At 45.7% G+C, this 70042-nt stretch overlaps 6 protein-coding genes and 2 pseudogenes across 10 annotated transcripts; 3 read left to right on the forward strand and 5 right to left on the reverse strand.

Annotated features, from left to right (window-relative positions):
• Positions 1 to 489: 489 nt before the first annotated feature.
• Positions 490 to 6966, reverse strand: LOC136461928 (protein NCA1-like). The gene is given in 9 exon segments (XM_066461316.1): positions 490 to 759; positions 840 to 989; positions 4105 to 4149; positions 4151 to 4252; positions 4330 to 4417; positions 5077 to 5222; positions 5361 to 5589; positions 5676 to 6027; positions 6600 to 6966. Coding segments are annotated over 8 exon segments (1140 nt in total). The 5' UTR covers positions 6008 to 6027; positions 6600 to 6966; the 3' UTR covers positions 490 to 711.
• Positions 6967 to 9667: 2701 nt separating this feature from the next.
• On the forward strand, positions 9668 to 12918 carry LOC136460395 (uncharacterized; annotated as a pseudogene).
• Positions 12919 to 19235: 6317 nt separating this feature from the next.
• On the forward strand, positions 19236 to 24456 carry LOC136461929 (C-type lectin receptor-like tyrosine-protein kinase At1g52310). Its single transcript, XM_066461317.1, has 4 exons — positions 19236 to 19488; positions 20049 to 20480; positions 20585 to 21155; positions 23506 to 24456. The coding sequence occupies exons 1-4, from the start codon at positions 19407 to 19409 to the stop codon at positions 24089 to 24091; spliced, it is 1671 nt and encodes a 556-aa protein (XP_066317414.1). The 5' UTR covers positions 19236 to 19406; the 3' UTR covers positions 24092 to 24456.
• A 25-nt stretch (positions 24457 to 24481) lies between these two features.
• On the reverse strand, positions 24482 to 36205 carry LOC136460396 (uncharacterized; annotated as a pseudogene).
• A 4925-nt stretch (positions 36206 to 41130) lies between these two features.
• LOC136457943 (uncharacterized) lies at positions 41131 to 43745 on the reverse strand. 2 transcript variants are annotated; one of them, XM_066457965.1, is made up of 3 exons: positions 42978 to 43745; positions 41334 to 42723; positions 41131 to 41253 (listed from the first exon to the last, which is right to left on the reverse strand). In XM_066457965.1, the coding sequence occupies exon 2, from the start codon at positions 41839 to 41841 to the stop codon at positions 41335 to 41337; it is 507 nt and encodes a 168-aa protein (XP_066314062.1). In that variant the 5' UTR covers positions 41842 to 42723; positions 42978 to 43745; the 3' UTR covers positions 41131 to 41253; position 41334. The 2 variants fall into 2 exon arrangements, with proteins under 2 accessions (XP_066314062.1, XP_066314063.1); XM_066457966.1 differs by having other exon boundaries at positions 41240 to 42723.
• Positions 43746 to 43870: 125 nt separating this feature from the next.
• LOC136457944 (nodulin-related protein 2-like) lies at positions 43871 to 44666 on the reverse strand. Its single transcript, XM_066457967.1, has one exon. The coding sequence runs from the start codon at positions 44612 to 44614 to the stop codon at positions 44114 to 44116; it is 501 nt and encodes a 166-aa protein (XP_066314064.1). The 5' UTR covers positions 44615 to 44666; the 3' UTR covers positions 43871 to 44113.
• A 14325-nt stretch (positions 44667 to 58991) lies between these two features.
• LOC136461930 (probable 3-beta-hydroxysteroid-Delta(8),Delta(7)-isomerase) lies at positions 58992 to 61609 on the forward strand. The gene is made up of 4 exons (XM_066461318.1): positions 58992 to 59538; positions 59893 to 60039; positions 60137 to 60245; positions 61096 to 61609. Exons 1-4 carry the CDS (start codon positions 59397 to 59399, stop codon positions 61352 to 61354), a joined length of 657 nt encoding a protein of 218 aa, XP_066317415.1. The 5' UTR covers positions 58992 to 59396; the 3' UTR covers positions 61355 to 61609.
• Positions 61610 to 62182: 573 nt separating this feature from the next.
• Positions 62183 to 64878, reverse strand: LOC136461932 (uncharacterized). 4 transcript variants are annotated; one of them, XM_066461322.1, is made up of 5 exons: positions 64643 to 64878; positions 63620 to 63826; positions 62896 to 62956; positions 62774 to 62803; positions 62183 to 62676 (listed from the first exon to the last, which is right to left on the reverse strand). In XM_066461322.1, exons 2-5 carry the CDS (start codon positions 63805 to 63807, stop codon positions 62647 to 62649), a joined length of 309 nt encoding a protein of 102 aa, XP_066317419.1. In that variant the 5' UTR covers positions 63808 to 63826; positions 64643 to 64878; the 3' UTR covers positions 62183 to 62646. The 4 variants fall into 4 exon arrangements, with proteins under 4 accessions (XP_066317419.1, XP_066317416.1, XP_066317418.1 ...); XM_066461319.1 differs by having other exon boundaries at positions 62183 to 62803; positions 64643 to 64861; XM_066461321.1 differs by lacking the exon at positions 64643 to 64878 and adding an exon at positions 64485 to 64634 and having other exon boundaries at positions 62183 to 62803.
• Between the last annotated feature and the right edge of the window lie 5164 nt (positions 64879 to 70042).

Genomic DNA, 70042 nt, shown 5'->3' on the forward strand with positions numbered 1-70042 from the left:
GCACAGCCTGTAGACGGACAATTGCAATATACTGTAGGCTGAACAGTCACGTCACGGACTGCTTGCAGAAAAGAGCACCAAAAAAAGAAAAAAAAAGTGGACACACTTACAAACGTGCGCCACTACATTATTCACAAGTCAAATTTGCACCAGCGACAGATCTGCGATCTCCAGTCAAACAAGCGTCTCTCACAAGAAATACATGGATGGATCAAGGCACGAATTCTTTCAGACTTTTGGGATTCCTGGCCCAGATTTACCAGGGACGCACCTAAAATATGCAAACAGCTTGACCCGGGAATCTTCTCTAAAAAATAAACAATGGGCCGTGCTTTTGATTGGCATCTCCCAGCCTTATTGTCAATATACAACAGGATAAGTGTTCACACATGACACGGTAATGCGAGATGGAACTTCCCACAAGTAACATCTTACGCGCTGCTCCAGGCTATGACATTGACAAGCTAGAGTGCTTAGACTACAGAACCATATCGGCAATCATCAAGAGTACTTGATCAGCATATATATGATACATTTACAGTGCAGGAGTACTTATTTTGTGCCGTGACAAAAGTTTCAAACGGTGGTAAACACACATACTGATCGCTGCTTCTAGGCCAACTCCTTCCAAAGGGAACCTTAAGTAGTGGAGTTGGACATTGCCATGAGAAGACATCTGTTGTTGGTGCATTCTTAGGAGAAGACCATGACTTATTTATCTGCCAGTTGGTTGTGTAGGAAGTCAAGAACCGAGAGGCGCTGCAATTGTGCATGATAAAGGTTAGTTCAGAAAAACAGATACAGGCTGAGGAGGAATAATGAGGATCAATAATAGCTACCCGCTGTTCCAGGCTAGTTTGTTCAGAATCCAGCTTCAACTTCTCAAGGCATTGAATTGCTTCCTCAAAACCCTCAACTGATGCACTTTCATTCCCAAGATTTCTATCCACATCCGCGACTTTGGCAAGAGAAGTTGCTAGATCAATGACCTGTATCCAAATATTGCAAATTAAAATACCATAGCTCTGAATCATGTGACCATTCTATGCAACAGCTTAGCTCTAACAGAGACAGCTAAAATCAAGCTTGCCTGTTCAAATAAAACAATTCTCAAAAATAAAAGTTTCGCCTAAAAAAGTGCAACCTCCCCCCGCGCCCCCTCCCCCCCTCCCAAAAAAAATAAAATAAAATTCAACTAGTGCAGCTTGACCCGAAAGAGACATATTTGAATCCTAGCAAGGACAGGATTTGACTAAACACCTGCAGTGAAGCAGCAGTTTTCGTATATTTTGACTGAAAATTATTGATTTAGACCATAGGTTCAGAAAGGATAGGTCAGAAAAGTACAAAAAGTTCGCTACTATCCAATTACGACAGACTAACATTTTCTCCAGAAGAACAGTAAAAGTACTATTGCGCCAATTTTCCAGATCATTAGTTTTGTTGCTCCCCTCTTTCCTATCACATCACTTCCACATAGCATTTCACAGATAATCCTCCATTCTAACTAAACGTCCTGCCTGTTGGTCCCTGGGATCACTGCACAGGTAAGCAGCAAGCTTACCAACACACTCACACACCACGGCTAGAGGTAGAAGGAGTTGAGTGCAGAGCACACACACAGCACACGCACCAGCTCTGAACCAGAGCTCTGAAAACTGAATGTGGCAACTGAACTAACTTCCATTGCCTTTTGGTGTAGTATATGTACATACTACAAGTACCATATAAGGTAGCAGCCCATATAAGTGTACTACTCCTATGTCCTATAGGACATGGCTGGTAGCAGCCCACTACGTGTACAAATTTGACTAGATGGCTTACTGCCATTTTGCTACAGCACCTGCAAGAGGACAGCAGGCTGACTAGCTGCCATTCCTACTAGCTGCCAATCTTGATCTGCAGGCTGACTAGCTGCCATTCTTAATAGCTGCCACTCTCGATCTGAAGCAACCAAACAAAAGAGAGATTGGAGAAGCAGCAGATTATGTCTTACACTGTCATATGTGCATGTGCTTCCCTCCCATGTATACTTGCCAGTGTGTTCCTTTGTCCATATGGCTAGCCAACCAGCCTGCATGACATCTAGTGACAAGCACCTTACAGCATTTGATCTTCTCTACATGTTATTTAAGAACTGAAACTATAGATAAATGCAGGGCTGTTGAAAATTTTCTCTGTCAGGAGTGACACGAGAGCAAAATTTTGTATCCTTAAGGTAGCTATCTGTATATATAAGTCACTTATCGGTACTCAATGCACATAGATATCTAGGTCTGTGCCCGTGCTTTGGAACATATCCTAATCGTCCTTGGACTGTCTTCAATATACCAGTCCAAAAATCTGTCCAAGCCTTCTTCTCTATTGTGGTCGTTTCTGTGGTTGGTACTGGTGCTGCTACCCTACTTGGACAGGCAGATGGATATTTGGCTAAAGCATTGCTGATCTTGTCCCTCAAGTTCTGGCCTTAGTTTCCACTAGGAAGAACAGGCAGACTGTTCTTGAAGCTCTCACTGATCGAGTGATCATGCCTGGGTGCACTACATTCGAGGTGCCCTGTCTGCTGAGTGCTGAGTTCTTTTCTAAATACTTCCCCTTTGGGACATCACTCTGAAATTGTTCTACAGCCAGATGTGGAAGACTCTCCAGTTTGGAGGTTCTCTTGTGATGGGCATTATTCACCAAAATCGGCCTATGAAAGCATGTTTCAGGGTACTGTTCTATTTGGTCCATATGAAAGAATTTGGAAATCTTGGTCACCCGGCAAATGTCATTTCTTCATGTGTCTAGTAGTGTGTGATAAGTGCTGGACTGATGATCAGCTTGCAAGGAGAGGTCTTCCACCTCCGGCCTGCTGCCCCTGTGTGACCAGAAGATATAAACCACCTAATGACGACCTGCGTCTTTGCTCGTGAATTTTGGTTCTTTCTCCTGAGTCGGGTTGGCTTGCGAAGTCCCACTCACCAACCTGATGACTGTTCTTTTGATGATTGGTGGGACAAAAGCTCTAATGTGCTGGCTGACCATTTAAGAAAGGGTCTCAACTCTATTATCATCTTATTAGGGGCCTGGTCCTTGTGGAATCTTCGCAACCGCTATATCCTTTATGGTGATTCTCCTAACTTGCTGGGGCATGAGGAGTCAACTCCCTCTTAGCCCAAGCAATGAATGTGGACTGATTTCTAGTAGGGGTCGTTTCTTTTGTATGTAAAAGGCAAGTCTTTTCTGTTTTATAAATCCTAGTGGTGTATGTTGGGGTCATGGTGTGGCTTTGTATGGACTCTTTTCTCATTTTTTTTTCTTCTTAATATAATGATATGCAGCTCTCTTGCGCGTTCGAGAAAAAAAAAAGTCACAGAATCTTTTAATGTTTTGTCTTGTCCAAATGCCATCATCAGGCCAAAAAATAAGACATCCGTGTTCATGTTAATGTATAAGCTAAAGCTAGATGTCTTTTGTACAATGTTTTTCAAAAAAAAAATCAGATCAAACAAGATTAATACAGTCATATCCTTATCCTTTTCAGAACTTCTTTGTCTGAAGTCGACAAAACCAATGACTAATCAATTTTATCCTGCAAGCTAGTCACATGTGATTAGGATCTTTAGGATTACGGTTTCCGTACAAATAGAGATAGCTACTCCCTCCATTCCAAGTTATAAGTCGTTTTGGCTTATCTAGACATAGTGTATATCTAGATGCATAACAAAACCTATGTACTTATAAAAGCCAAAACGATTCATAATTTGGAACTGAGGGGGTAGTATTCTTAGTTTGTTACCAAGTAAGTCAGCTGGTTGGCTAAGGGCAAATGAGGCACCTAATCTATAAAGATTGACATAGGGTGTAGTGTATCGCAAAATTAAGCAAAATCCACCCTCTTACCCAAACCTTGGGTTTGGGTGTCGCTGTCGCCTTCACATACCCCTCCCCCACCCCCCACCCCCCCCCACCCCCCAAACACACACACATATTATACTTTGCATTGTACTAATTCCATGGTGTGCTTGTCCATAAGTACAAAAACCTTTGCAGTGCAAGACAACAGTGTTCCTGTCCCACATCACCCAAGAGTTAGAATAGTACAGGTCCCCCACAATGTACCTGAGAAGCCACTGCAGAGTGTTCTTTTACTGCATTTCTGCGAACATTCCAATGAACGGGCATAGTAGTTTCTTGCAGATTGGAGATCGCCATCATAGTAGCGAAGATCACCAATTTTATTTAGTGAAACAGAGAGAGTATGAACCAGCTGCAGATGAATGTAAAAGATAAATCAACATACAGTATTTTCAATGTTATTACAATTACACTAAAATTGAATATAACCTCAAGATCTTTTGCAGGGGGTTTCGAGAGGAACTCAGCACTTTCTTCATAGTAAGTGATTGCTGAGGGAACATCTCCCAAGGTCCGACTGAAAACACAGTACAATGATAAGGATGCAGTGTCGAATGAGTTCCATGATTAAATGATTAACAAAATAAGCAAAATTATGTTTATCAATACTGAATAAAGTACAAGATAATTATACAGAGAATGACTGAATGAGGCATGGTACTATAACAGTGATGGAGTGAACATTCACTAATGATATGTAGAAAAATAAAATCACCACAGATTCAGAGACATATCAGATACATCAAAGCAATCAGATACATCAAAGCAAAAGGAACAGTAAGACTTTACTTTTCTTAAATGGAAAAGATTTCAGGTAGTTAAAACTTAGAACAATCTGATACATGAAAGAACTAAGAAGAATTGCTCTTTGAATGAGCACAACTACGCAGGAACCTAGCTCAATATACAGTTAAAATATCAATGTAACATCTGCAGAAAAGAAACATATTTGCTCCCTTATACCAGAATGCACTCTTTTAGAGCCTAGACCAACACACTCCTATATATAGAAGGGGTAGCAAAAAAAAACTAAATGGTAGAAAGATCTGGTGTGTTAAAACAATAGTACCTGTCTTTTGTTTTTTCTAATCCTGTTTAACTCGCCATAGTATTTTCTTAGTCTGCGGAAGTGGAAAAAACTTCTTAAGGGAAATAGCTAAGAGCGAACAGACATACCAGCAGTCCCCAAGCATTCCTAATACAGCTCCAAGCTGTGAACATAGGTCTAGGTTAGCTTCTGAAGATTTCAACTCCTCCCTGATGTCATCCGCACACATAGTAAGCCTTGATTTTGCACTTTCAATGTTCTGGGCCCGAAAAGCCTGGAGATGCAACAGTAGGGCATTGCTGTAACATCAATATCTTAAATAGATCCATGAATAACAGAGAACAATTAGTTATGCAAATTTTGAATCTAGTGTTCAATATAAGAGGCTAAAGAAGTTGATTTAATTACTGACCCTCATAGCTTGCTGCACCAGAAAAGCTCCTCTCTCCATGGAGACATCCTCATATATGACTTTATTCTTGCCACCTGCTGCTTCTGCATCCCCTGTAGCATGTGATCGCTTGATTCTGGCATGGCCATCAATGAAGCGGTCAACAAGAGCTTGAAGCTCGCCATCAGGCTCAATACCCTCTATATCAGCACCACATAGTGGGCAGTCTTTAAAGCGTGATATACATGCCCTGCCAAGTAAATCCAGTAAGAACCTATTGAAGCAAGGAATGAAACATGAAGTGCACTTCAGCTGGATGTGAGGCATGAGACACACTTGCAGAATTTATGGGCACACGGCTTGCATTTGCTACTTTCATGGAGCAGTGCCTGGCAGACAATGCAGCTGAGCGGACCCAGCTTGAACGTGTTGGAGTCATAGCCAAATGGGCATTTTGCTGGCACCATACGAGGATCAGTGCCCTTTTCTTCACCATGATCACTACTCTCCTTGAGCTCGCTACCATGATCCTTTCCAGTGACAGGGCATACACCACTGATGCTCTTGTCAGATTTTGCAGGGCACACCCCAGCGTTGCTCTTATCAGATTTCACAGGGCATACGCCACCACCAGTGGTGGCTCCCGCGAAAGGGCAGAGCGAGCTCATGATTATTCACTCGTCCTTCCCTGCAGAAAATGGGACAACAAACATGAAGTTGCAGATTTGGAGCACCAAATTTATCATATTATAGTGCAAAAAGAAAAATTCTATATGTATGTGTGCATAAGTAGAGTCCAGGTATTGGTGCAGAAGCAGATTGTTGGAATCAAATCCCTAGGGTTGGCTCCCGAATTAACACATAGTGAGAGTGAAATTATCGATCTAGTCGGCCAGGAAGAGTAAACTACACAAAATTGTTGTTGAACAAGCGAAGTCTCAAAGATCCAAATGATAACAGGAGCAATTCAATTCGATGGAATTGGGGAATTTGAGGCGAGCGAGCATTGCGGCGTTTGGTTGCAATTGGGTTGGTTAGCAGCACAAAGTGAGGGGGCATTACGAGTAAATATGGAAGGAAGTTGAAAACGCAAGGCATGTGAAATTCGAAAGTTCAGTAAATTTCAAGTGCATTACAGAGGATTTTGAGCATTGGAACACAAGTTTCTAAGCTAAGATTTCAAAGTTTGAGTCGTATCGACCAAGTTCCGGACAACTAACCTCAATTCCAACCAGGTAGAAGAGGGCGAGAACCACCCACCGCGGCTACTCGCCTTCCCCCGCGGACCTGCCCACGCGACGCCGAGAACAGGCCCGCCGTCCACCTCTGGGCTCAAGCCCTGCTGCCGCCTCCGGTCTTCCCCCGGCCACCGCACTGGCCCGCCGCTGCCGCCGGCGTCCTCTCGCACGGGGAGACTAGAGACCGCGAGGGCTCGGGACGGCGATTCGCGTGGCGGCGTGGATGTAAGGGCGCCCGGTCCTCGGAGAGAGAGAAAGAGAGAGGTCAGATTCCGCGGCGCGGGCGGTGCGGGGCGGGGCGGGGAGATCGACGACGACGCGACGGTGATATTCTGGTTGTTGTTGTTGGTTTCTTTTTTTTTTTTCTTTTTTTCTTTGAGGTGAACGAGGTTGGGGGTTGCTATTCTCGGGCAAAGGCGAAAGAAGAGAAAGCGGCCACGAGCTCCTGGACCTGGAGTCGTGGCTCGTCGTGGCGGGGCTCCAACGGTTAGATATGTGCCACGTGGATGATCCGACGATCACGCTAAGAGACTAGTTAAATTTAGCTAATGAAAAGTAAAGAAAATGACTCTCCAAATCAATTTAGCTGCTCAAAATCTTTACTTGCTGCAGCAGACTCTCTAAAACCAGTCCTGTATTTTTAACATGCCGGCGAACAGGGTGAGCGAACAGAGTTGTTTCTTGCTTTGTCATGGCGGCGTACCGCATCAGCTGAGTATCCAGCTCTATCGAATCAACACAACGGTTAACATATTGGGCACCAACAGAAGGCAGTGCTTATCGTCTCGCTGCCGGTGCTTGCAGAAGTCATCGTCACCGTGGAAGGTGCCCGCACAGCCATCAGCCTGTTCAGTAGGGCTGGCTGGGCTGGCTTGTACTAGGCTTATCAGCCTAGCTAGCTGTTCGGCAGCCTAGCCCCAGATGAACGGCTGGTTATAAGCCACTCGCTCGTCCTCCGAATCACCAGCGTGCGGCGCCTCTCCCGTATTCTCCTCATCGCGTCGGTGGCTAGGGTTTCCCGCACAAGTGTTGCTCATCGCTGTCTCTCCACGCGAGTCACGGCGATCGTCTGCACCTGCGTCGCCGGGCCCGTCGGTGGCCACCGGATCCGTCCGCGCCCGCCTCTCTACGCCGTCCTCCTCGCCGGGCATGCGGTGACAGTGACGTCCGCCTCCTTCCCCGATCCCGCCTCCATCGACGGTGCCTTCGTCCAGCAAGGTAACCCCCGAATCCCACGTCGCCGTCCTCTCACCCGGCCGCCTCTAAGCCCTAGCTCGTCGTCTCGTAGGTTGACCCCCGCGCGGCTAGGGTTTCCCCGCACTCTCACGCGGGCCTCGGTGACAGTGCTCTCCGCCTCCCTCCACGACCCCGCCTCCATCGACGGCGACTCTCTCCAGCACAGTAAGCCCCCGGATTATACGTCGCCGCTGTCTCACCCAGCCGGATCTGAGCCCCACAGCCTCGTCTTGTAGGTTTACCCCCGCGCCGCACCCATCATCACCGCCAGGACCCGGTCGACTCCTGCTCCTTCCAGGTGTTTCCGAGCCGCCATCCTCTTTCCAGGTGTAGCCCATCATTTCCAAATTCGCTATTTGCTTTTTTATCATAGTCTAGGAATTACATACAGTGGTTTTGTTAACACTAGAGCATTTGTAAGCACTAGAGCACATTGTTTGACAGCATACATAAATGAGAAGTAAAAAAACATAAACATCTATGAAGTGAAATCCTTTGTCTCAAATGCCTTGAATGTCCAGTGGTGAATCTGGATTACATGATTATCGGGTCATGTCTATAAATAGGTGGGGTCATATTACTCATTAGAAACTTTTAGTACTATATGCACTAATTTTCATTGAAATTGTCAACTCCATTGGGGTCGACGGACCCGATGACAAGCTGTAGCTTTGCCCCTATGAATGTGAATCCTTTAATAGTAAAGCGAATTATCTGTCAGTGTACCCTTCTTGTAACTTTGTTTTAATGCAAAGGTGCTGGAAATATCAAGAACCGCCTGCTCAATTAATTCAATTTAAGGCTAAAGATTATTTCCGTTGAAAGATAAGAGTTTGTTGGTTGTGGAAGTGTGAACTATCATAGTGCAATTCCAAACCTCAGGTAACAGCATATATCAAGAAACCGAATGTATGCAAGGTAATTGGATAGTAGAAAGGAGAATAGAAGATGCAATATATCATTTATGTATGCTGTCAAATAATGTGCTCTAGAAATTACATACTGTGCTTTTGCTTACACTAGATCATAGGTTACAGGTTCCAGTGTTATGTTTTAGCTTCAAATGCTTCATCTATTACTTCAGAATTTAGGCTGCTTTTACTTGATTACCAGTGTGTTTGTAGTGTACCTGGAACAGAGAGTTTTTAGTCACTAAGAACTATTGATTTGTTGGTACTATGGGTTTGTCCATTACCTATCGATTTGTTGGTACTAGTGGTTTCACATGAATACATGCGTGCAATCCTAGTAATCTCACATGTTTGTATGCCTGCAAATGTGTGTTCACAGTATGCACTATGAGACGTTATCTATTATCGCAGTTATTCTTTTGGGGATATTGTGTTCTTGCCCTTGCTTTGATGTCTAATTGTGATTTTACCCTAATTTTTGTCATCGTTGTGATTTTACATGTGCTTTGTAACTACTAAGGCTCAGTTTATCCCTACTTTTAACTCTATTAGTTGTTTTCGAAATACAAAAAATTAAAAAAACAACAAAACCCTTCACAATAAGACCAAAGGACAATAATACCCCTTATCCAGTCATACCTTCCCCAATTTCCAGTTCTCTCTACCGTATCCTCTCTACCTCTCCCGTTCTTCTCTGAAACCCAAGCGGTGCGGCTGGACGACGAGGGCACGGGAGCTGCTGGGCGGATCGTAGCGCCGCATGAGGAGGGCACGGGCACGGCCCCGAGCGGCCAGAGCGAGGCGCGTTGTGGGCGGCCAGGGCAGGGCGCATTGCGGGCGGCCAGGGGCGCCGTGCGACGTGGGCGGCCAGGCGATGCGGGAGCGGACAAGGCCCAGTGTGGTCGTGCGGCAGGCACCCCGAGCGGGTAGGCCTCCAGGCGCCATGCCACGCGAGGACAGGAGCAGCGACCCCGGCAAGATGGATTTATGTGACGTTGGTGAGAAGACTAGGTAAGATTTGGAGCTCATGTGATTTGGTCTATAAGAAAATTAGTACCAATCTGTAGGAAGAATGAGTTTCTGTTTGTAGAGCAATTTAGCTAACTATGTATTCGGTGATGTGATTTGTAGGCTAAATCACATGGATATGAGCCTTGTTGTTAGAGTTCTGTTATTTTTCAGTTTGCCTAATGGGGGACCAAAATCATGGCAACAGGGTAGAACCTTGCCTAATCAAGTTATTGACATGCATAGCTTTGACCTATTGCAGCTAGTTAATTTCATAGCTGAGCACTACATGTGGGGTTCAAAACAGTACATAAGTTTGTGGCGTACATTAGATGAAATTTCTAGAGGACCTTCTATTGAGATTAAAACTGATGAGCAGTTGCTTGAGTGGTTTGAACTCAATAAAGATAAGGGAAAGGTGTACATTAATGCCCAATTTAATGATTTTGAGGGTCCATTGCGATTTTCACCAACAAAATGTAGGTGCCACCCTTCTGTAAGGAATAGAGTGCCCACCAATGAGACAAACACTACTGAGAGAGCCATATCCACAAACAAAAGAGAGAGAGCCACCAAATCCAAAGCAAAAGGCGCACATCATGATGAGGGTGTAGGAGTTGATGAGGAGGGCATATATTCTGACACTGATTCACTTGTGGCAGCAAGTGATAGCAGCTATGATAGTGACTTGGCTGCATTCTCTGATTCTTGTGATGATTGCTCTAACCCTGAGTTTAATCCCAATGGACCAGTTGTTGATGATGATGAATATGACCCTCCAGCCTTCTCATATGATGTTGATAATCCATGTATTGATGTAAATGTGATGTTCCTAGACATGGATCAGTGCAAGTCTGTAGTTACACATCATGCCATCTTGAATGATCATGCTTTTGAGATTGTGAAAAAGGACAAGAGCAGATTTAGAGCCATGTGCAAGAGAGCAAATCAGGGTTGCAAGTGGAAGTTTTTTGCATCTACAAGTAAAAAGTACATTGGCTGCAAGGTCATTTCAAATTTTTTGTAACATTCAGCATCAAGTAAGAAGTATTAGTGTGTAGCAATTTACTAATAAAATGGTTCTTTTCTTGCTTTTTTTGCAGGTTAAGACTAGTGGTCCAAAGCATACTTGTGGTTCATTCAACAATTGTGGTGAAACAATGGCCTCCAATAAATGGGTAGCTGAAAGAGTTGTCGATTTACTAGTGAAAAGACCTTGAAATGAGACCAAAGGAGTTGCAAGATAGGCTCAAGAAGAAGTACTCGATAGAAGTTCCATACGATAGAGTTTTCAGAGGCAAGCTAAGGGCAATGGACATCATATATGGGAAGTGGAATGATAGTTATAACTTGCTACCAACTTATCAAGCTGAGCTTCTAAAAGTAGTACCTGGCAGCATTATTAACATAGACATTGAAGAAGATGACAATGGTGATTTGTGTTTCAGTAGGTTCTTTGTTGCTCTTAAACCATGCATTGATGGGTTCTTGCAAGGATGTAGGCCTTACATTGCCATGGATGCCACACACTTGACTGGAAGGGGAAGGGGTCAGTTAGCAGCAGCTGTTGCAGTGGATGGTCAAAACTGCTTATTTCTAGTGGCTTATGGTGTGATTGAGACCGAGTCTAACGAAAGTTGGACTTGGTTTGTGACAAACTTAGAGAAGGCTATTGGTACTCCTACAGGCTTGGTCATTAGTATAGATGCGGGCAAAGGACTCGAGGTGGCTGTACATGATGTGTACCTAGGAGTGGAACATAGAGAATGCATGAGGCACTTGTGGAAGAACATGAAGAAGAATGGGTACAATGGTGAGCTTTATGGTAAGAATATGTGGGCAGTTGCCAAGAGCTTCACAAATGACAAGTTCAAGTACTTCATGCGAAACATAGAGGAGAAGGATCCTAGTGCACTATCTTGGTTGGATGACAACCATCCATTTGTGTGGAGTAGAAGCAAATTTGGAGAAGAATGCAAGGTAGATTATATCAACAACAACCTCTCTAAAAGCTTTAACAGTTGGGTGTCCAAAACCAAATATTTTCAAATTGTCGATATGCATGACAAGATAAGACAAATGATCATTGAGAAATTTGTTTTGAGAGCCAAGATTGCTAGTAAAATGTCAGGCACAATCATTCCAACTGTGACCAATGCTCTAAATGCTAAAGCCAAGAGCATCAAGGGCCATGAGGTATTGATATGTGGGGCTAGAACAGTTGAAGTAACTATGAATAGATTCAGGTACGCAATCAACTTAGGACAAAAAACATGTAGTTGTAGGGCTTGGCAAGTAATTGGACAGCCCTGCACCCATGCTTTAGCTTTCATTTCTAAGATTAATAGAGAGGTACGAATGGATGACTTTGTGCATGAATACTTCTCTATTGATCGGTTAAAAAAGGCATATGCGTGTTCTTTCAATCCAATGACATCCAAGGATAATTGGCTACATGTTGATTTGGGCTATAAAATCAAGAAGCCTAAACTGAGAAGGAAACCAGAAAGACCAAGAAATTCTAGGATCAAGTCCTATGATGAGGCCACCACCAGTAAGAAAAGGAGACCATGTTCTGAATGTAATGAACTAGGCCATATAGCGAAGCATTGCCAAGGAGGTCCAACTGCTAGTCAAAAAAGGAATCGCTCATCTTCTCAAAATGAATCATCTTCACAAGAAATGTGAGTCATGCTCATTTGTATTTTTTTGCTTCTTTACTCATGCTTATTTAGTCAACTTGTTTACTGAACCATTTTTCTCCATTCATGTGAAGTGCAAGTGCAACTGCAAGTGCAAGTGCAATGGGAAGGGGAAGAGGAAGTGCAAGTGTAGGACCTAGAACAAAAGGAGCAGAAGGGGATGGAACAGAAGGAAGAGGAAAAGGAAGAGGAGGGAGGTTGGGTGCATTGTTAGGAATAGATGCATGAATGTGATGTATGACACTGAACATGTAATATCTCACTATTAGCTACCGCTTTTGTTGGACTTGTATGTTGGATGAGGCTTGGTACTGTATGGATACTTTTGCTACACTTTCATTTGATGTGATATTATCTATCTATATTTGCATGTTGTGTGGAATCATATGTAACAAGTTGTGCAATGATGCTGCCAATTTTTTTAAAAAAAACAGGGGTAAAATCATAATGTATTCAGATAAGTAGGGGCAATTTTGCATGGGCAAACTTGTCCTTACTGAGCCCATTTGACACCATTACCTGTTGTTCCCAGAGTAGGGGTAAACTTAAGCTTTGTTTTAAAAAAACAGGGGTAAAATCACAATGATGACAGAAATAGGGGTAAAATCACTAATTGGACGTCAAAATAGGGGCAAGAATGCAATAGCCCCTATTCTTTTTCACCCTTCTTGCACTAATAGTAGGGGCTATTGGTTTCTCTGCCATATGCATGGATTATAGTTTTGTCAGTATAACCCATTTAGCTTCTATCCTTCCACTGCACCATTCTGTAGGCTACTATAACTTTACAAGCTGTGTCAACACTGCTTAAATGAACATCTTACAAGTATGCTCTATGTTTACACTACAGAGATTTTAGGGACGTTTCATCCGCTAGTGACCAACGCTGTCTAAACTAGCAGCGTCATTGACTTCGTCTTGCTCTCCACCTGCTGGTAGGCATTACAACCTCCACTCAAAACGCCACAAACGGTTCAAAAAGGCAAGTTCTCTTTTTTGTCCCCCACTCTCATCTTTGCGTACTAGGAACTACCCTCCGTATGACATAAGATATGAATCCATGTACATAATCCCTTCGAATGTCGATCCTTGCATCAGATGAGCCAGGAACGTGCTAGCTGGGATGACAGAACCTGCTCTCTGCTTATTGACCTAATCATCAAGCAGAAAGACCTCTATCACTAGAACACCACTTCGCCAACCTCACTAGGGTGGACCGATGTTGTTCATGGCTTCAACGAAGTCATGAGGCTTGGGTACACCAAGAAAAAGTGCCAGAACAAGTACAATGAGCTAAAACGTTTGTATTTCAATTGGTGCGACGCTCAGACCCATATTGGGCTAGGCTGTGACCTGCTTACTGGAGAGGTTACAAGTGACCCCGAGTGGTACAGCGCCAGCCCCGGGGTACTAACTACACGCATTTCCTAGACTATTTTTTAGCAATTAGGTTCCCACTAACTCAGTACTGACTTCGCCATCACTGGAACACGTGTAGGAAAGTAGCCAACCCACTCGTGACAAGTTCAGATGCCCCTAATGTTGTGAGCAACTGATCATGATTTTGGACGCACCCCACGTGATAGGAGCGAGTTGGTATCGACGAGGGGGCATCAACCTAACAAGACACCTAGTAGTGGAAGCCCTCGCACTCCTCCAGGCTTGTTCGACGAGCCAGTCCTACCACATAGTAGTGGTCAGCCCTCGAAGAGAGTCCACAGGGAATATTCTATTAACAGTTCTCGCAATAAGAAGAGTAGCAAGACTCCATCCATTGACGACTGCCTTGAAGACCTAAGCCACATCATCAGGGAGGCTAGGTCCCAGAAAGCCCGTCAAGGCACATATGTTGAGGAGTTGGCCCAAGTCCATCAAATTCTATTACAAGATGGTTACAACGAGACTGATGTAGTATTCACGCAAGCCCTTAACCTTTGCAACAACAGGCTCCGTTGTCGGGCTTTTCTTAATATGAAAACTAAAGAGGGCCGGCTGAACTGGATTAATGTGACATGGGACTTTGTGTGCTCCACAAAGTCCCAGTGATCAGCACTATTGTTCGTACTGTGGTTTTTTCTACTATTTTTGTTTTCCACCATGTGCATGTTGAGTTGATTCTGTTCAGTTGTTTCATTCTATTCGTTTTGTTTGTTTTAACAAAGACCTTTGTGGAGAACTAAGTGCATGTCGTTGTCTCGTGTTTTGAATAAAATATGTGTCATGCTGTGAGCATTGTAAGACCTTATGCATGGATCACGTTTCTGTTGTTCATTCCTTACATACATTTGTCTAGGTGGTAGTGACAACTACCTAGTTTAGGTAACTTGACATGTTCACTTATTAGCAAATACTTTTGTTCCCAATATATGCATCAACATCTTACTGATTTATGCCCATTTGTAGGTAGCATAATGAGCAGCACTGTCAAGTCGTCGTATAGTGACACTTCTAGTGATGGACCGAGCACTATGATCTTGGCGAAGGCAGTAGTCGTGCTGCGGAGGTTGAAAGGTATTATGTCATAGCAAATGCCTGAGGTAAATCCTCCTTGTCCCATTCATAAACTATCTAGAGCCCAATGGATGCAACTTACCCTTGCCGACCAAACCAAATGTATAGACAATTTGCGCATGATGCGTGATGCCTTCATGCATTTGCATGACACCCTGCTTCCTTTCGGCCTGCCATCAACAGATAAGTGTACCTCGGTAGAAGCTTTAGGCATGTACATCTAGACCTGTGCCCACCAATCTGCAAGTAGAGAGTGCAAACATAGGTTTAAAAGGTCTTTAGATACAATTAGTAGAAAGATAACAACAGTTGTAGAGGTCATGTATAGGTGGGCAAGTACTGTCCTAGTGCCCGCAGATAGGAACTACGCACGCGTAAGCCAGAAACTGGCTGCATATGCACCGTGGTTTGATGGATGCATAGGTGCTATAGATGGCACGCACATAAAGGTTGAGGTTAACCATGAAGCAAAGGTTGATTTCTTCAATAGGAAAGGCGAAACAACAATTAGTGTTTACGCCATCATGGATATGGATGGCCGTTTCACATACGTGGGGGCTAGGAAGGCGGGGGCATGTCATGACATGGCGGTGTTGAAAGACTATCAGGACGACGGTTGGTTCCCGCATCCCCCAGCAGGGTCGTGATGCCTAGCAAAAAAATTACTTTGTGTATGACATACTTTGTGTATGCCTAGCAAAAGATTGCTTGATATATGATATACATATGCACTTTGGTGATCTGTTGGTTTTGCTTGGATGATGTAGCATTGATGAAATCTCATATGTTGATTCAGCTAAATATTCTGCAATACATGTCAGCTGCTGATAAGCTTTAGAATTTTATAGGATTGTGCTTGTTTCTAATTCTAGCCTTTCTATGTTGTACAAGAATGCACTACTATTATGAAAGGAATGTTCTTTTGTGCATATAAGCAAAATTTATAGACTAAAGGAAGTATTTGAAAACTAGTTACATTCTGATCTGAAAAATCACAACATTTTTTAGTCAGTGTTGACAGGACTAATTGGTGAACTGTTGTCATATCTTGTAGGCCGGTACTACCTAGCAGACGTGGGTTACATGGACATGCCAGGTTACATGACTCCCTTCAGAAACACAAGGTATCATGTGAATGATTTTAGGGGCGTAGAGTTTCATCGGTTGTAGTGGGAGGAAAAATTCAACTACATTCATGTGAAGTTGCGAAATGTCATTGAAAGAAGGTTTGGGGGCTTGAAAGAACGTTGGAATATTCTGAATGGGGTGCCGTACTACAAGAGGAAGAAGCAGGCTATGATAATCATTTCATGCTTTGCTTTAGAAATTTACTTGTGGATGCTTAAGTACGGAGCTGATCCACCTTCGTATGAGCTGCCGGAGTGGATTGAGCTAAATCGGGGAACCCCAACCTCTGGTGTTAGGGAGTTGATATCTATGGTTGTGTGGAGTGGTATCTGATTTAGAAAAGTTAAGGTAATGCAGCTACTTTCTATATATCTGTTTGCTGTTTATAGTACTGAATTGTGGTAGGTAATTACTCCTCAAACATTGGCACCTCAAAATTAAAATTAGATAACTGTTAGTATACTAAGCTTTTCTTTGCATAGTTGATTACACCTCAAACATGTGAACCTGTCACTGATGGTAGAATTGCAATGGTAGAATCAGGAGTAGGATCAGTCACACGGTTCCCTAGTGCTTCAGTTGGTACTGTATGTCCTTGAAATTAGATAATTGTTAGTATACTAAGCTATTTTATGTCCTGACAAAGTATTTGATAATTCTCAAAACCTTCAGGATTTCCCGCTGACCCATTAGGCAAGTTTGAGGATTTGAAGGACTTTGTGAGATCAAATTTTGAGATATGTGAATGGGTAGGCCTCTCAGTGGTGGTTACTCAGGTTAGGTTCTGTTGTATCTCACTGCAGTAAAAGGCAATTATTCATTAGTGTAGAATTCTACCTTGCATATGACTAGTAAATGTTGTACAAGTTCTTGTGAATGGAGTTAGAAGACACTCGACACTAGTATGTGCAACTTAGTGTGGTGGGGTTTGAACATTCTGCCTTTGAAGAATGCTTAGAAACAAATCGCTTCTAGCATATGCTTTCTTAAGATTGTTTGAGAAACAAGCAAACATGACTGGTGCAATGATTGTACCTCATTTGTTTAAAAGTGATAATAATCATTTTTCTAAATGAAATCGGGTGCTGGCATCCTGTTATGGGGGATTCCATTTTTTGCTTCTCATATGTTTTTGTTTAATTTGAGTAGCTGCATCATCAAAGTTGTACTTTCTGAAGGAAAAACTAGACTTTTAGCATGAGTGACCCTCTGTTAACATATTCAGTTTTTCAGGTGTTATCAATCATTCTGGGGATGGTACAACTTTGCCTGCGAGGCTGCCTCTCTTGAGAAATTAGGCCCAACATTTGAACCTCAAACATGTTGATTACACCTCAAACATGTGAACCTGTCACTGCCGGTAGAATTACAATGATAGGATCAAGAGTATTTTAGTTCCATAATATTTGAAAGTTAGCATCATGGTAGAACTGTATTTGTTTTAAGTTCACATGCTTACTTCGTATTTTCATTCAACAAAGTTAATCAACAGACCACATGAAGGTCCAGACGCAAGAGACAAGTGACATGATCTCTTAGGAATGGATAATAGATATACAATTAATCAAGAAGTAGAATGTGGGAAACTAATTACTCTCTTCAGTGCACCAGACTACCCATAGTTTCAGGTGATAATTTTTTGCTTGCATCTTCGATATTGAATCCCTTCTTGGCTTATTGTTGCAAGTTCTGTAAGAGATTTATTCGGCTTCTAAAACTTTTTGACTAATATATAAGTTCTGCCTTTTTTTTTGTATCCTTTGCATATTATGGTAATAATAATATGGTGTTAACTCTTTGTTTCTGGACCTGGTATAGGCTACAGAGGTACGACATAACAATCGTGGAGCATATATTGTCCTTAATCCAACTGATTTTGCTACTCCTGTTTTCCGAAGCTTCGAAGCTGTGCGGTATGTGACTCAGTCCTCAATAATATACTCCGAACTACTTGATTTTGTAATGTGAGACTTAAACAATCAATCTGGAGGGGGGGGGGGACAAATCAATTGACTCGAAGTATCTTTTTTCTTTTGTTTTCCTATATATATGCAGGCCTTGAATGGTGTACATGATGCTGTCACCAGGAAGCCAACATATGACATTTTGTTTTTGATGAAGATGAGGCATTTTGTAGTGAATGTAGTTAGATTGTGCAAGCAAACATATGACTTGTGCCTGTTATTTGATCTAGCTAGGTTATATGTGTGTTGTATGGATGGGACAAATGGACTGTAAATTATTGGTTGAACATATAACTTATTTAACTGCGAATTTCAGATTACAAATGTGTTGTAAACAACCTTATGTGCATTGTGGTTTGGCGCCATTACATAAAACCCACATGTTATTGGCGTCAATATTCAATTTGAATTTAAAATTTTAAAATCAACATAATAATCAGCTGCTGGGAATGACTGGTGGCTAAAATTAGCTGGCTGGGCTGGTTGGTCCAGCCCCAGCATCAGCCAGCGAATTCAGGCCTGTCGAACAGGCTACATGCATGTTCTCCTGAAGCGCCGATGGATGTGCCGCGCAGGAGCTGCCCCCGTGTACGAAGGTGCGGAGCATCGCCAGTTCGTGGCCTCGGCGGCGCGTCCCTGGGCATGCCGGTGTTCCGGCGGCTGCTGCACAAGGCGGAGGAGTTCGCTCGCGCGCACAGGTCGCGTTCGCGCGGGAAGGAGTCATTGAGCACGTGAAGAGGCCGGATACCGAGCGAGGCTGCGTATCCAACTCTAGCTAGCGATTTTTCAGGGACGAAGAGCTGCTAAACTTGGAGAGGAGTCTGATGGAGACCTTTTTTTTAATAATAGCTATATTTAGCTTTACAAAACGATTTAGCTACTCTCTTAGAGATGCTCTTAATGTGTACTAGTACTAATCTCTGTTTTTTTTATCCTTGCAATAAAAAAGAAAGAAAGGAACATGGACTGGACTGCCAGAGAAACAAAGGTCGGCCCAGCCCATTTGCCGGGTGTGGGCTCCTCCGGGTTGCCGCTTCTCGGGCCCCGGCGGCAGACAGCGAGGACAGCGGGGGTTTAATGCGCTGCCCCGCCTGCCCGGTAGTCAAGGCGCGCTGAGTGCGAGTGGGTGGCCCACCTCTGCCTTTGGTTTGGTGCGCCTTATTTATGACGCGCGCAGTCTTCAGTCTTCACTCTTCAGTCATCGTCAGAATTTCTTTTTTTTTCTCTACTCCTTCCCCGTCTCAAGTCTCAAGCGTCGCCGCGTCGGCCTATGCTGCGGCGAGTCGGCGACTGACCACAGCTTTCTCCCCTCTCCAGTGGAGGCAGCGGGGTTAGCGAGCGGCCTCCGCTGCGACGGCGTGGGAGGGCCATGGCGGTCCCCGCGCTCGCCTTCCCCATGTTCCTGGCTGCCTCCGTGCTCTCCGTCGCCGCTCCTGCGCTGGCCCGGAGCCGTGAGTTGCCCTCTCCTTGTCGCTCCTCCCCTCTCTTCTCCCTTCTCCCTTCTCCCTCTGCCTTCGAAGGCAGCTAGATCCACCGTTTCTTGTTTTGGCTACCGATTCTAAAACTGAGACGCGATTGCTGGTTTCTTTCGTTGCTTGCGTCATCGGCCCGGATGTATTAGGAGTATTTTGTTTGCCACCGTGTATATAGTACGCTGTAACCTGCTAATTCTCGAGAAATATGGAGATGCAATCTGTCTTCTAGTTTCGGATGGGGATTTTGCCTCACCACACCACACAGAGACAACAACCATTTCTTACTTCACTTTCCTCTTTAGCTCTTCTTTACATTTTGGTCTGGGCGTCTGACCATGACTTTGCAATTTTCCGTCCACACCTAAGATATTGTTTATGTTTTTTAAAAGACCAACTTTTGTAATACTCCTACTTGGCTACTTCCCAATTCGTTATGCGGCTCGTGTGCATCATCATGTGGCTGTCTTTAGTTTCTAGTTCATTTTCCTATCAGTAAATTTCTTAGCTTTGACATCAACATCTTCAATTTTGTGCAGCATCCTGCCCTGATGGTTGGCAAGCCGGCCCTGCTCAGAACAAATGCTTCATGTACATATCAACCTCCCTTTCCTGGGATAGATCCGAGGCTCTCTGTCATAACTCCAGCGGGCATTTGGCTGCATTATCATCAGTCCAGGAGCTAAACTTTGTGAAGTCTCTCTGTGGATCATCGTCCTCAGGATGCTGGGTTGGAGGGCATCACTACAACACTAGTACTGGTAACAGTTGGAAATGGTCTGATGATTCCTCTGTTTGGAGCGAGACTGTCTTTCTTGGTGAGCCATTGCGTGCCAATTGCAGTTATCCTGCATGCAAAGTAGCCACCAGCAGTGATTTGTGTACTTTGGTGACCAGTGGTCGGGCTTCAATTATTATTACTGAAAAAAGGTGCAGTGAGTCCCATGGTCTGATTTGCATGATAAACCACGGTGAGTCTGTAATTTATTAAGGCTTACCCGTTTCGCTAAAAATGTTAGTTTGCTTTTCATGGCATTCAGATATAGTTGCACTGACAGTCTATTTTTGTCATCAGTGGACAGATGCTACCATGATCACTGCCACAAGGAGTATTTCATAGCCATTATTGCTGTGAGTGGTTTCATTCTGGCAACCACTCTAGCCGTTGTGGTTTGGCTGCTTGTCTATAGGCGAAGCAAGAAAAGAAGAAGATCACGAGAAGTGTTAAGTGCTTCAGCTGCCGCATTGGTGGCACCACAATGGAAAGTATTCACTAGTGAAGAACTTAGATCAATCACAAAGAACTTCAGCGAGGGAAACAGGCTTCCTGGTAACGCAAAGACGGGCGGAACCTATAGTGGAATCTTACCAGATGGATCCAAAGTAGCAATCAAGAGACTTAAGAGATCCAGCCTGCAAAGGAAAAAGGACTTCTACTCTGAGATTCGGAGAGTTGCAAAGCTGTATCATCCTAATTTGGTGGCTGTAAAAGGATGTTGTTATGATCATGGTGATCGGTTTATTGTCTATGAGTTTGTCGCAAATGGTCCTTTGGATGTGTGGCTGCATCATATTCCCAGAGGAGGGCGTAGCCTTGATTGGGCAATGAGAATGAGAGCTGCCACAACTCTTGCTCAGGGGATTGCGTAAGTCATCCTTCCCAGGAAATACTTTGTTCTTACTGTGAATTCTCTTAGGTTGTTTCCCTCCAAGACATTGAATTATGGTCTTTGAATGTGTTAAGCTTCTTATGTTCTAGCTGGATTTGTTTTTGTTATCCAATTTGTTTGTTATCCAATTCCCTCCAAGACATCCCTTGGTGTATGCTTTTCGCGGACGATGTAGTGCTAGTTGATGAAAACCGGACAGGAGTGAATCAGAAACTGGAGTTATGGCGGGAGACCTTGGAGTCCAAAGGTTTTAGACTTAGTAGAACTAAAACTGAGTATATGAGATGTGACTTCGGCACTACTACTCGGGACGAGGAAGATGTTAGTTTGGAAGGTCAAGTAGTGCCTAGGAAGGATACCTTTCGATATTTAGGATCAATGCTACAGAGGGACGGGGATATTGATGAAGATGTTAGCCATAGAATCAAAGCAGGGTGGATGAAGTGGCGGCAAGCGTCTGGTGTCCTATGTGACAAAAGGGTACCACAGAAGCTAAAAGGCAAGTTTTATAGGACGGCGATTAGACCTGCTATGTTGTATGGTGCAGAATGTTGGCCTACGAAAAGACGACATATTCAACAGCTAAGTGTCGCGGAAATGCGTATGTTGCGTTGGATTTGCGGTCATACAAGAAGGGATCGAGTTCGGAACGATGATATACGTGAGAGATTAGGGGTAGCACCAATTGAAGAAAAGCTTGTCCAACACCGGTTGAGATGGTTTGGACATGTGCAACGGAGACCTCCAGATGCACCGGTGCGTAGTGGAATCCTAAGTCAGGATAGTAATGTGAAGAGAGGCAGAGGAAGACCGAAGTTGACTTGGGTAGAGGCAATAAAAGGAGACTTGAAAGGATGGAATATACCCAAAGACTTAGCCTTAGATAGGAGTGCTTGGAAGACAGCTATTCACGTGGCTGAACCTTGATTTGTTCCACAATCTCTCTCTTTTATATTTTCCACTAACATTTGACCCATACATAGACTTATGAATATATTTTGCTGTGCACTAGTGTTCATGTAGATTTTACGTAACTGCTTGCATAAACAAAAAAGATGTGTTGGTCCACTCTACTTCATAACCTGGTCTTGGTATTATTGGATGGCTTGTTTTACCCATAGTCACTAGATTGGATGGCTTGTTTTACCCATAGTCACTAGATATCTGTATCAATCGGGTGGAGGAACGGGGTCGCTGGAACATGGGTTGGCACTTGATAAAAGTACCATAGGAAGGGGATATGCCTCGGTGGGGTGATAATTTTTATTGACATGGTATGTGACCCTTGGTATTCTGGGCTGCTGACCCCAGTAGGAAGCAGCATTGAAATGCAAATATACATCCTATGAACCCACAGATAAATGAATCACATGCCTTAAAGGAAAAAATAAAGAAAAGGAAATTGAATATAAAGGATAGTTGGCCTGACATTTCATGTACCAGTACCACCCAGTCCATCTCTACCTTGCCTTGCCTTACCATCTAACACTAAACTGAATCTCCCGTGCATGCACAACAACCTCCTCCATTTCCTCTCTCTGTTGCTGTTATCTATTTCTCCCCTTCCACAGCACAGGGGACTGCCGCGCCTCCTCAATCCTTCACAACAGTACCATCTCCCATCGCCTCTGAAGCCGGAAGCACAGGTTCCCCCATTAATTCTTAACTGCAGCTCCACCTCCCATTGTCCCCAAGGCAGCAGCTCCACGCTCTCAATCCCCTTCATGATTCGCTGCAGCCTCTTGTTGTCAGCTTCTCCCAGCATCTCTAGCTGGAGCTGACAACCCCGCGGGGAAAAAAAAAACGACCCAGCCTAAAACGGGACATCAACCCTGTGCAACCCCAACCCTCGTATTGTTATGATGCCCTGGGGTCGCGGAACACTCCTCTGACCGCACTCCTGTGACTATGGTTTTACCATATTACATGAAACATATACAGCACCATACTAGGTTCAGTTTTGTCATTTGTGGCTTAAATTTATTATTCTATTTATGGTTACATTTAAACATTTACGAGCTACCATGCATTGGAAGGCCATTTGGCATACTTGTTTTTAACTTACTATAACCTATAAATCATTATTATGGTATAAAACACGTGTTCTGTAGTGATGAGTCATACAGAAAATTTGTAGAGCCACTAAACACTTCTGATTCAAAAGTTGTGTTTACCTTCTATCAGGAACTGCTATAAGCTCAAACTACTTAATATGCGAGCTGTTTGTATCTATTTTTATCTTTGAGGCCTTTCTTATATAAGTATTCCCTACTCACTGCAATTAGTGTTCTATATCTTATTATTTACTACTGGCCATTTAATGCAGATTCTTGCACGACAAGGTAAAGCCACAGGTGGTGCACCGTGATATCCGTGCAAGTAATGTCTTACTCGATGAGGAATTTGGTTCACATCTCATGGGTGTCGGCCTTTCAAAGTTTGTGCCATGGGAAGTAATGCATGAGAGAACTGTCAAGGCCGCATCATATGGCTACCTTGCTCCTGAGTTTATATACAGGAACGAGTTGACAACAAAGAGCGACGTCTACAGCTTTGGTGTGCTTCTCCTAGAAATTATCAGCGGTCGTCGCCCTGCACAGTCAGTTGAGTCTGTTGGGTGGCAGACCATATTTGAATGGGCAACTCCTCTAGTGCAGTCTCACCGCTATCTTGATCTGCTAGATCCACACATCCAGGAATTGCCGGATACAGGAGTTATCCAGAAGGTTGTCGATCTTGTCTACTCCTGCACCCAGCACGTTCCTTCGGTGCGCCCAAGGATGTCGCATGTCGTGCATCAGCTACAGCAGCTTGAACTGAAGTCTGCAGCTTCCGAGCAGCAGCTAAGGAGCGGGACAAGCACTAGCGCAACATCCCCAATGTTGCCGTTGGAGGTCCGGACACCTCGCTGAAATCTGCTGTCCAGAAATTGATTACCTTTTATGTACTCCAGCTTCAGTCAGCACACCGTAGTTGGTAGCACATTCGTTAAGAGTGTATAATGACCCAAGAGCCACCATTATCTTAATCAGTAGTTTAGTCTCCCCAAATGCTGATGGGGTAAGTTGTAGTCATTTGTACTCAGGTTGACATCTAATCTGCTATATATCCCATGGGTTTTGAATGTAATGACCTAAAGAAGCTTTAGGCCAATGCTCTGAAAGTCTCAAGAAGCAACTCATCTGTATTTGAGAGAGTAATACCAGTAGCTTGTAATACTTCCTATCTACACAACTAGCAGTTTGGTTTCTATTATATTTACATTTGACAGCAAAAATGTACCAGTATCGACACTCAGGGGATGCACGTGCATTTATCATCTCTCGCTACCTATTCACGATCCCAGGTGCGAAAGTGTGTTCTTGAGCTGCACAATTAGCTGTAGCTAAGAGCAGGAGAGCATGCGCTAAGGTCAGGTCAGGTAGGGAGCTTTCTCCTAAACCTGTTGAAGGAAGGTCGCAGCGGCTGGCTTCCGCTCGGCTCACGCGGCAGCAACCGCTTCTTGATCTGTTTACTGGCAGGTGCCACTGCCGCGCCTGTGCCGGCCTTGCTGATGTTCGCTCTCTGCTTCTTCGCCCTGGGGGGCTCCAGCCTCTCCAGAATCCTTGAAGTCTTCTCATCCAGTGGCTTCACTGGAGACGGTGGCTTGGGGCGGGAAGGTTTGTTAACAGCAGGCCTGGGATGGGCGGGGCTGACAAAGTCGTCGTCGAGGTCGTCGATGATGATGAGCTTCTCCCACTCCTCACTGATGCTGGGAGAGACCTTCCCCTTCTTGGACTGGATCGATAGCTTGTTCTTGCTTGGAGTTATGAATGTCCCCGTCTGAGGCTCGCTGAACGAGTGCAGATGGTCGTTGAGACCTCCAGCCGCGTCCTCAGGTTGGTCCAGGAACATGCTTTCTTCCAGGTCCTGACACGTTGGTACCTGAGGTTCGCTGAACGAACCAACGTTGTGAGGGTCCTTCGGGGCACAGGATGGAAGCAATTGATCCGCAAAATGAAGTCGATCCAATCATGGGACATCTTATTTGGTGATTGTTTCCAGGATGATCATGATAGCAAGCAACAGAAAACAAGCAAATAATTGAAACCATGTATCTGAAGGAACAAAAAATGTTGCATAACCAGCAACCGATGAGGAGGTACCCAAATTGCAGGCTGTCCTTCACCAGGCGATTCAGTTCTGAATGAAAGCCTCTTTCATGATGTAGAGGATTATAGTCCTTGAGCATAATCTGAAGAAATCAGTTGCCAGATATATTAGTTAATGTGGAGTAAGGGAGCTGCTAATAGTATGCGGAACAAGTTTACAGAGGCATGAAGTGAGGAAGCTACTATTCGTATAGAGAACACGGAGTTTAAATTATTCGATGATGGCGAGTCGCAACAACACAGAAAAAAATTAGTGATCGAGCGACATACCTTAGACAAAGAGGTTTCGATTGAATTCTTGATTTCCATGGTAATCTTAGAGCTGCAATCTCGAGTCATTGTCTGGGAGAGGCAATATCTCTTCAGATCCAGCAAGTCTCTGCAGCATGATGTGTTCCAATCATTAACGCAAGCCGATAACAGACCACAAAATACTTTCTATTCTGGCAACTTATAAGCATCTAAAGTAGAAGCTTTATGACAAAGATAGTTATTCAGCGTTAGGAATCCAATCCAATATGGTTTTAGGCTACTACTACAAGCAGTGAAATTTGCCTTTCACTACATCACAAATCAAAATAGAACAGGGGGAGTGTTGCCTATACCCTCAGAAGCATTGGTCCTTTCTCAGATGGTTGGAGAAGATAGTAACACTGAAGTGTTCCAATTTTCATCGTTTCAATATTACATGATGAAGAGCAAACAAGTCCCTGGTCAAGCTTGAAAAGAGTTTCACATAGACCATAGAAAACTGCACAGCATAGATAATATTGGACATATCAGTATCGTTTGAGAAGCTAGAGATACATCATAGTACATAAACTTGAAATACTAACTTTGGATGTTCTGATCTGAACTCTCATCAGTTAGAGAAGCTTCAACATCATTTGAACTGGGGATCACAACACAAGACCTCCCCATTATGACTCCTGTTAACACATGTTGTCATTTAATTTACAAAATATTTGTATCTGAACAGAAGGCGGTCGTGGGTACCTTCATTCATTGAGGCTAATTCAGTGCGCTCAATTACATCAAAAGAAATGGAAGTAGAGACTCGCTGCAAGTTTGAACTACCTTCCGAAGTAGGCAGAAACAATACTGTTTGTTCTCCAATCCTCACAGCAGTATCAATAACATCAGAAGCTGCAAGCTGTCGATTAGTTGTTGGACACGTCCATTTTGCCTTATTTGGGGTGACAAGGTCAATAGGGTGACCATGGCACTTGCATGCCTGTTCAGTCGATGTGTTCTGCGTTAGCATAGCATAGCTGTTGAAGAGGCTACAGAACTGTGAATAGGAATCATGGATACATAATTGCCATTATCTGAAGGAAATAAAAAGTTGAAAAAAAAGATGATAAAATCACCAAAAATATATGCAAGTATCAGTCATATTCTTCCACTAATAAATAGGTATGTAGAACAAACTCGATGCTTGCAAGTCACAAAAATGAGCATTGAGCAGTGAAAGGGAAACGTTAGACTCAGATATGTTCTGTCACTGAACTTTTTTAATTAAATAGTGAGTGGTGTTATAAAATGACTCATATCACCTGGCAAGGTGGAAAACCATCAGTTATCTGGTTTGCTGATGCATACAGGTTGCAATGTATGTGTTTAACAGAATCAATAATGGGATCTCTGAACACAAATACAGCTTGCAGTGTATCCTCCTTGTCATTCTTTAGCTCTTCTAACCACCTCTTCACTAGCCCATGCAGAACTTGGGTCCCTGCAGTTCCAAATATATAGCAAACATATATAGTGTTAGCCTGTTAGGTTACCTTACATGTAAGAAGTGTTGAATGTTAACCTGAGTGTAAGGAACTCCTAATATGGCAGTGATAGTTGTGTAAGTCATTCATCAAAATGTGACTCCATGATAGTATGATCTTAAAAAGATATAGCAAACAAACTAAATAGCATGACCATGTTATGATTTGTAGGTTGATCATGAAAGATCATCTTATTATTCTAACATAAACAACAAAACCAGTAAATGGTTACTAATATCATGAGACTGCCTTACCAGGATTGTATCTCCGTACTACAGAGTTTTCAAGATCACAAATTCTGTTTACAAAAGAATTGGCATTTTCGGAAGCACCACCATACATGAATGCAGCTCCTGCCTCCAACATTATAAAATCCACTGCAACACACTGTTCTGCTGCATCCTGATGACAATACAAGACAGTGATCAGAGGATGCTATCATAAAGATCAAGGAGTTAATGGGGGGAAAGCATCACTCAACCCCTTTCAGAAAAAATATAAATTATTATGCTAATACCATAAGAGATCTTCGGAGAGCTTCTGTATTTTGTACAGACATACATATAGCAACTAGCAGGGAACCCCGCGCTTCGCGCGGGCAGCAGTAAACGGTGGGGCAAAAAAAAAAAAAGATGGCACTGTTCTTTATCGGGGCGGATAATGGTCATCGTGATCCGTTACTGTTTATATACAGTGATCTGAGTCTCTCCGCGCCGGCTGAACAGTATTCACGATGGGACACCCCTCAAAATTATAGTCTTTTATTATTATATTATTATATAGATAGATAGATTACTTTCTTGGAGATGTCATCAGTAGCCCAAGAATAGATGGCTTTGTTGCTAAAAGGGTTTGCTAGTGACACATCTGTGCATAAGAAACAGGATCAGGCAAGTTTGCATCTGAAGGTCACTTTTTTTTTTAAACAAAGGCAGGAGCTCTGCCGCTCAATTAAGACGAAAGAATGTAATAATGTACAAGAAGGTTAACCAACCGAGTAGCCAAAATGGCACCCGAGAGGCTAACCACCCCACGCGACGCGATTGAGCACAAACACGATACACTACCATGGATCATCGTTGCCGAGCATGGAAGCAAAGCTGCCAGCAGCTTGGACTTCCCATGGCAGGCCACCCACTGGTCACCTCCCGACGGGTCCAAAGGAACGACCGCCACCGGTCATCGTTGCCAAGCTCAACCATCGAAAAGCAGCTCCGACTTCCAGTCGCGAACCCATGCCTCGCTTCGAGGCCGCGGCGATAATCCAGATGCGACGCCTTCAGGAAGGGAGCGACACTGATGGCGCCACCGTCGCACGTCCAAAGTGGACCGGGTTTTCACTGTTGGATGACATGCTAGAGGGGAAACACGACGCCCCCAACAGGGAAGCGGCGCCCAATGGCATCGCCGTCGCCAAGGCTTTCGCCCAAGAACCCTCTAGCACGAACGCCGGGTCGCGAAGCCGGACCCCCTGCCAGCCTTCACCGCCATCGTCGTTGTCCCGCTGCCCCACGGAAGCCCCTTCAGAGGGGCATCGACGCGCCGGCTGCACGCAGCAGCCGCACAGCTGCGTCGGCCGCCACCCCTCCGTCCGGGCCACGCAGAGCCGGACCTGACTCCGCCGCTCGCGTCCCAACGCCGCACGATGAGGCCGCCACTGACCATCTTCGTCGGCCCTGGCACCCGCCGATGTCGCAGCCGACCTCGCCGCCAGTCGCTACAGGGCGTGTGCCCCACCATCTCGGGCGCCGCCCCCAGCTCTGGACCGCCGGATCCGGACACCAGGCCCTGAACCCGGCGCCCCATGCCGCCGCCGCTGCCTCCGTCTTGACCACAACCGCAGGCACCGCCTTTTGCCGGCCCGTCGCCCTGCCCGCCGCCGAGGCCGGCAAACCGGCCACCACAGGCAGGCAAGCCAGCAGGTTGCCTCCCTGGACAAAGCCAGTCCCTGAAGAGGCCCGGCCGCCACCGCAACAGCCAGGGCCGTGAGGGGAGAGGCAGGTAGAGGAGAGAGCGCTGCCCCCAGCGCCATCACAAGCCTCGGCCGCCGCCGCAACCGCCACCGGCCGCCACTGCCCCCGCCGCCGGCCCCGAAGCCGACCTGGCCACCTGGAGTCCAAATCCGGCTTCCCGGGCACCGGATCTGACCTCACGTGGCCCGGACCGGCAGCCCCAACTGTCGCCGCCGTCGCCGTCAAGAGAGGAGGAGGGGAACGCACGGAGGAGAAAAAGAGCCCGCCGCCGTCCCTTGCGCCAGCTTGGGCACTAGCCGGCGCCGCCATAGCCGCGACGGCCCTCCCCGCTGAGCTCCACGCAGCTCACGCGAGGGGAGGGGCCGTCGGCCTGCTGCCGCACGCGCCGCCAATAGAAGGGAGAAGGGCCCGCCGCCGCCATCCCTGCCGGCTGGGCGGCCATGCCGGCGGCCAGCTCCGGCGGCGGCGCGGCGGGGAGGGGAGGGGAGGGGCTGCTAGGGTTTGGGGGAGGAGCTGCCCGAGCCGCTCACGTGGGAGCGACGCGGGGGCAAGAGGAAATGTTTTCATCTGAAGGTCACTATCCTGTTAAAATGCATGCATATTCACAATATTTATATGCTTCTGAGTTTGTTTTGATCTTGTACCCATCAAACAATGAAACAAGAAGATTATGGGACCAATATAACTGTCATTACCTCCAGTAGGCAGAGATCCACCATGTTGGTCAGCAAGAAAGCCATCCAGAGGTATGTTATTTACTGCATGGTGGAAATCTCGTAGACTGAATTTTTCTCCAGGCCTATACCCAATCTTTAGGTGAACAAAGTTTAGATGTTAGAAAAGACTAATATGACAGTGTCAGGACAGTAGGAAGGCACGGAAGTACCTGCATTAAAAAAGCGCTACAAACAGGATGAGCTGTGTGAACATATCGCTATGTTCGCAAGTAATGTATGTACAATGTGAATTGTCATCGGTTAAGTTGTCCACAGAGACAGCAAATGCATATGCATCTTACTTTAACCAGCTGAAAAACATCTGCCTCAGTAGCTGCTAAAGGTGACATAGAAGTGATTCAAGTAATCCCAAATCTTATACAATTGACAGCACCCACAATCATTTGTATAATAACAGTGAAGTGTTAAATTGGTCCCCATTTCTAGCAAACAGAAGGTGGCAAACCAACCGGTTCTGCCACATGAGCATGAAAGGGAGCACACGAAGTTAATTATGGGGCCTGTATAGGCAAAAAAGCAAACAAAGGGAGTACTGCATATAGAGCAATCGAGCATCAGTGGGGTGTATCAGTGTCCAATCCGGGCCCAAACAAAGGGAGGGAGCACTACATGTCGATCGGCAGTTGGTGATGTAGTCAATTTGGAATCAGCAAACAGCTGTGCACGCAACACCAAACAAACAGGATCCGATCGGCAGCAGGGAGGGATGGATACTGTGATAAAAACAGTCCAATTTATAACAGCACAAGTACAATGGTAGTCTACAAGTGGTCGCACTATCATGCTTGAGCTCATATAAACCTGGTAGTCCGTCGAGTACCACGAAGGGTCTCGATTCATCGTCAACATACAACCAAGATCGTGCATGATTCAACATACATGCCATATGCTACATAGAGTTCACAAATACATTGCTATACATTAGAGTATGATTAAAATTATTACAACCCAAGTTCCAAATAAAATAATAATAGTGGACGCAAAGTAGTTTTAAAACTAATCTCTCACACCATTGTTTAATACAAGTCAGTTCATGATCACTATCCACAAAACCATCACAAATAAGATATATAAGTAGAAGCGCCTACTCCTCGTCCACACGGGACAGAAGCAATTCTTACAATAGGCATGAAAGACTGTGTTATCTGCAACAAGTGGAAAATAAACCCTGAGTATAAGAAGGTACTCAGCTAGACTTACCCGTCATAAACCAAAAATAAAGTGACTCCAAGGATCGTGCAAGGCTTTATAAGAGGAGCTATCTTGACACCATTTTGCATAAAAAGCCACTAATTGAGCTATACATTTTATAATTCGGTCATCAAGTTAATTATAGCTATTCATCTCTGGATTAGCAACTAACATGTGCCAAACATGTGGTATATCATTTAGTAGCATAACAATAGTAACCATAGCCGGTGTAAGATTTTCATATTCATCAGAACCATTATATTTCATAATCCAATTACTACGATGAAGGGGCTCCGTCAAGTTTCTCACTATCCGGGAGAGACGGCGATTCGGATCGATTGCAACCAGCTAGGTAGTATTCCTAACATAAACCTAGGTAGACCAGATCAACGATCACCTTAGGTCATCTTTGGTACAACTCAGATCCAATTCGCGGGTTCGATCAGCGCCGCACAATCAAGGGACACTACCGGATGCCAGGTCGATTAGGACTCTAACCTGCCCTTGGCCTCACACCGGCTCCTCGCACATCCTTACTACCTCCACTGTGCGCACTCTAACAGAACAAGGCTCGACCTGAGTTGAGCTACTCAGCTTCACGGTCGGAACGAGTTATCCGACCAGCTAAGTGAGAGGCATGCGTTCAAAATGATAAGAGGGCCTCCAAAGATGCGGTTCTTAATCGGCACAGACGGAATCACATGAGTCAACCTACACATAGACTTCATCTGGCATCCAGTTACAATACCCCATGGTTTTGTTCCACGATAGCAAATATAGCCAACTGTGCTCCGATATCCACCTATATCTCGCAAGTGACAGAAAATCATCCGACTTCTACCGGTCTAAGCATTGCTAAGTATATATTCGATCCTGGACCTATACAGGGTTAAAGGTATATATATCTGGACAAGGTAGTTCTATGCATCAAGTGTTTCCAAATCGATTCTTACAACCTAATGCATCAAATATAAAGGACTTAAGTGATATTTTGTAAAACATAGGAGGCTTAAAATGCTCCGGGGCTTGCCTTTCAGGAAAGAAGTGGGTCGGTGGTCAGGGCACTCCGGAAGTTTCTCAATAGCTGGCTCCTAGCCTTCGGGAGCTGCTGGTTGTGGTGTCTCCTGATTCTCCTCCGCCTCTTCTTCGATTTCCACTAGGGTTAATCCTTCGGACGATCCTATATATATGAGCATAAAATAAGATATCATAGATGCATAGATAATGACATAGATGACATGATATGATAAAATACATACTCATAAGTGTCCTTAATAGTAATGTTTTAAAGTGATAACAAGATAAATTTCCTTTTACTGAGTAGGTGCATATCTTCTCTCTAGTAATTAAACAAATTTTCATTTAAGCAATTTCTGGATTGCAAAATAGCAGCCACTTATTTTGACCATAACTGGAGTTTTACACATCCAAAATAATATGATCTTAGATTTTCTAGAAAGCTTATAAAATTATCTACAACTTTCTTATAATCATCATAAGATGACTCAGTAGCTATCCAGGTCAAACAATTCAATCTTTCAGATCTGTCCAGAGGACAAGCAGATCTGACAGTAGATTTTAAAAGCTATAATTTTCAAACCATTAGGCCTATGACCATGACATTTTTGGACAAGCTAGATGAGTAAGTTATCTACAACTTTGTTATTGACAAGTTTCGCAAAAAAGATCATTATCATCATGAATTTGTCACCACAACAGAAACTACTCATGCAACCATCTAGTTGAATTATAAAGCAATAATTAACTAGCTGCCTATAACTAATTAATTTCAAGCACAACTACTAATATCAACAGATCATATGCATCACAAGCACCATAGAAAACATCATGGTTAAACCCAAATAATTTACTTATGTGCATTTATTAATTTCCTTATATAATAGGGTGATTTAGAGGATAATTATTTCTAATGATCAATAAATTCAAGGACAATTACAGTAGGTTACATATGACCCCAATGGTTTATTGTACAAATTTCATGACATTTGGATAAGTATAGCAACCTCTACAAAAATGACAAGTTGCATAGGCTTATTTTAGCAAAAATAGTTTAGCCTAGTGAAAAGTGTCAAACAACAGATTTTATATTTTTTTACTTTCATCCTAACATAAGAACACTGTGTAGAAATTTTCATGATCATAAGTTATGTATTTTTACCTAATTAATTTCACGAGAAACTAGAATTTAATTAAGGTGAAATAGAAAGACCATATTCCAAGTATGCCCATTATAGGTTTAGTATTTTTTCTAGCTAGAGCATGCCAACAGAAGACCCACAAAATTGGAATCATAATTTTAGCACTTCCCTAGCTCAAGTTATGCATTTTATAAGATAGAAACAAATTTAAAAGTACTTTACTAGCTTAGTTTAATTTCCCCAGAAAAATATCCCAAATAGTAGGTTTCATATTTTTGTCAAATAGTACATTTCATGATAAATCCAGCAAAATTTAGATCACCCCATTTGAACACTCCTAGCACAAGATATGAATTTTTGAAGTTTACATTTAAATATGTGAAAATAAATAAAGAAAACATTTAAAACTCTGAGTGAGCCCGTGGGCCAACAGGACCCCCACGTCAGCGAGGCAGAGCAGAGCGCCGGCTTTGACCGGTGAGGCCCTGCATCGCTTCTTGCAGCGTAAGAGCAGAGCTGTTTCTCATCTCTTTCCAAGCACGCAAAATTGGTGACTTTAAGCTATTTTTTCTAATGGTAGATTGTGTAGTTTAAAAATAGATTTAGGGCCACTACTTTTTTTTTGATAGGATTTAGGGCCACTACTAGTCTACTAGTATTCCTCGTAGTGCAGAGGTATTGTTATTTATTTAGAAAACGTAGTTAAGCCCATTGATGAGAGTTCTTTCTTTTTATTTAGAAGTTTATAATTAATATGGAAGAACTAAAAGAAGTTTGTAATTAGTAATAGTAAGATGAGGTGGCTTATTTGTTTTATGTACTCCCTCAATCCCTGAATAAATAAATTTCTAGAGCTGTCTTAAGTCAAACTTTTAAAATTTTGACAAAATTTCTAAAAAAACGTTAAGATTTATGCATCAAATTAGTATCATTAGATTTACCATGGAATATATTTTCATAAGGGTACTCATTTTATATCATAGATGTTGTTACTTTTTTCTATAAAGTTAGTCAAAATTAAAAAAAAATGACCGGTATAGATTCTAGGAATCGATTTATTTGGTGACAAAGGTAGTAACCACATGCTTTGCTTGCTGCTTGCAGCTATGCGATTGCATCCCGGAAGTCGTACAGCCACACCCTCCAGTTCGCCGTTTCTTTGGGCCAGCTATACGGACGCTTGCTTTACTTCATCACCGCGCACCTGGATGGCTTCAACTTCTGGGTCAGTCCGTTCTACTTCTGGGCATATTTCATCGGTTCCAACAGTTCATGGGTGATCATAGCAACGCTCATTGCCACAAGCTAAGAAGGTGAAGACCAGATAATCCTGCTCCTGCATTCCTGTGTGGCTGTCCTGCCGTGCGTTTGCCACAGCTTGGAAGTTTATTTGGAAGCACTGTACAATGCATGCTGTACAAGAATGGGCAAATCATGATCGTTTGGTCATGAAACTGGGATTCTTGTGTTCTTGGTAAAAGTAAACCTGTATCTTTGTGAAATTGTACTATGTTGCCCCTTTTTTGTGCAGTCAGTCATATGCAATGGTCTTATTTCTTTTTGAGCAAATTGGCATGTGCTCTGCCGTTTCACAATGGTCTTATTTTGAGCCTGGCGTGTTCAGGTCAAACAGCTGGATTATTGTGACTGTACCAACTCAGATTGTGTCATTTGATTTGAAGCTGCCCCTTTTGTCGTGCTATATATTTTTGTTTATATATATGCCTTGTCATTATAACGGAAACGGGAAGCACAACCACAACATGATTATTTTTTTTTTAAAAAAGTCCACCACATGCCTAATCTTTATCCATTATTGATATAGGTTTAAGCTACTAATTACTCTATAGGGTCATGGTTTTTTTCTTTATCATCACACCACAAAGTGTTTCTGACGTGTTTAGTTCCAATCTAAGCTTGATTTATGTGTTTAACAGGTAAATTGATATGCTCATATCAGTATCCTTCATACACGAATATGTGGTTTGCATGAAGTCCAGTTGATTAGGTTACTTATAGCGGAACTTGCTCACTCAGAGTTCACGTCTTCGATCAACATTGAGTGCTCACGTTTTTGACTAACTATTTTTTTTAGTAGTAAGCGACGTGCCAGCTCACAGAGTGCCTACTTTGTCAATCTCAAAATCTATTTAGTCCAATCTTTCATAGACGTTTTGTTAGGGGTAGAGCTTACGTGCAACACTTTGTTGGGTGAATGCACATTCACATATATCTGTATCATGTTTCAAAAAAAATTATATACTTGATCATAAAGTGACATACATTATGCGTGCATATCTTCAGTTAGTATATTTATATTAACATAGTTGGTAATTTAGGAGCATATGCAATAGTGTGCTGTGAATTTTTAATGGCCTGTTCAATTGCAGAAATAGGCTGTTGTTGTTGCGGCTGCAGCCTCTCTCTCTCTCTCTCTCTCTCTCTCTCTCTCTCTCTCTCTCAAATCACTATAGTGACAACAACAACAGCTTATTTGTGCAGCCCAACACCCCCACTAGGGCTAGATATAATTAATTTAGATGCATATATTTTGAATAATTAATTGTTTCATGACACAGTTTAGCTTGGTATAGTGTAGAACATAATCTATAAATTTTTTAGCTCGCCAATCTTATAACATCAAATTAAGCGCAATGTTATGGAGAAGGTGAAAAAATGATCTTCAGGAAGTAGGCATGCTCTGCCGCTATATCCGCCTGTGACCATAGACCAGCACAACTGCCCGCGTCTTGGCTCTCCGTATTCCATAATAAAGAATAATGTTCTCAAGGAAAACTTGCTGAAAAGAGACGGAAAAACACATTAACTCCCTTTGGCCCCACGCGTCGCTCTCCCTAAGGGTGACTCGGGCGGCGCCGTCGCACTCGCCTCCGGGCCCCTCCCTCCGATCTCCCCGGCTCGGCCGCCGCCGGAGCTCGACGCCGGAGTTCCGGTGGAGGGCAAGGACGGCGGTGGCCGGGTGTTTCTCTCCTTCCTCCCTCTCCCTCTCCCTTTCCCGATGGAGATCCTGCGCCATCGTCGTGCATCTCTTGGTGGTGGCTGGCAGCCCAGATCCTGCCTCTCTGCGGGCGAATCTGAGTTCCCACCGGCTAGATCCGGCTCTGGCCTCCTTCGGCGGGCCTCTGGCCCTCTCCTCTCCTGTCGATTTCGAGTGGGAGCGGCCAGGTCTTGGTGGGGCGCGTTCTGGTTCGGGGCTCCGGTGGGCCTTGGCCGGCGCTCTCCCTAGCCCGGATCGGCTCTCACCTGCCCTGGATCTGCTCTCCCGCAGGGCTCCTCAGCGTGCTCTTCTGGGGGGCTAGGCCGGCGGCTCTCCCGGTCGTGCCAGCAGCCTCCACCAGCGTCGGGGGCGGTGGCTCGGTCCACGGCGCCCTTTGGGCCGGGTTTCCAGGCCACTGCAGCCCGGATCAAGGCGTCCCCCTGGTCGGATCCGCTCTGCCCGTGCGCGGTTCCGCGGCGTGGTGGAGGGAGGCGGCTACGGCGGAGTGGTGGGGTAGCCTACGTGCTCCGGCCGTCCGGATCTACGACGCATGGGGGTGGCAGTGGTGCAGCACTCGTCGGCGGCGCCGTGGTGGCGTGGCCGGCCCTGGCTTTGCAGGGCGTGCCCCGGCGACGCCATGGTGGCGTCGGGCGGCGGTGGCCTAGCGTTGGCACGCCCATGGTTCCTTGGTGGCGCGGCTGGCAGTGCCAAGCGGGGGTGGTTGTTGCATCTCCGCCATCCCTGATGTTGTCTCTAGCGGTCCCTCGGCCGGATCGTCTCCGGTGGAGACGAGGGTGACCTAACGGCGGACAGTTCGACGCGGAGGCTGCTGGAGGCTCCGTGTGGCGTGGTTGAGGCGGGACTGGCTTCGCGGGGGTTGGGACGTTGGTGGGCTGGGTGACTGGGGCTTCTTCTGATCCCGGCCCTCTTCTCCCTATCAGCTGCCTTTCCCCTTCCTCGGGTTGGTTTTCTGTGGCGGAGCTGGCCGGTTCTGCTTGCTTCTAGCCGACTTTGCCGGTTCTGGCGGGAGGTGGAGTCTCGACGGGCTTCTCCCGGCACTTTTCTCCTGACCAGGCATCCCTTGGGGCGGCGGTCGGGTGGGGTTGCTGCTGAGCCATCGCCACACCCTACCTCCCTGGTAGGGTTTGGTCTCCGGCGGCGAAGATATGGAGGTTGCATGAGGTCGGGACGAAAGCTTGGACGACGATGTTTGCAAACGTCGTGCCCTCCTTGGAGGGATCCTTTTCTTCCTCTCATCCTACGTGCTGGATTTTGCAGGTGAAAACCTTCCCTCAACGGGCTAGCTTGTCGATGCTCTTGGCATCATTTCCTTCTTGAAGGCTTTGCTAGGCGATCCAGTTTCGCTGTGGAATGACGCTTCCCCAAGGTTGCCGGGGCTCGATGCTCCATGGGTGATGGTGCTCGGTGCTCTAAATTGTTTTTTCCTAGTTGAGGTTCTTCGGCCAAGTTGTTGATAGTTGAGTACTTGATTTTAATTGGGTCGATTCGACCAAGTTGCAAGTGGTGGCGTGAGTTGTGACAGTTGTGCCAAAGTTGTGCAGGATGAGTGGGGCACTCTCCTCAGTTGTATGGTTTTTCTAGTCCAGTTTCCATTCAAAAAACTGGGCTGGCACTTGCCTTTTTTCTTTCTTCGTCCAATAGAAATCACGGCAAAGCTTTTGCCGTCCTTTCAAAAAAAAAAAGAAAACTTGCTGAAGCCCATGTCTACTTCTTGAAACTGCAGGCCAATAACCTCGATGCTTCTACGGGTTGACCCTCAGCGCTGCAAAACGACAGTGATTGAGTGAACAAAGATAAATGATCACATGTGCTCCACTACTACAAAAACGATTTATGGCTACGCCTCCCTTTATTTGTAGGGACGGCTCTATATTGAGCCGCCCCTACAAATGGTTGACAAATGAGCCGTCCTTACAAATGAATTTGTAGGGGCGGCCGGTGTTATCAGCCGCTCCTACAAATGGACTGATTTGTAGGGGCGGCTCTATATCCAGCCGCCCCTACAAAACAGATTTATAGAGACGACTCAATATTAAACCGCCCCTATAAATAGACGCCGAGTATTAAAAATTAAGTACTAAAATTTAAATTTTGTAAACAATCTTGGATGGAGAAACAACCAAAATGAAAGTTGTAGATCTCGAAAAGTTATAAAACTTTATAGTTGACAACTTTTTAATTTGAAAGCATCTTGTCAAGGAAAACTACGTTTGAATTTTTCAAAAATTTGAAATTTGAATTTTTTAAACTGACCTCGGATGGACAAACAGTACAAATAAAAGCTGTAGATCTTGAAAAAGTTATGAAACTTTGTAGTTGATAACTTTCTCATTTGAAATTATCTTGTCACGGAAAACTATGTTCGAATTTCTTAGATTTGAAATTCAAATTTTATAAGTAACCTCGGATGGAGAAACTACCAAAATAAAAGTTGTAGATCTCGAAAAGTTATAAAACTTTGTGGTTGACAACTTTTTTATTTGAATTAGTTTAGGGCCTCAAACAATCAATTTATGCTCAGTTTTGTATAATATGTGGGGAACCGAAATAGATTATAGACACAAGTGGACGTGAGGTGCAGTGGTAGAGGAGTTTGTGCGCGAGGGAGAGGTTGCGGATTCGAATCCCGTCCGACACAAAGTCTGCAAAAAATCATAAAAAAATGCTACTCCGATAGAGTGGGTGGTGTGGTTGCCGGTGGGGACCTCCTCGGATAAAAAAATTGCTATTTTTTTACCCCCTTTTTTGTGATTTTCAGAAATTGATCTGTAGGGATGGCTCAATATCCAGCTGCCCCTACAAATACTCCCTCCATACCTACAAAGAAAGTCGTTTAGGACATGATTGTGTTTACCAAGGAGTGATTAATTAGGGTAGAGTTATGGTAGAGTTTTCTCTATTTGTCCCTAATAAATACGCCTGTGGCTGCATTCCATAGGAGAAAGTTCCTGAGTTTTACTGGCTAGCGTAAGCTAGTCCCGAGTCTGGTGGTGCTGTGTTCGAAATCCCCGCTGACTCGAACTTTTTTGCCTGTGGCTACTGCTGCCGAATCTTTTTTGCATGACACTGTTGGCTCACACGCTGCTCGCTGTGGAGTGCTGCTGCTGCATGGCGCGCGCTGCAAGGGTTCGTTGCCAAAATTTTTTGAAGCGTGTGCAGTTCGTTTCCAAATTTTTGTTCTTCGCTGTGAAACGTTCGCGTGGCGCGCTTTTTTTTGCTGGCGCGCACGATGACCCGGTTTCATCGCTGCGAAACGTTTGGACTGCCTGTCTGCGCCATCTATTTAAAGGCAAGAAACGTTGCTTTCCTTCTTAGCTTCACGTTACCACTGTCCGGTGTTCTTCTTAGCTCCTGTTTCCATCTATCAAATGAAATGGCTGATCCAAGGAATGCTTGCCTTTGATCTCAACGTCCGCATAGAAGAAGGTGACGGCAATGCTGGTATTGTGCCTATTGTTACTCAATTTGGATTTTCCTTTTATGATGTTCGTAGCATGCAAATTTCTCATTTTGTTGTTTCCTTATCTTTAGGATTTGATTTGAACCTTCCATTGGATGAATTTGGCGCTGTTGACTTAGGTTACGTTGCAAACGTTGCTGGTAATGCTCTCGGGTTGTTTTTCCTTTCGTTATGCTCTCGGCTAAGTAGATGAATGTTATTCATTTTTTTTGTTTTACTAGAACATGTTGTTGAGGTACCGATTGAAGGACATGGCCGAACAACAAACAAAACAAGTGTACCAAGCATTGTTAGCTAGGAGTAAAAATGTAAAACTTGGCAAGAAAGATACAAGCATTGTTGCTGATCGTTTTGGACTCCACATTCGAACTGTACAGTGCTTATGGAAGCGAGGTAAAGACCAACTTGCCAATGACATTCCGGTTGTGGTTGCTAGTCAAAAGAGGGGTAGATGTGGTCGCAAGGCAATCCCTCTAGACTTGGAACAATTGCGTAGCATTCCACTCAAACAAAGAATGACCGTAGAAGATATGTCTAGCAAACTTGGTATAAGCAAGTCTATGATTCAAAGGTATTTAAAAAAGGGGTTGCTTAGGCGCCACTCTAGTAGCATCAAACCGTACCTCACTGATACAAACAAGATGACTAGGTTGAAGTGGTGTGTTGATATGGTTAAGCAAGGTTTGGTTGGTGATCCAAGGTTTAAGGATTTTTTTGACTATGTGTTCATTGATGAAAAATGATTCTACTTATCTCAAAAATCTGAGAAATATTATTTGCTACCCGAGGAAGATGACCCTCATCGCACTTGTAAGAACAAGAACTACATCCCTAGGCTCATGTTCTTGTGTGTTTGTGCTCGGCCAAGGTTTAGGAATGGAGAGTGTGTTTTTGATGGCAAAATAGGTTGTTTTCCCTTGGTAACTTATGAACTGGCTGTTAGAAGAAGTCAAAACTGTCTTCGTGGAGAACTAGTGATCAAGCCAATTACTTCAATCACAAGAGATGTGATTAGCGATTTCATGTTAAACAAAGTGTTGCCCTGCCATTAGAGCCAAATGGCCTAGAGAAGATGTGAGCAAGCCGATATTCATTCAACAAGATAATGCCCCTTCACATTTAAAATTGGATGATCCTGAGTTTTGTGAGGCTGCTAAGCAAGAAGGCTACGACATAAGACTCATTTGTCAACCACCCAATTCTCCGGATTTTAACATTTTGGACTTGGGTTTTTTTCGGGCTATTCAAGCAATTCAATACAAGAAAGATGCAAAAACAATAGAAAATCTAGTTCCAGCCATCCAACAGGTAAAAAGATCAATTGTTCACATGTTGCAATGTTTATTTAACATGAAAATGTGCTCATTCATTGATTTTCTTCAACACATGTTATATAGGCATTCATGGAGTACTCCCCATGGAAAACAAATAGGATATTTGTAACACTTCGAAAGTGTTTTGAAGGAAGCCATGAAGGTTAAAGGGTGCAACAAATTCAAGATACCTCACATGCACAAGGACAAACTAGAGAGGCAAGATAGGCTGCCACTACAAATTGGATGTGAACTTTCATTGCTTGCTGAAGCCATTGCTACTGTCCCTGAAACTTAGAATGATCAAGTTAGTTTATGCAGATTAGAACATTCAAGTATGGAGATGCATGTATCTTAGGTTAAATCATTGTACCTTAATGATCTTTGTTTGCCACTGAGTGAATGTGCTCGTCCAACTTCTTGATAACTTCCTCGGGCAAAATAATGGTCTCACCATCCATTTGAAGTTTGTGCACATTAGGAATGTAGATCTCACACTCAAACTTCACCTGGTCATGCAACATCTGTGCTGATAGGTCATAGTCTTCGTGCATGAGTCCACAACGTGCACACCTACGAGCATTGCGTCGTGCATGGAAGCAAGCTTCTGAGAAGACGCCGCCGGCGTGCAACGTGCCGCAACGAGCACACTGCCTGCCCTCGATGGAGTCTGGCACCTCGACGATGGAGACTGGCACCTCCTGCGGCGCCTCGCCGGAAGCCGACACCTCTACGTAGATGGAGTCCTCGACGGCAGGCTGCACCTCCACGATGGAGTCCAGCACGTAGACGGAAGCCGACAGCGCCTCGATAGAGTCCTCGACGGAGAGCAGCGAATCGATGGAGTCCTTGACGGAGAGCAGCGCCTCGACGTCGTCCATGGCTCGACGGAGTCCTCGACGAAGAGCGGCGAGATGATGCTATAGATGAAGGCGCGCGGCGAGGCTAGCGGTAGATGAAGGGGCGTGGCATTTAAGGGAGGCGTGCGAACGGGCGTCGAGTAATACGAAGCGGCCATGATTACTGCCGCTGTGCACGCTCGCGGAACGATAAACATGCACGGAATGATGGACTCCGTGATTAATGCAGGGGCAAACATGTCCATAACCACGACCGCGCGGCCAAGACGACAAACTTTGCGAAATCGGTGGTGTGAGCTAGGATGACTTCCTTTGTAGGTATGGAGGGAGTACATGATTTGTAGAGACCCTTGCGTAGGGGCGGTTGGGCAAACCGCCCCTACAGAGCCTCTAGAGCCGCCCCTACAAATCTTATTCTACGTAGTGCTTTTCATGATTGAGAAAAAAAAGGAAGGGCTAGCGCCTGGACGTCCGGCCGCAAGACTCATACCGACGCTGCTCCTGCACCTGCACCCGCATCGCATCCCACACCCCCTTGCACCTGCATCACATCCCATCCATGCCCCCTGCGTCCCCTCGTCCCATCCCACGCCACCTGCATCCCGCGTCCCATCCCACGCCAGCCCCTACGTCCGAACATAGCAAGCTCGACAACCCCCACTCTAAGACCAACGCCGAGGTGAGATGGAAGGAAGGGGAGGGAGAGGAGAGGAGAGGCACGCCGCGCGAGGTAGGAGCCGAAGCCCTGCGGTACATAGGCCACTGTTCCGCCAGGTACCGACAGTCACTGCAACATGTGCAACACCCGATCTATTTTTGAAGCATCTAGAGGCGACACTTGCAACATACGTCTGAAGAAGATGAAACATTTGAAACATGCATCTGAAACACTTGCAAAAATACCTGAAAACACATGAAAAGTCATTGTAAAACATACGCAATATCTAGATAAAACACTTGCAACACACGTGTGAAATATATGCAACATCAAATAAACACACTTGCAACATACGTCTGAAAAAATAGATTAAACATTGGAAACAGAAGCTTTCAACATATGCAACATCCAGATCTACTTTTGCAACATCCATATGAAACTTTTGCAACATACCATATGAAACATATGAAACACTTGAAATATAAGGCTTGCAACATACGTTTTTCACCCTTCTTCGATATGTGCGGCGCGGGCTGGGGAACGGCCAGTTCCAGACAGCTGGAGGCCGAGGATGGTGGTGTGGCCTGTCAGTGGCTAGCTGCACCTGCGCCTGCGCGACGGTCCTCTCTACTGGCCGCCTGGCCTGGACGCTGCGGAGGACAGGCATGGGGCCAGCGTGGGATGGAGGCGCCGCAGGGGATGGGGTGCACCGCGGGGGATGGCGGCGGCGGCGTGCCGGAGTGGGCCACGGCACGAGATGGAGGCGCCACGGCGGAGCGGGGCGAGTGGACGGCCGAACAACGGACGAGCATGGAGTGGGAGACGAGCGCAGAGTGAGGAGATCCGTTTTTTCGGGTTGGGATAGACGGACGCCCAAGTGTGAGCATTTTGGGAAAATAGCTATTTGGCATACCGAGAAAGCCCGACATCCGCGCCCCGACTCGCTGACACGCCCAACTACCCAAGTCCACAGTCCGGCTTCCTGACCGCCGCAATGTCCGAGGCCCCATGCTCGGCCCCGACAACTCTGCATCTCTTATATGAATTCCAACTTTCAAATTTATAACATCAATCCTTACTTAATGAAAGTTTGTGTTTATGGGATGAGATGAGTCCTTCATGAAAAGAATAGGTAATATAGTTCACTCGATCCTCTTTGAGTGTGTTTTCACTTGGAAACATTAAGCAAAACTGTACATTACATCTTTTTTCATTTGCAATTCTTGTGAGGAGTCATACAAACTGTAACATTAGATTTGTATTGGATAGCTCAAGTTATTTTAATTTATGTTGATCGTCAAATACTTTTGCGTTGGACATTATATGAAGTACGGGATTTGATCAAAGCGGTACGGACACAAGGTTCCGCTGTTAAAAGTTGACAAACTAAAAGCAGTATGAATGTTTATACAACATAGTTTTTTAATTATATCAAAAGACAGGTCGAAAAGCACACTGCTACAACGTTCTCGGTTATTACACAGACAACTTGAAGAACACAAAGCGAAGGCAACATTTTTTTGGGGTGTGAAACGAAGGCAACATTATTTGAAGTTAATTACACAACAGACACAGCTACACGTTGGCCAGGCAAATCAAGAGCAGGGCGTGGATGGAGCTTTGATCGAGTTCCATCTACTTGAGGAAGCCCTGGGCCATCTTAAACAGCCCACCGGCGGCGCCGGCGGAGCTTTCCTCCCCGCCGCCGCCCTGCTTCTCCACGAGCTGCTCAGCGTCCTTCACGACGTCGCCGAGGCCAAACCCCTCCGACGACGACTTGCCGCCTTCCTCCGCTGCCGGCGCAGGCACCGCCGGCTCCTTGGGTGCCTCAGCCTCCGCCGGCGCCGGTGCCGCTGGCTTCCGAGGGGCCGCGTCGCCTGGCTGCTCGGCGCCGGCGCCGGCGTGTCCCGTGCTGAACTCCTTGAGGTATCCCTCGGCCTTCTCGATGTACTGCCCGGCCGGCTTGTCCTCGAACTTGCCGTACGTGGACGCCGCGTGCAGGATGTCAGCCGCCGCGCCGGCGACCTCCTTCTTGTCGACGTTCTCCGCGCTCTTCAGCTGGAACACCGACGCGGCGGCCTCCGCGACCAGCTTGCCGCTGGAGAAAAGGTTGCCGGAGTTGTTGCCCTCTGCCATTGGATAGCTTCTTTGCGGTGAGTCAGTGGCGCAGACAGTGAGGACGCCACTAGCTACCAGCTAGCTTTATAGGCGAAAGAGGGTTAGAGGAAGAGCTGGGCACTACAACGATCGAAAGCTACTTTTCTGGTTGGATTTGGATTTCTTTTTTTTTAGATTACAAGGGATTTGGATTTGATGGTTGAGAGACATGATATCTGCCGTTAGAAAACAATAAAGCTATGAATGAGATGTCGGCACTAAATGAAAGACGGCATTTTACGTGGTCCTTGTTTAGTGCCAAAGTCTGGGCAACAACTTGTTTGCGAAGATATCGGTTTTTGGAGCAATATGAGTGGATGCGATAGAATCAGTTCGTTGGAGATATTTTTGACGTGATGGCCTAGTGTAAATTTTGTCCAACCAAGTGGCCAACAGGGCAGACACTTGTCCCTCTCGCTCCGCGGAGTAGCGACAGCGCGAGTGAGAGTTTACTTGTTGGCGAGCAGGGCAAAGTATGGGCTGTTATCTTACGGACTGTCGGCAAGCCCAGACGACGGGTACGGGACTACGGGGTACAGGGTGAGTTCACGGATGTTCGTCTCTTCGTCTCGCGGTCAACGTGGCCATTCACCATCGGTCTATCACGGCCAGTTAGCTATCTACTTCTCCCCGAACAAAAAAAAGCTATCTACTTAAAATCTAGGAAAAAGCCTATTTTTGCTCCTCCAACTATGACTGCAGTTTTGTTCTAGCTCTCTAACTCCAAAACCAAACATGTGCAGTCCATCAACTCTTAAAACTGTTTAAAATTGGCCCCCGCGCCCGTTCGACCGTGGTTTCCGCATAGTAAACCCGCCACGACCCCGTTTGTCAGGCCTTTCTCTCTCACCGCCAGGTTGGGACCACCTGTCATCCCCCTCCCTCTCTTCACGGCGACGCTTGGCGTGGGAGAGAGCAAGAGCGGAGCGGTGAAACAGAGCAGGCGCGGCGACGGCGGCAAAGCAGAGAATAGAGGAGAGGAGGAAGAAGAAGAGGGAGCAGAGGAGGAGGTGGAGGCGCGGGACTCCGGCGAGCGGATGGACAACTCTCTTCACGGGCTCCGCCGGTTAGGCCTTTCCCCAACCTCCCATCTCACCCGCGCACCCCTCCTTCCTCGCCGACACATCCGCTCTACTCCTCCTCCGGTGCTCCTCGCCGACGCATCTGCTCGGCTCCTCCTCACCTCCCATCTCACCCGCATCTGCTCTGCTCCTCCTCCGGCGCGGCGGCCCGCATCTCCTCCTCCAATGGCCCACGGTGGGAGGAGCGGCGGCCTGCATCTGCTTGACCGCCGTGGCGGCAGGGCTCGTGTGGCGCGGCGCGGACCCCAGCAGAGCTCCTCCGTCATCCCCGCATGCTGGATGTCACGACCCTGGCCTCGTCTGGCATCTACGCCAGGCCATGCCCCTACGACCTCACCGGTGTGCACGACGGATACCGAGGCGTGTGCGCTTGCTGCCAGCCGCATGCTTCGCCGTCCTCGTGCAGTCAAACCTCGGAGCAGAGAAGCACCATCTTCGGAGTGGTGTCCTCGGAGCAGAGAAGCGCGACGGATTGTGCTCGCCATGCTTGCCCATCTCTGTGCTCGCCGTGCTCGGAGCAGTGCAGAGCAGTCCTTCTTCACCTCCGGCCGAGCTACGGCCAACAAATCTCTCTCTGCTTCACGCTAATACAAGCATCCCCAAATCTCTTTGCTTCAAGCTAATACAAGAAGCACGGCGGCGCACCACCAAATCTCTCTCTGCATCAGGAAATCGCTCGCCTTTCCTCTTCTTCAAGCTGGGCAACACTGAAGGGGCTGAGCACGCGGCGCTAAGCGCGGGCGAGCAAGGGACCTCTGGCCGCGAGCATGGCGAGCGCAGAGATGGGCGAGCACAATCCATGAAGAACTGCTCTGCTCTGCTATGAGCGCGGAGATGGGCGATCATGAAGAAGGATCCATGTCGAGCGCCGTTGCCGCCCAGCTCACGCCGGAGCCTGCTCCGCTGAGGCCCCAGGACCGCTAGCACAGTCGAGCAACTCGCCGCCGTAGCCATTGCCGTGGACGGTCACCACCACACCACCTCCACCAGTCCGCCGCAGCCATTGCCGCGGACAGTCACCACCGCACCATCCCTATCCCTCCACGACTCTCTCCGGTTCCATGCCCAGCTCACCGAGCAGGCTGCAGCGCACGCTCGGCACCCCTTCCCTCCCAGCGCGCATGCAAAGCAAAGCAAGCAGCAGCCAGCCGGAGCTCCGCCGTGCGCTTAGTCACGGTGTGGACTCCGCCGTGAGTTTTGGACACTGGCGTTGAGGCCTACGGGACACCTGGAGCCTCAATTGAAGGAAAGGAGTGCCTATTGGCTCTGCCTAGGTGCTCGCCATGTTGCAGCCATAGTTGCAGAGGCGGCGGCCGCACGTGCACTTGCAGAGCTTGGCTATAGCAGAGGCGGCCTTGGCATCGGCGGCGAGCCGGCGAACGCAAACAGCGTGCGGAGACCTGGACGTACAAGAAGACGCCAGCGAGCAGCGTGAGGAAGAATGCCCCAACAGCGGCAGCAACGGCAGCCTGAAGGTGTCCAGCGGTGGGGCTGCTGCACCTTCCATGGTGAAGCTCTAGCCCAGGACGTGGCCGCATGGGCGAGCAGTGAGCAGCGCACCGCGATGGCGCAGGTGAGTGGCGAGCGGGGTGTCGGCGCCGCGCGGGCGAGCAGGGAGCAGGGCACCACGGCGGCGCAGGCGAGCGGCGAGCCGGACGCAGGGCCCGCGCGGGCAAGCAGCGAGCCATGGCGCGAGTAGCAGCAGCAGCAGCCATGGCTAGCGCTGCCTGTGCTGGCTGCCGTGGTGGCAACGACGTGTGGTGGGGAGGTTGGGGAAAGGCCTGACAGGCGGGGCCCGTGAAGAGAGGGAGGGGGATGACAGGTGGTCCCAACCTTGCGGTGAGAGGGAAAGACCTGACAGGCGGGGTCGTGATGGGTTTACTGTGCAGAAACCACGGTCAAATGGGCGCAAGGGCCAATTTTAAACGGTTTTAAGAGTTGAGGGACTGCGTGTGTCTGGTTTTGAAGTTAGAGGGCTAGAACAACACTACAGCTATAGTTGGAGGGCTAAAAATGGACTTTTTCCTAAAATCTATCTAAATTATCCAATACATTTTAAAGAGCCAAAATTTCATTCTATTTGTAGCTCCACCGTACTTTACCACCTCCCTTAACTAATTCCATGAATATAGACATGGCACGGCTTTGACACAGATTTAAGGTAACCTAGATAGCTAGCAATTCTAATCAAATAGATGGGTCAGCCAAATAGAAATCCTAATTCAAATAGAAAATAATAAAAATATAAATTATACAAATCTTACCCTAACACTACTACACAAATAATTTTTGCGAGGCTGGTGCCTTTTAATTAACCAATGCGTTTGCAAAATCCAACCGCCTGGGTTAATGCCTGAGATTAACGGAGGCGGGCATTTTTATTAACCGAAGCGGTTACAATCAACCGCCTCGCAAAATAGATTTATGGAGGTAGTTAAAAAATAACCACCTCCTAAAATCTATTAACGGAGACAGGGCATCCAATAACGCTTCCATTTTCAGAGACGTGCCGAGGCCCAATAGGCGTGTTCAAGCATAAATAGGTAACTTAGGGTTTCATCCTCACCTCACCCTCTATCTGACTTCCTCCTCTCTCGAGCGCCCGAGAGCGACTTCTTCCTCTCCTCGCGACATCCCAGTGCCCAAATGCCCCCCTCCCTCTCCGTCACCCTCTCGTTCTCCCCTCCCCGAGCGGCGTCGCCATACCCTCTCCTTCTCCCCTCCCTGAGCAGCACCGCCACCCTCTCCTTCGCCCTCTCCCTCTTCCTCGCTCGGCTCTCTGGCGTGGTGGAGGCGGCGTGGCGGGCGTGGTGCCTCTAGCGGCGTCTCTTCCTATCTCTCTCCCAGCGTAGATCCAGCGGGGCGGGGAGGAGCTCTTCGGTGGTGGATCCGGTGAGCACGAGCCCACCAGCGGTGGATCCGACGGGGAGGAGCTCTCTAGTGGTGGATCCGGTGAGGACGAGTCTGTCGGTAGCGGATCCGACGAGGACGAGCCCGCCGATGGTGGATCTGGCGGGTAGGAGCCTGGTCGACCACCACGACGGCGAGCACGGGCCCGTCGTGGCTCCAGCGAGCGCACACGTGTGACACGGCGGTGTGGCCCCAGCGAGCGACGGCGGATCCAGGCCTGGTTTGGGCTATGGGCTTTTTTCTTTTTTTTTTAATTTTATTAACCGATGTGGGCATTTGAACCGCTTCGGAAAAGATCCATTTACAGTGACTTTTGGACCGTGGCGGTTGCGATGCCCGCCTCGGTTAATCATTTATGTCCGTCTCCATTAAGTTTTTAGTAGTAGTGTAATCTAACCCTAATAATATCAGTAATGCTCTGGTCAGGGCGTTCAATTGTCCGGACTGTCACTAGCCCAACGGCCCATCTGGCGTATCCTCTTGTCTAGTTGCCTCTAACCTTGTCCTGCTACTCCATTCTCTAGAAGGCTCTCCATCGTAGCACCGCAATCATGCTCCACCATGACTGTGCTCCCGCAGCGCCGCAACCGTGGGGTTCCTCGCCTGGTCACCGGCCTCACCTATGCCCCCGGAGTCTGTAATCCACAGTGCCCTAAGGCTAGCTGCCGTCGTATCGCGCCCCCTGACCGGTCCGTAACTGGTCCCTGCTCGGTCTACGCCAAGGCTGCGGTGTCCCTTGGCTAGTCTGCCTATGACGTGAAGCTCCATCGCCGGACTTGAAGAAATGGAGGGCGGCTGCGCGCTCTGGCCGTCACCCCATCGTGCCCCTTGGCCGATCCACAACTACCCCGTACTTGGTCCACTCCAAGACTACGATGTCCCTTGTTGGTCTACCAATGATGCAAAGCTCCCTCGCTAGGCTCAAAGAAACCAAGGGCAGCTCCGCTCCGCCCGCCGCGCTCGACGGCTGTCACACCCCCTGGCTGGTCACGCCGCGCCACCAATGGGCTCTATACTAATGAACTTCACACGCCAATGAGCTCTCGCAAGCAACAAAGAGATGTTGTACTAAAAGTGCATATTGCAAGCTTATATTTCAAATGTTTTAGAGGTATGTCGCAAGTGTTTCATACGGAATGTTGCAAAAGTAGATCGGGACGTTGCATCTGTCGCAATGGTTTGTACACGTATATTGTAAGCATTTGTTCCCAATATTTCATCTGTTTTCAGACATATGTTGCAAGTGTGTTTATTTGGATGTTGCAAATATTTCACACATATGTTGCAAGTGTTTTATCTGGATGTTGCGTATGTTTTGCAATGGGTTTGCAAGTGTTTTTCAGGTGTTTTTTTGCAAGTGTTCATCTATCTTTTTTGTATGTTGCAAGTGTTGCATCTGAATGTTTCAAAAGTAAATCCAGTGTTGCACATGTTGCTATGGCTATACCCACATGTTTCAAGTGTTTCAGATGTTTGTTTCAAGTGTTTCATTTGGATGTTTCAAAAGTAGATCTCAGGGAAGCACATGTTGTTGCTGCTAGTGCGCTATCGTAGGTCACCACGCGCACTTGCTGGTGGTGGTGCTGCTGCTTGCATGTGGGCGTGTGAAACGGAGCGGGCTCGCGGTGAACCTACACATGCTTGGGCCCACATGGCCTATGGAATAGGATAGGTGCTTCAGGCGTGGGTGCGGGAGCACCGTCCGACGCTAATGCCTCGGATCGAATGTCTAGGTGCTAGCAAGTCCAATTTTTTAATTATGGCTCATTTGGATGCTTCTGTTTGGATTGTGATACATGATTAATTATTCAAATTTTATTACATTCATATACTTTTGTTGACGTTAGATGCATATACTACTATGCCGTTTGGCAATGAACATAAATTAGCTGGCATCACAAGGGCAGAATTGCCATGTGTGTCCATCAATTAACTTTTGACATTTTTTCTAACTTATATTCTTATATATTTTCTCATGTAGTTGGATCTTTCAGGAACCATTTCTAAAGGTTATGGCTTTAAATTACTAATGTACTAAATTTAATTATATCTTTAATTTTTTCAAAGAAATAATATACCTTGTCTTTATCATACATTATTGTGATGGGTTGTCTTCATGTTGATGTAGCTTATGCCCATCAAGATTTCCAAGATTTGCGTTTGTGCTTTCTATAGAGAACAAAATAATAACACATAAAATTTGAGATATTGGATGCTTTTGGTGCTTGGATTAAATTTGGATCAAGAATGAGCATTATTTTGGACTAAGAATGCAGTGAGAAGTATTGTTCGAAGATTTAGGCAGGCCCAAATAAATCTGAAAGGTCCACTCACATATGTATGGTATGATAGGGGACTTTAGACCCATATTGCTACTCTAGGTGGAGTGAGGCCAACTTAAATAGTTGAGTTGTATCCAACTAGTTGAAGCTATGAGAAGAAGAAAAGGAAGAAACACGCGCGCTGCTCGCTTCGACTCTCTTTTGCTACTCAGTATTTTTGCATGCATGGAGAAAATTGCGCTGGCCTATTTTGGTAAGCAATTATTGCAATAATTAATGGTTATTGCACTAATTTCTCTGGTCGACTAAGGGCGAGTCAATCATCTTAATGATGTGATTGCGCACCTAATTACCCACCATAGCTACGACGCGTGTATATATTGGGATGAGACGTCATCCTCAGCATAGACAATTCATCTACTCCTCTTGCCATTGTGTTGCGCCACCACCGTCTTCCCCATCCCATCGCCGATGTGTCATTGGCGTCCGGGAGAGCAGGTCTCCGAAGCCTACATCACCTCTGTTACACCGTAAATCATTTAGATCGCAATGGAAATCAAATTCAGCTCAAAAACTTAGAAGTTTTCAAGTCTACCAACTGCTAGACATTGCTATGTTTAATAATTTATTATGAGAGATTGGGTTAAGGAGTGGTGTAGTATTATAGCTCGATTTGGTAGTCTCATGCGCCATCTTGAGCATGGTGAAGATGGTTTAGGTCCTAAAGCAACCGTTTGGTCGTGTTGAGCGCTTTAAAATTCATGCGCGTCACTGTCTCGGAATTGGTTGGCACCGGGTGCGTGGTCACCACGTGGACTTCCCCATGCCGCACACATGGTCATGCGTGCGCGTTGCTGCGCGCTGGCCTGTCGTGGCCATCTCTGGCCTGGCCATGGCTCGGCTACCGCTGGCCCCACCACGTGGAGCCGCTACCGCTGTCTCCTGCCCTGTCCCGCTGAAAAGCTCTAGTTTGGTTTTGGTTAATTGATGAAACCCTAAGTGCTAACCTAGTTTATCAAGATGATTATGAGATAGGTAGCACTACTCCAAGTGATAAAGCAATGGCAAAGATCATGACAATGATGATGGCATGGTGATGGTCAAATGCTTAAACTTGGAAAAGAAGAAAGAGAAAAACAAAAGGCTCAAGGTAAAGGTATAAAATGTAGGAGCCATTTTGTTTTAGTGATCAAGACACTTAGTGAGTGTGATCACATTTAGAATAGATAGCCATACTATTAAGTGGAGTGAAACTCGTATCGGAATGCGGTTATCAAAGTGCCACTAGATGCTCTAACTCATTGCATATGCATTTAGGATCTAGTGGAGTGCTAACACCCTTGATAATATTTGTGAAAATTCATCACTTTTGGGAAAATGAAATGTCTATTTTCTATTGCGCCGAATGCAAAATTCTTGGTGGTTGACACATTTGAGCAAGGGTGAAGAAGTTAGAGTTGAAATAGAGTTGGTCGAAATGATGCTGGCGTCGGTCTACTGACCGGACGCTGGGTCACTCAGCGACCGGACGCTGAAAGGCTGTGTCCGGTCGAGCTGTCAGACGGCACAGTGGATAGGGTTGAGCACCAGACGCTAGTCTGCATCTGGTCAAGGTGGACCGGACGCGTCCGGTCGAAAAAATATGCCTCGAGGACCTTACTAAAAACGACCGGACGCTGGGGCTTCAGCGTCCGGTTAGTTTTACCGGAGCATCCGGTCAGCTTCGTAGCCGTTGAAATCTAACGAACAACGTTTGAAGCTGGTGACACGTGGCGTCCATCGGGCGACCGGACGCTGAGGGCCAGCGTCCGGTCAGTTTTACCAGAGCGTCCGGTCAGCTTTGTAGTCGTTGAAATCTGACGAACAACGTTTGAAGCTGGTGACGCATGGCGTCCATCGGGCGACCGGACGCTGAGGGCCAGCGTCCGGTCAGTATGACTGGAGCATCCGATCAGAGCACGTTTTGCCCAGTGAAGGGGTATAACGGCTCTATTTGATGAGGGCTCTATTTATAGCCCCATGGCCGGCTCAAGGGATAACTCTTACACATTTTCATTGACATAGCAACCTTGTGAGCTTAGCCAAAGTCCTCCCACTTATCTCTATCATTGATCCATCATCATTGTGAGATTGGGAGAGAATCCAAGTGCATTGCTTGAGTGATTGCATCTAGAGGCACTTGGTATTCGTGTTGCGCTGCGGATTTCGCTTGTTACTCTTGGTGGTTGCCACCACCTAGATGGTTGGAGCAGCGGTGAAGGATCGACATGAGTTGGTGATTGTTCGTGGCCGCCTTCGGTGATTGTGAGGGGAGTTGTACCTTCCCCGGCGGAGTGCCGAAAGGTAACTCTAGTAAATTGCTCGTGTCATTGAGTTACCTCCCTTGTGGGTCGGTTCTTGTGGTGTCCTATCGTGTGGACGAGGTTTGTGAAACACCTCTTAGCCGCCGAACCACCAAGTGTTCGTCGACACAATGAGGACTAGCGTGTTGGCAAACACGTGAACCTCGAGAGAAAAATCGATTGTCTCTTGTCATTTGTATTCTCTCGGTGATTGGCTTAATCTTCATCTTGTGATTGGTTCATCCCCTACACGGCGGTATAATCACCCTACTTACTTGATTACATTCTTGCAAACTAGTTGACACAAGCTCTTTAGAGTAATTAGAATTGAGAGCTTGCTTTGTTGTTTACATTCATCTAGTTGAGCTCTTGAGAATAGCAAATTTGTGTGCCTAAGTAATCATTGCAACTAGAATTGTTGGATAGGTGGCTTGCAACCCTTGTAGAGCTAGAGCAAGTTTGCATTACGCTATTTGTCATACTAATTAAATTGCTCTAGTTGATTTGTAGAATTTTAAATAGGCTATTCACCCCCCCTCTAGCCATACTAGGACCTTTCACCCGTGCTACGCTACCATCGCATCCGCCACTGCTACTCGCATCGCGACACTGCCGCTGCCATTGCATCATCATCACGTTCACGCTGATCCGCTACACCTCTGTGTTGTTGCCAGCCTTGTGCGTCTTGCCTCTACCGTGCGCGCACGTGGGTGAGCCGCCGTCGCCATGCCATTTATGGCACTGCGGTGCGCAGGGCCACGCCGGTCGGACGCGCACGTGCGTTGTCCATAGCGCCGGCCCGTGGGTCTCCTGATCCCGTTGCTCGTGTCCCGCCAAGGCGTGGATGAGTCGAGCCCACCTACCTCGCCATCTCTCTTTTTCTCTCTTCTCTTTCTCCTTTTCCACTACCGTCGTGTCGCGTCACGGTGAAGCCAGAGAGCGAGCACCTCTCATCAATTTCTTGTGCTCACGTCTCCGCCTTCATGCCCCCTCTCTAGCCGACCCAACCCTTGCCTTGACTCCCATCACGCCGAGCTCCAATTTTTGAGCTTTGCCCACCGCCATGCCGTTAAGGCCCATCACCGCCCGCGCCATGGCCAGCCTCCACCACTTCACCCCGTGCCAATTCCTCTACACCACTAGCTTACCTTGGCTCCCTCTTTGTCGTGCACATGCTAGTTGCAGCTCTAGTGCTGCCTCCTCGCCGCTGACGTGGCTGTGCCTTTGTGGTTCGTCGTTCACCTCGCCTCGCGTACGTGGCCAACCTCGCTCGGGTCATCTTCGGCCGAGCTAGCTTCTCGATAAGGTAATTGGTGAGTTGTCGTTGCTCACCCGCTACCCCTACCACCTTGTTGTTGCTTTAGCTCACTAGAACGTCGTTGCCATAATCACAGGGTGCCCGCCATCGTGGAGAGGTCCTTCTATGGCATCTCGGCTCGTGCAACCGCTACCCATCGTCTCACGTCAAACCCTAGGTAAGCGTCAGCCTCGTAGATAGGTCAGCGTGGGTCCCGTGTGGCAGGCGTAAGCGCTAGTGCCACCGCTCGCCGTGCCAGCACGTGCAGGGATGGCCGAGGGCCTTGCTGTTGTAAAGAGGAAAAAGATCCAAGGGTTTTGCTACAAAGTCGCTGTTTATAGAAATAGTAACGTGGACTACGGGTTGTTTTGCTCATAGTTCAGGGGCGTTTTGGCTAATGTACCAGCGCACGTGGGATTCCCCCGCCGCGGGCCGCCTCACGCTGCAGGCTGGCCTCGCGTGGGCCACGCCTGTGGGCCACCGTGCGCTCGCGCACACGCATTGCGCCATGTGGGCCGCATTGGGCCGAAATTAGTTTAGCTTTTTCACGGAGAATAGAAATAGCTTTTTATTTGTATTTTTGAGCTGAACTTTGGTAATTAATATAAAATAATGTAGGTATCAAAAAATTATGAAACAATTTTTGTTAATTTCCTAAAATTATGCTCTATCTGTTAGTGTATTTAATTCATATATATACCTTTTGATACCAGGAGCTATTAAATAATTTGAGAGTGCTTAATATTATTAGGTTAAAAATTGTAGGATTTTTTGTGGCAAAATGGTTATAGCTTTAGCTTTGAAAATTTTACAATAGCTTAATGGTATTATTATGTGCTCACTGTAATTTTTGTAGCTTTAGAATTAACTTAACATAAGGGTAGTTAAATGCTTTTTGTTTCAAATATACCTTAAATCATTAGTAGAAATAGAGATATATCCTTCATTTGTAATGCTAGGTGTCTGTTAGTTGAACCCAACACTTTACTTGAAGATGATTGATAGTTTAGTATCTTAGTCAATAGAGCTAGCTTAGTAGTTTACCATGTGTATTCTTATTTTAAGAGTTGTCGTTGTCAAAATGCTAAGTGTGCATCATCATCGTATGCATGTAGAGAATGGGTTGGTGGAGATCATGACCATCGGAGATCACGAGTTCGAGGAGGTGATCCTCATGTGGGAGGAGGTCCTAGAGCCACCACTGACTAACTGAGCTGACACCTCATCTGCCCAAGGCAAACCCCGGTGCATAACTCTTATTTTAAATAATCACTGGATATATATATGTGTGATGTGTATTTATGTTACAGGCTTATTGTTGAAACTACATGCATAGATAACCTACCTATGAGTCCTACTAGCATAGGTTAAGTAGCTGCTATGCTTATGCTATCGGTAGCGTGAGTAACCTGCCGTTACTCACAATAGGTGATTGTTATTATCACTCTTATGATAAAATGGTGAAAGGCAAAATAGAGACCGGGTAGGGATATGGTACGGGTATTGGTGGGTGTAATAGGTTATGTTCCGCGACCAACGGGGCATAGCTTGGTTACAATGTTTTCCCTGTCCGTGTCGGTTAAGGGCCGGCCGTTGCATTGGATTCTAGTCAGATCACAGACTTAGTATCCTGAGCACATACTTGCTTATGGGAGCGAGAAAGCTTGTTTCTCTCTTGTTGTGGGTTTTGGCTCTTTCTAGACCGACTGATTGGAGGTAGGGATGGTGGAGGTCTAAGCACCACACTGAGTCCAGGACTCAGGTGTGGGGGCTTGGAGTCCAAGTTTGGACAGGGACCTAGATCCCTTGACAGGAGAGTGATGGGTTGGTCCTGCTTATGCCTGGGGTACAAGAGAGACGTGTGTTTTGGGGTACCCAGCTGAGCTACATTGATTCACGAATCACCGTGTAATATGGTACAACTTGTCTACGATTTAGCATCGTAGTAATAACTGGAAGATGAAAGATGATGAAATAGATCTGATTGCTCGACTCTTACTTGAAAGTAGAACATGTGCTTACATAGAATGGTTAGCTAAAGAACTAATCATGACTGCTAATAAAACACATGCCTAAGGATTCACTATTAGTATTTCTTTTTGCAAAAAGGTAACCCAGCAAACCATAAAGCTTATCATATCCGTTGGAGTCGAGAAATTATTCTTACTAGCCGGGTAAGTCTTGCGAGTACATTGTGTACTTAGGGTTTATTTACCCTTGTTGCAGGTTCAGCTTGAGGAGTAGCTGTTGTATGGAGGATTCTTCTGGTGAGCATAGACGGATCCTTGTATCTTAACGTTAGATGTTTATTGTAATTCCGCTATTTAAATTCCGCACTCTGAACTTGGTATTATAATAACGTATTTCTAAGAACTCTTAATGTATGAAATGGACTAATAATTGTAAACTCGTTCGTATTATTGGATCCTGGAGTAAAAACGTGGATTGTTCGAGTTCTCGCTTAGAGTGTGCTCGATGAAACCGTCTGATGTAGTTTACTTTCGGGGTGCTTAGTGTCTGGTGGAAGACGAGCCCCTCCGGAATCATACTATTTCGGACGGTTCTGCCACTCGGGGTAGGGGCCGTATCAGGTTTTTAGGAAGCACCGTCGCGACTGCTCGCTGAACATCTTCTTCCCTCTACGCCGGTGTTCGTGGATCTCCATCGATGGTCTGCTTCGCCAACTGTTGTGCTATCTCTAGCGCCAACATCCCCACTGTAAAGATGTCTACAATTTCTTTGTTTCTTTGTTGTTCTTTCTAACATTCCTTTTGTTACTAGCACTAGGGAATTTAAGTCTGTCTCGGATCATAGTGCTAGAGTTAAATCACACACCTATAACACATGTTGTTGTTCTTTTCCTCATTATTGTAATTAATTTATGCGTCACTAGATTACTATTATTTCCAACCGTACGTTGAAAAAGAGAAAGCACAATTTGGAAACAAAATTTTGGCCCGCACATACCAGTCTGGTATGCATACCGGATCAGGAAGGGTGAAGCAAGGAACGGAGGGCTCCCTCCATAAGATTGAAGATCCCCTGCATAGGATTTCATCTCCCATCTCCAACTTCTCTTTAGGTATTCAAATACGTACTTGGTCTGATCTGTTCATAGATGCTTAGTTTGCAAACTCCTGAAGATGCTACATCGGTGATGTAGAAGTTGCATCCAAAGTTTGTAATGGATTGATTGAGGATTGATCGACGGGCCTTGATAAGGGGTCGTGGCACTCATACCGGACTAGCATGGTATGTGGGCATCAAAACTGTTTTCAGCCTCCCTCCCTCAATCTTACGTAGTGTTTGGTTCACGTCAATGTAACGTGATTCGATTACTGTCGGTAACTGATTTCATTAATTAATATTTGTTTCCGGCCTCGTGGAATCGCGTACCGCCGAATTCCTTGGTGTCATTAAAAAAAGATCGCAATATTTGTGTGTCTCTGGAAAAATTCAACGGTCTTCAGCGTCACTGCTCTAACTTTTTTGTGCCCTCTATGTCACTACCGTCAGTTTGGGCTCTAACGTCGTCAAACTGCAGATGTGAAAAGTCGAAAATACCCTTAAGTCTAAATATGTCATTAATTTTTTTTGAACATCTTAGCGACTTCAAATAGAAAAAAACTCAAAACTAGAAAGTTGTAGATCTCGTCGAGATCTATAATTTTCATATAAAATTATCTTCATTGAATTCCACAAAAAAAATGATTTTTCAAAGATATATTAATCATATCAAATCATATTTTATTGCGGAATTAAATAAAGATAATTTTTATATAAAAATTATAGATCTCGACGAGATCTACGACTTTCTAATTTTGAGTTTTTTCATTTGAAGTCGTTAAGATGCTAAAAAAAATTAATGACATATTGAGACTTAAGGATATTTTCGACTTTTCACACATGTAGTTTAACGGCGTTAAAGCCCAAACTAACGTCAGTGGCATGTAGGGCATAAAAAAGTTGGAGCAGTGACGCTGAAGACCGCTGAACTTTTTCATAGATACTTAGGACATTACGATCTTTTTTAATGACACACAGAAAATTCCCCAATCAGATACCATGCTGTACAAAGCCGATACAGCTCCAGCCCCCGTGTAATCAGATTACGGACTCGCCGTCTTCCTGCGTAATCATATTCCCTTTGCGTTCCAATACCATATCAGCAACCAAACATGTCGTTAATGCAGTTGCAAGTTAGGAGTAAAGTAACATGTCTATACTATTTTTGCATGAATTTTGTGACCTTTGTATGGCTCGAGTCCATGTAAAAATATTGGATAAGTTGGTTTATGACTAATTTCAACTTGAGAATATTTGTGGAAGCTTCTAAAAATAATTTGTGACATCCTGTTTACAGGGCAGCAGCCATGAGTGAATCAAAATAATCTGGCCGTAGCAAAAAAAAAAAAAATTGTGTACATATTACTACTAAAATTGTAGATCAAAAAGGTAAAAACACAGAAACGTCATGTTGCCTGTCGTTGCTAGTTGTAGGCTCGCAGCGTGATGCTCGTGCTCTGCTGCTTCCCGTCCCCGCTCTCATTTTCTTTTGAATCTGGAGCTGTCCTACTCCAGTCCCAGCCACTGGCTTCCACCGATCTCAGGCCCACGTGTCAGCGACTCCTGTAAGCTCTTCCGCTCCACGCCTCAAAACTCCGCGCCCATCCGATTGCGAATTTGCGAACTCGATCCGATCCCATCCGCGCCGGCCGCCGGCACCCTCTTTCCATTTATTAAAGAGGACTGTAGCAGTCAAGCCAAGCAGGCGACGACTCTCCCTCCCTCCCGTGCCATCACCGGACCACCTACTCGCCGTCTCGAGGAGCAGCAGGCGTCGCGGCGATGGGGGGAGACGGGCACCCGTACGCGCCGGCGGACCTGCACCTGCCGGCCTTCGTGCCGCTGCAGCTGTCGCAGGGCCAGATCCTCGCCCCCTACCTGGGCACCTCCGTCTTCGTCGTCCTCGCCGTCTGGCTCGTCTCCGGTAACGCTACGACCGCCACCTGTGTGTGTAGTCTTCTACGCTTCTAGCGCTTATAACTAGTGCAGCCCAAAACCCACCAATCCAACCATCCCGCTTGCTCTTGCTCCTTCGTTCCGTCGGATTCCGTCACTGCAACTGCAATTGCAAGCCCTCCCATCCCCTCGCTCGCTGGCTAACGTAATTCCGCTGCACAAGGTTGCCTAGATCCTCGCTGTGCCTCCTGATCGGTTTTTGAAATTGGGTGCCGAGTCAAACTTTCTCGATTCAAAATCACCTCTCTTTTTTTCACTTTTTCCCCCTCTGCGTACACGTAATCCTCAGCTCATGCCGCTGGTTGGTGACTGCTGATTGCAGGAAGGTGCCGCGGGTTATCCAAGACGGACCGTCTGCTCATGTGCTGGTGGGCGTTCACCGGCCTCACCCACATCGTCATCGAGGGGACCTTCGTCTTCAACCCCGGATTCTTCAGTAAGGAAAACCCCAACTACTTCGATGAAGTCTGTAAGTTCTCCCTCCGGAACTCCCCGTGCCATCGCTGTGTTTTCATGTTGTGTGTCGAAATGGTGCTTGACTGACCAAATACTCGCACGCTGTTCAGGGAAGGAGTACAGCAAAGGCGATTCCAGATACGTCGCTAGGGACCCCGCGACCGTCACGGTTGAAGGGATTACAGCTGTGCTAGAAGGCCCTGCGTCGCTGCTTGCAGTGTATGACTTGCTTCTCATCATCTCGACACACGCGCAAAATGCATTCTAAATTTTGTTCAATCATCATTTCTCTGTGGTTATCCTTTCTTTGCCAAGTTAGTGCAAATATGGTGCTGCAATGGATGGGATCTTTGTTGTTGTCACCACCATGCTGCTACATAGTTCTACAATTGATACAACAGCAGTCTGAGCATCACCCTCTGAATTAACATGCATCTAGTTCATAGATTTCTGCAGGAAGCTAATCCCACATGCACCGATAAAGCATTTAAACGGTGAGAAATGTGGTCCAAGAAAAATTGCAAGGCACGAATATCAGTGGAATAATGAAAATGTAGAGCGCAGTGTAGCATTCTTGGTCTTCATAGTAGTTCTTAATAGACTGAATAAACATTGATGGTGACGATGCAACTAAATTCAGAGAGAATCGTTATGATTACTTCAATCCAAATATTCTTGTTGATTTTACCTAACATAAGCATCTGTTGGTTTAACAAATTGATTTCCAGAGTGTTCTTAACGGATAGTAAGTAAAATGATTGAATAATTTAGCCAACATCTTTATGTGCTTGGCAATTGAATGCGTCCACAAAGTTTGAGCTTTTGGTACAGTGTTGTGATATTTCTTCTGGTGAATTTGTTCCAAAGGCAAAAGGTCTGAATCTGATGAAGTGTGGGACTGTGGGTTGCCTCATTTTTTTGTGTTCTGTTGATGTTCATATGGCAGTATCATTTACCTTCTATCTGGCAAATACTGTATCCAAATCCAAGATACAGTCAGCCGCGGATGTGTGATTTAGAATCATAATGCTACATTTATTCTATCTGACGACAAATTTGCTGGTTGCAGCTATGCCATTGCATCCCACAAGTCCTATAGCCATATTCTCCAGTTCACCGTCTGCCTGGGCCAACTCTACGGGTGCCTTGTTTACTTCATCACTGCGTACTTGGATGGCTTCAACTTCTGGGTCAGTCCATTCTACTTCTGGGCATATTTCATTGGCGCAAACAGTTTCTGGGTTTGGATACCAACGCTCATCGCCATGAGGAGCTGGAAGAAGATTTGCGCAGCATTGCGAACTGAAAAGGCGAAGAAGACAAAATAAGGCTGCGTTGGCCGAAGTTTGGTGTTAGTTACTTAGTTTGGTTTTAACAAATTAAATACTCATTGTACCATGGGCAAATGAATTCCTGATACTGAAGTGTGTTTTTTTGAAAACATCCATTGTGGTAACCTCTTTGGAAAACAGCTTTTCTTTGTGATCACTTTGTGCAAACGCGATGCTATGTGAAAGTGAAACACTATATGCTGCTTCTTTTTTCCCCTTTTCCTCAGTTATTCGAAGTAGCAACCCTCGCCCTCCATGGCTTATAAGCCAAACCAGCCCGAACAGGGCGATGGTTGCTGCTCATTTCTCAGTTAGGCCTGGGCCCGTGTCGATTGTCATTGACTTTGGCTATACACATGGATCGATTACCAGTTGCCTCCTGATCTGCATAAAGTATTTCATTGCCGCAAACTGTTTATTGATTTCACTATCATCGCTCATCACCGCGAGGAGTTAGAAGATTTTGCACAGCGTTTTAAGCTAAAACGGTGAAAAAAAAAAATAAAACCTGCTATGACCACAGTTTGGCAGTGTTCGTGTTGAAAATCCCCTTGTAAACATCATTGTTCCGTAATCACCTCACCCAGTCAACAATCAGTTTCTCCACAAAGCAGTATTGTTATTTGTTCCCCAGAATAAAAGTTAAGATGATTACTGAAGCTGAATTTTTGACCGAATGGTTTGGCTACATAAATATTTTTCAGAACTGATTTTCCAGCCAGCATGCTAGGAAATTGAAAGGCAGCTGGCAACAAATAAGCATGTGTAACACCAAAACAAAACTGCAAGGAAAATTGGTAATTCATAGGCAAAAAAGCTCCCAAGTGACACAAAACAAAGATGCATTCATTATATTATAATAACTGAAAACTCCATGTTGCACCTTACTTCCGAATGCAAAAAAACGCTCTATTCACAGGCTCATTATCCATGAAATACCAGAACTCCAGCTACATTTACTAGACACATACATCACATGGTTACATATGCGGGAACCTCACTTATATACATCTTACTGCTCACTGCAATTGTGCAGTTTCAAATGCCAGAGTCAGAAGGGCAAATGGCGATTCTAATCAGGCTAGCATAAAGGTACTACTTATATCCTGCACGCCACCACGGTGATTCACAAGGAGCGGTCGGTCCGAGGGCAAAATCAGGAACATAACAACTAAATGCTCAGACAAAGGTAACTGCATAGTGGGTCTCGGAGTTGCCACAGGCGAAACCTTCGATTCTTACTTTTGGGCTGCTGCTAACACCGCAAGATGGCGAGCCTACTTCAACTCTTACTGTTGGTGCTTTGCCATAGGAGCTCCCTAAAGGAGAAAAGGATGGCACTCTTATACCAAACTGTGGATCATGGATAACAGGGTTGTTAGTGCGTACTGGAGGCGAGCCACATAGAAAGCCCACCTGGCTGCTCGAATCTCCATCTGAGTCATTCTGAAAAACAGAAAGTCGGTTATCAAGATTTAATCATGCACGGGAGTTTAGGTTACCTCATTCAATCAATGAGCGAACTTTCCAATAATTACCTTACTGAGGATAAGGTCAAGTATATCAGCAGTGGAGTCTGATCTGTACAGCGGAAACGCACTGCAGTTGTGGAGAGTAAAGGTTAAGCAAAGAAAGTCATGATTAGTACCAGACTAATCATTATCATTGAACACATCCATCAGGATAAATAGATACAGTTAGACATGCAGCTACGCTTGTAACGTATTTTGTTTCAAAGTCATGATTAGTACCAGACTAATCATTATCATTGAAATACATCCATCAGGAATAAATAGATACAGTTAGACATGCAGTTACCCTTGTAATGTATTTTGTTTCAATAAATTAGGCAAAAGAAACCAGACATAGTGTGGTAGTCCTACCAGTGCCCCTTATTTGTGCGACAAAGCTATGTGCATTGCAGTGAATCATTTTCTATCTCTATCTTGAGCTTCGTATCATGCCTCAGATAAAGAAGAAGATTGCCTCTGTATGTTAATTCTCTAATTCAATAAATACTACACATTTACTAGCACATATGTCAAGAATTGCACAATAAACCCAATAACCCATACAACATTCAAATCCATATACTTGTCATGGTGATGGTGCCACCGAAAATTGCTGGTACTGCCCGCATGAAAACTAATCAGATCCACATACACCAGGACATTGCACAAAGCAATTCCATTGCCACCATCAGACTTGCCACTGGACAGCTAATCAAAGGAAAATGTATAATAACATAATCAAAGAACTAACCCGTTCGTCTTGGGGCTGGCTTTGTTCACGGTTTCCACAGCGAAGGGAAGACGGGTGGCGCGGCGAGGCTGGGGGCAGATGACCTCAGCCCGGGGTTGAGGCGGCGCATCCATCTGCCAGAACCTGGACCTCCTCTCGGGCATTGCCTCGGCCCTCGAGATCGGCTGCCTCAAATAGCAGTGCTCCATGCCTGACGCTCACGGCCTCCTGAAACCCAGATCAGGAGAAATTGAGTCCGCTAGATTGGAAGGAAGTGATTGCAATTGAGCGAGCCAGCCAATGCGCGTACAGAAATCAAAACCGCGGAGGAAATCCAAACAGGACTGGTACAGGGGGAGTCAGGGAGCTATCGCCTTTTCTTATCAACACCGCAATGGCCCCCCAAAAAAGGGATGCAAAAGAGCCTTCCTTCTTTCGTTACGGCATTGTATTCCTCCAATTGGAAAACAAGGAAAGGAAATGCTGGGTGCCAAAAAAAGGTGTCGCCTTTCTACAAGGAAACGAGACGCATTCTCGTGTTTCTTTCTATTTCCGCCCTTTTTTCGTGAGGGTTGTAGTTCTTAAGCTGTACACGATAACCTAATCCAAACAGATCTTGAAGCAGTAGCGTGAGAGGCGGTGAAAATTTTTAGCGACGAGAAAGAATGGAGTTTTAGGGGGTGAAAACGTATAAAACTAGCACGAATTCGCAAAATCTCAACATCGAAGAAGAAAGTGTTTCTCTGAGAAATCTGGCATAGGATCTCTGGATGGAAGAACTGAATCAATCAAAGAGACAAGTAAGTAGGTCTCTGATGCCCTTCAAATCGAATCAAAATTAGCAGAGCATCTTTATTAGAGAAGAGAATAACAAGAACAGAGCTACCTGCGGTCTAGATTTCGCAAGAAATGACCCAAATGCAAGCGAATCGCAGATCAATAAAATCCCAAGACGAAGAAGAAGAAACCGGATAATAAACTGCAAACGAGTAAACGACCAACGGGCCAAGAACTCGGCGCACGGGAAAGAATCCCCCTCCTCACCTTGGACGGGTGGGAGAGCCGAAACGAGAGGAGCAGCCACGCGGACGGAAGAATCCCCCTCCTCTCTGCGCCGCTCGCTCGGGTGTGGCTGGCGCCGTTGGTTCGCCGGAAGAATCGCCGACGCGAGGCGAGTAGGCGACGCAGCGCAGCCACACGCCCCGGCCCGGCCCGATCCGAACCGATCCGCTCCGAGTCGGAGTAGAGAACGACCACGGTTGCCTTTACCCTACTAGGCTAGTAGTACCACCTGCGCTGCGCACCGGCCCGAGCAGCCCTAACAAACAGACGAGCCCACAGGGAGGATAAGTGCGAGTGCGAGGCCCTGTTGGCTTCCTTAAAAAAAAAAAACCAAAATACTGTTCTAATTAATTTATTACGAAAGAAAAATACTATTTTAGTTAAAAAATAAACTAAAAAAAATAAATTATAAGATAAACAAACAGCACCGCAAAAGAGCCCAGGCGCGTGGTGCGCGCCCACACGTCAGTGGAATCTAGAGGACAGACAGGTGGGGTCTGGACGCTTGGTTGAGCAAAGATTGGGCCAGACTCTAGAGCACTTGTCCTTTGGTATATTTCTTTCCTGAAATGAAAAAAAAGAAATGTTTCTTCTAAACGCGCGGGCTGTGGTCTGTGGAGGATGGATTCAATTCAACGCAGCTTATGCCCGAGTAGGGATGAAAACGGATCAGATACGAACGGATATCACTTATATTATATTTGTTTTCATATTTCTGTTCGGATTCGGATTCGGACACGGATAGCGTTCGAATACATATACGAATACGGATTGACTCGGTTACAGATACAAATAATGAGTATCGAATACGGTATGAATCGGATTTGGAGAAGGTCAGATACAAATATCTATTCGGATATTGAGTAAAAGCAGCATATATATATACATATCATACATGCGCAAGCCATTACACCACTCTATGAGTCCATAATCCATCTAGATTAAGCCGAAAGACTAAAGAGTAAAGCAACAAATAAGATAAAGATACAGATACATCATACATCAAATATCATACAAGCACCAATGTTCGCGGCATGAGTAGAAATAGCCAAGCTCATGGCTTCATGGGTCTCATGGAGTCATGGTCATGGATTCAAGATCTACAATCCTTATATAGGCCATTTTTTCATTTGAGAAAGTTTGAACAAAATGTAGTTCAAATTTCACAAGTGTGTGACATAGTTTTAGAAAGTCTATATGAGATTCAAGAATTTGTGACTAATGTTTGATAAAACTTTCTCAAATGGGAAAATGAGCTATGTAACAATTGTAGATCTTGCTGAGATGATCAAACTTGGTATTCAGAGTTTTTTCATCTGAGGTCATTTAGTGTCTTATTTGAGCAAATTTGACCAAGTCAAATTTGGTCAAATGAAAAAACAACACTTTGACTCTAGTATTATGAACTCTAAATGACTTCAAATTGAAAAGTTTTGAATACCAAGTTTGTTCAACTCATCAAGATCTACAATTGTTGTTTTGGTCAACTTTCCATTTGAGATAGTTTGGACGGTTCAAATTTGTGATTTTTAAATTTCGATGCTTACAAACTAGTTTTCGAAACCCTAGATTGTCTCAAATTGAAAAGTTTTGAATACCAAGTTTGTTCAGCTCATCAAGATCTACAATCCTTATATAGGCTATTTTTTCATTTGAGAAAGTTTGAACAAAATATAGTTCAAATTTTACAAGTGTGTGACATAGTTTCAGAAAGTCTATATGAGATTCAAGAATTTGTGACTAGTGTTTGATAAAACTTTCTCAAATGGGAAAATAAGCTATGTAACAATTGTATATCTTGCTGAGACGATCAAACTTGGTATTCAGAGTTTTTTCATCTGAGGTCATTTAGTGTCTCATTTGAGCAAGTTTGACCAAGTCAAATTTGGTCAAATAAAAAAACAACACTTTGACTCTAGTATTATGAACTCTAAATGACTTCAAATTGAAAAGTTTTGAATACCAAGTTTGTTCAACTCATCAAGATCTACAATTGTTGTTTTGGTCAACTTTCCATTTGAGATAGTTTGGATGGTTCAAATTTGTGATTTTTAAATTTTGACGCCTATAAACTAGTTTTCCATTTGAGAAAGTTTGGACGGTTTAAATTTTGAAGCACTAAATGATTTCAAACGAAAAAGTTGTAAACAACAAAGTTTCATAACTTTTTGAGATCTACAATTTTTATTTTGATCATTTCTCCATCCAAGGTCGTTTGAATAATATCCGGATAATATCCGTTTTTAAAATCCGGATATATCCGATACTTAACCGGATTATCCGATATCCGCTGGATATCGATGATATTACATCCGTATTTGATATCCGCCTAAGATATTCGTTTTAGTATCCGTATCCAAAAAAAATTATGGATATCCGAGTAACTATCCATATAAGTGTTCATATTTGTTCGGTCGAACGGACGGTCGAATAAATATCCGTACCGTTTTCATCCATAGAACATTGGAATCTTATCCGTCATGTGCACTTCTGAATTCTGATCACGATGACATCGGCTAATGCGAGCCCAATTGCATTTGCGATGAAGCAAGCAAAATATTACGAGGTATACAGGGGTGTTTGGTTCCCCTTACGAGGTATATAGGCCATAGAGGTGTTTGGTTCCTCGTCGGCACGGTATAATTAAAACAAAAGGTTGTCGTTGTTCAGGTAAAAGCTAGTCTACCTGATATAAAAATTTGTCAAATGCACTCGTAGTCTACGTATTTAAAGCAATGTATCTAAAAAGCTAAAACGTCTTTTTTTTTAAATTACATAGTACACACATGCACTCATCTCTATGAACACACGTACGCAAATCTTACCCTATGAACACTTTCGAGGACTGAGCTGAGATATCAAGATTCACGAAGTGTGGGGGTATTAACCCCTATACCCTTACGGCTAGACTTGGGCCGGCCCGGACCAGGGGGTCTGGCTTACTAGAAGGACGACGCGCGGCCCGGCCAATCTGTTTGAAGTTCCACGCAAGGAATCAAGGCAGATTTGGAGATCAAGCAAGATCCTGGTCGGTTAGAATAGGAATCCTTATCCGGCCACCTATGGCAATTGTAACCGGTTAGGATTAGTTTCCAGATCTGTAACTCTGCCCCTCAGACTATATAAGGCGGGCATGGGACCCCTCTAAAAAACATCTCTCTCATTGATATACAGTAATACAATCAGACGCAGGACGTAGGTATTACGCCTTCTCGGCGGCCGAACCTAGATAAAACCTCGTGTTTGTCTTGCGTCACTATCTTGTTTGTAGCTTGCGCATCTGTCTGCCGATAATCTATTACCTTGGGCATACCTCTAGGTAAACTGGCGACCATATTTCGTCGACAGTGGCGCACCAAGTAGGGGGTGTGCGTACTGCTCTCCAGGCGAACAAGATGGTCATCATCTCCAGTTCCATGGCTACGCCGAACGGCCTCACGTTCACCATCGGCCAGATCACCTGGACCACTGGCTCCAATGACTTCATCGCCATGACCACGGAGGAGGCGCGGATTCAATCTACGTCGACCACTATTTCACCTGCATCGGCTACGGCTCCGACCATGAGGATCTGGCTCCGACCACGCCAGCGTCGTCTTCAGCCACGCCGATAACCCGTCGTCCGCTTCCTCGCTACAAAGGGAGATAGATCGACAACACCGACCTGCTCGACTCCATCGATCGGGTCGGCACCAAACTTGCTAAAACCCTAGCTCTGGTAAGTTCGATTCAAAGTCAACCTAATGAGCAGGTAACCACTACCCACAACAGATCTACCCGATCAGCTCGGGCCAGTCGTCCTGCACGACTCGGTACGGATCTTGTGGTCACATTTACTCCTGAAGGGCGCTCTGTTCGTCACCGGCCAGCCCCCACGATGGGTCTCCTGGCTCTCCGAGTATGAAGCCTCGATGGAGAACTACTAGGCCCAGCCCTACGGCCTGCACAACTTCGTCAACATGGTTCGGATTGAGGATTATCAAGAAGGATCGGTCTACACAGTTCAAGAGGGTGGCTCAAGCTCCTCGTCCAACATCGCATTTAATGGCTCTGTCCATACCGAGCTCCAGCATCATGACAATGAAGGCAGTTGAATACGATCTGGATATCCCAGACCATGCCCTGGGGTTCCCACGATTTCCATCCTTCCCACCAAGGCGAGGAAACTTGATCAATGTTGTCAGTAATGACGAACCACCAGCAGTTGGCAAAACTGAACAAGAAAGGCTAGCACGCGAAGCACGCAATATTGACCGGTTTAATCGCCGACAAATCGAAGCCGAGGCAGAAGAGGAGGCACGACGCATAAGGGTCCAGCCGCGTGACCTTAACAATGCCTTTGACAAGGTAGGGGACAAGTAGGTCTTCAGGACTCCAAGCGCCAACATAGCTATTGCTATGGCGACAATGCAACTACTACCCAATACCCCAGAAACCCAGACAGTTCATGATGATATACAAGCTTACCTGACGGCTGCTATGGCCCTAGACCAGTAGAGATTGTAAATCAAGCCCAGGCTCTATCCGTCTTAGTCGAATCAAGCCACAGCCGCTAGTACTCAAGTCGCTCATAGCCACCCAACCAACGTGACTCGTGCAACTATGACCCATCAGACAACCGTCAAGGCGGAAACAGTGGCCATAATGGTGGTCGAGACGACAACCGCCGCAACTATCGGGACGACAACCGCTGAGACAACCATGATAATCATCATGATAACTGTAGTCGCAGGGTTAACCAGGGTGGCAATCGGGATCGCCGTGATGGCAATAACAATCTCCACCATTACCTCGGAGAACGTGATCTGCGCGATCGCATTAACTAAAGAGCCAACGATCGTGCATCCCATAAAAGCTATTGTCGTATGGAATATGATACTACCCACGGCCCTCTGGGTTTGAAGCAGTTTACTCCACACCTTTGTCAAGTCATATGGCCCAAGAACTTTAAGCTCGAAAAACTTCAGAAGTACGACAACAAGGAGAACCCCGAATTATGGGTCATGCTCTACGAAACCACGTGCAGATCTACCATGGCTGACGAGCACGTCATGTCTAATTACTTCCTAGTCGCCGTCGGCCATGCAGGCCACCAATGGCTAGTCAGCTTGCCAGCAAACTACTTTGATTCTTGGCAAGAGCTCAAGCATGCATTCATCGACAACTTCATTGCTACTTGCGAGCAACCCGGCAACAAATATGATCTACAGCGGATTCGAGATCGCAAAGATGAGCCACTACATGAGTACGTCCGACGCTTCTCGGAGATGCACATCAAGGTCCCGTCAATCTCCGACAACGAGGCAATCGAGGCTTTCATCACTGGTCTCCGCTTCCACGATGCCCTAAGGGACAAGCTCCTCCGCAAGAGACCTGAATCAG

The sequence above is a fragment of the Miscanthus floridulus genome, chromosome 6, assembly GCF_019320115.1.
Source record: "Miscanthus floridulus cultivar M001 chromosome 6, ASM1932011v1, whole genome shotgun sequence".
Classification (NCBI taxonomy): domain Eukaryota; kingdom Viridiplantae; phylum Streptophyta; class Magnoliopsida; order Poales; family Poaceae; genus Miscanthus; species Miscanthus floridulus.

Coding starts and splice junctions, on each gene's coding strand:
- LOC136461929 (XM_066461317.1), top strand. CDS start 19,407: ATGGCGGTCCCCGCGCTCGCCTTCCCCATGTTCCTGGCTGCCTCCGTG. Junction 20,481..20,584: donor GATTTGCATGATAAACCACG/GTGAGTCTGTAA, acceptor TTTTGTCATCAG/TGGACAGATGCTACCATGAT. Junction 21,156..23,505: donor ACTCTTGCTCAGGGGATTGC/GTAAGTCATCCT, acceptor CATTTAATGCAG/ATTCTTGCACGACAAGGTAA.
- LOC136457943 (XM_066457965.1), bottom strand. CDS start 41,841: ATGGACGACGTCGAGGCGCTGCTCTCCGTCAAGGACTCCATCGATTCG.
- LOC136457944 (XM_066457967.1), bottom strand. CDS start 44,614: ATGGCAGAGGGCAACAACTCCGGCAACCTTTTCTCCAGCGGCAAGCTG.
- LOC136461930 (XM_066461318.1), top strand. CDS start 59,397: ATGGGGGGAGACGGGCACCCGTACGCGCCGGCGGACCTGCACCTGCCG. Junction 59,539..59,892: donor CGCCGTCTGGCTCGTCTCCG/GTAACGCTACGA, acceptor TGCTGATTGCAG/GAAGGTGCCGCGGGTTATCC. Junction 60,040..60,136: donor CAACTACTTCGATGAAGTCT/GTAAGTTCTCCC, acceptor CACGCTGTTCAG/GGAAGGAGTACAGCAAAGGC.
- LOC136461932 (XM_066461319.1), bottom strand. CDS start 63,807: ATGGAGCACTGCTATTTGAGGCAGCCGATCTCGAGGGCCGAGGCAATG. Junction 62,957..63,619: donor GCCAGCCCCAAGACGAACGG/GTTAGTTCTTTG, acceptor CCACAACTGCAG/TGCGTTTCCGCTGTACAGAT. Junction 62,804..62,895: donor TTGACCTTATCCTCAGTAAG/GTAATTATTGGA, acceptor TCTGTTTTTCAG/AATGACTCAGATGGAGATTC.